Here is a 71,626-nt window from a genome sequence, read left to right on the forward strand (position 1 = left end):
GATTTAAGGTATTAAAATATTTGAAGAAGAGACTTGTCACTTGGGAGAGGACACAATTTGGCTGTGAACACACATAAAATGATTAGTCTCTAAGGCACTGTTTTGACCACTCCAGGCAGGTAGGACCTCAGAGTAAATTCTTTCTAATCCCTGAAGCAACTATTTCTTTTATTGTGAAGATGGATTAACCAGGCTCTTTTAGGCTTTATATATGCTTGACCCCCTTTTTATGATTCTAGAATTTCCAAGGAGTACAAAATTAGGATTTGACTGCCTAGAGTGCTGCCTCCAGGAGATTCCGTTCTGCTAGACGTGGAGAACATGACATTTAGTTCCCTCTGGAACTGCATTGCTCGTTGTATATTGATATACTCCCTTGAACTTTGATTAACTTGAATCAGTATTCCCAGAGTTAAACAACCAATATCAAGACCCTGAAAAATTGTAATTTATAAGTTTTCAAGACCTTCCCAGCCGTAGGGAATAACATAGAGTGAGTCTCATGGTTGGCTGGCAACCAGTCAGCATGGGGGCTTTTCCTGGTAATACCCAGACCTAAGCACAACTTCTACAATATAAATATTACTGGCAAAAAGAATTCCCTTTGTGGATTCTGCAGTGCAACAGATTTCTCTTTATATACGTCGTATCTGGCCCTGGGCTTGTAGTTCTGTCAAGATGATTTACTAGTCTACAGTCTTGCAATGGGTTTGGTTAATCTACTATGTGAATAAGGTGCATAAAATCCTTGCAGAGATTGAACAGTTTACTATGCAAATTAAGTAACTGTGGCATACCAAGGGGATTGGTCAGTTCTGCCATCCTGCTAGGCTTAAAAGGGCCAGTCACACAGAGGTTGAGTGGGATCTTACTACCATCAAGAATAACCTGGAATGGGGCATGTTCTTTGGACCTGAGGTTCCTGTGCTGAGAACTTCCTAGACCCAGGAGACAGAGCTATAACACTGGAGGTGATGTGAGATGACTGTAGCAAGACACAGCAGCTGCACAGGACAGCAGCAGCACGGGACCCAAAGACAGCTGCAGTAGGCTCACTGATCCGTTGAGTGAGAGAGCTGAGCACCTTCAGCCAGGAGGCTTGCTGGTGGATTAGAGTGCTTCTGAGCTCTAGACAATAGAACCAAAAGAAATGTAACACTTGCAACACCCAAAAACAGAGGTCAGGCCTGAGCCAGGGCCGGTGGCAGGGGCCCAAGTGGAGCCCAGCCTGTGGGTACAGCGGAGAAGCTTGGCCTGCCTGTGGGCACGGCTGAGGAGGAGCTGAGAGTTGTCTTTGTTGGAAGCTGCCCTGAATAATGAACTGTATCCCAGCAAAAATGCATTTTTTTTAGTGTTTTAATATTAGAGAGAACATATTTTCTTGTTTGTTTTAGTATAGCTGTATAAGCTGTGATTAATCTCAAGTCCTTGGAAAATGGTGCAGGCTCTGTTCAAAATATAGCTGAGCAGCCCGTTCCACTCTTAACAAATGCTCTAATACCTTACAACATGTTTTCTCCTATTCACAATGGGTGATTGAGAGCTTGACATAACTGTTGCCATAATGATGCTCTAAGTAATCTCTAAACATTTTTTTTATTGTACCAGCTGCACCAGTCTCTTCCAAAGGGGTGCGGAGCTCTCTCAGCTCCTGTGGCCTTGGTCTCTCTTCTCTTTTTTTTTGTTCTCTTGAGAAATGGCCTTCAGCCTGCAAACCAACAAGAAGGCTCTCTGGCATTTTTAAGCTGCAAGTTTCTTTCTTGCTCCCTATCTCAGCCACAGTGGACTTGGCAAAAGTCCCACTAGCCGAGAAATTTTTATATGAGTTTTTCAGCCTGTTACAAATATACTGATTAGAGCCCAGATGCCTGATATGGATATCTTTAGTTTAATAAAGAGGTTTTTTGTAGTTGTTTTGTGACGTATAAGACCATCTGTGGATTCCATGCTCAAAACATTAGGTAACCCTGATCTTCCCCATATAAGACCCTCCCATTAACCCTTTAGGGTAGACAGAATTTGGGAGAAATTTAACTCCCTCTGTGGTATTCAATAAAGCCCTCTTACTGCTTACCTCCTCCCGTCTCAGTATTGGCTTTGCGGCAGCTGGCTCAAACCCGCAGTTTGCGGTAACACTGTCTCCTGAGTTATTCCTGGTACTTCCAAGTTGATCCTGATCCCGAGTTGTATCCTGTTACTTTCTTAATAAAGAATGGAAGTTTGTCATAGATTTGTTTTGAAGGCCCAAGAAGATTATGCATATAAAGTGCAACCCAAGGTGCCTGACACGTAGCAGACACTTGTTAAATGTTGGATATTATATCAGTCATAAATTATTAATGTTCAATGGTACTGGCAATCTTTGGCATGTCATTTGGTCAGGACTATAACTGGATTAGAAAACGCTGATGGTGTAGTGGTTAGTTGCTACGGCTGCTAACCAAAGGGTCGGCAGTTTGAATCCACCAGGCGCTCCTTGGAAGCTCTGTGGGGCAGTTCAACTCTGTCCTATAGGGTCTCTATGAGTCGGAATTGACTCGACGGCACTGGGTTTTGGATAACAGGATTGGGACACAAAAAGAACAGATATGTCTGTCATTATAATTAAATCTAAGTAGTATAACCCTAAAAAAATCTAGAAAAAAAATATGGGCATGTATTTAGAGCAGAGAAACATTAGGAGAATATCTAAAAAAAAAAAAAAAAAAAAGGTAACGACCATAGATGCATAGAAGCCTTTCTATTGCTTGGACAATGCCTTTCTCTTAAATATCTGTATGCCTCCCTGGCTATGCATGCCTCAAATCACTGTTGCAGAGTTCACCACTGCTTCTTCGCTCTCTAGCAGATCTCTTGGCCTGAAGTAAAGGTATAGTTTTTTGGGGAGGAGCCAGGCACTAGGCCCAGTCTCACCAAAGCTTTGTGACCCTGTATCTTCTGTTTTCCACCTATATAGCTCCCTTGTCCTGGCCTTCCAAGACCCAAATGTTAGATATTGGACCACTGCTGATAGAGTGTGAGGGTCAGAGCAGGGACTGCAGAGGCTAAGTCTCAGGAGGCATGCCCTTCCAATAACTTCAGCCTGTAAGGCATCCTCTCCCTATAACTCCAACAGCCTTTATATCCCACAAGCCACAAACTCTGGTTCTGTGCCGTCTTCTACGTGATTGATGTCTACCCAGCTTCCCCAACCATTTGTTCAATCAGTGGTTGATTTACTCACTCATCACTCAACATTCAATCATTTATTGAGAGCCTTCCATGTTCCAGGCCCTACATTAACTGCTAGGTGAGGGACAGTGGTAATCCCTGTCCTAGGAACCTCGATCCCCTGGATTCACCACTATGTAGCTGTGCGCAAGGCTGATAAGTTCAACCTCCGATGAGACTAGAGATAGGATTCTGAACACCCAATTGGCTTAGAGGACTCTCAAGAGGATATGGCCCTAAAATAATCCATTATATTAACTCTTTCCTCTTTATCTAGGGCTATTAGACTGATTCCCACTTGCTATCTGTCCTATTGAGCTGGGCTTAACTTCATATGAGCCTCCAGGCTTCCTTTTGCCCAGACTGAAGGCAGGCAAAAAGCAGCAACCTTTCACTCCATGAGATTTTTCCTTCGACCTACCTGGTCTTCCAAGAGTAGAAATTAGAGGTTGGATTTTACATCTTTCCCAGTCAGAGGCAGTTCCTGGAGCACTTTGCTTTAGTAGTTGCAGGAAACCTAGAGGCAAGAGTTTTCTCTTCCTGTCCCTAGCATCTCCACTAACAATTGAGCCTTTCATTTGGACAAGAGCTCCCACTCCTGATGAGTGATGGGGTGGGGAAGGGGCTTGAGGACTTGTGCTCCACCTAGAGGTTGAAACCTAAAATTGTGTGGGAAATTTCTCCCCAAAAGTTTGTGTCATCTTCTTCGCCCATGTGCTGAGTAGCTAAATGGTAAAGATAAGCTGGTCCAAGTAGTCTGGGCTCCAGGCAGAGGTTCTGTTTTTTCCAGTCCTTGAAAGGACCCACAACACCTGCTCTCTGACATTTAAATACAGGTCATGGCACTTTTACCATAGTGGTATTCTCCATCAAGGGCTCTTTTCTTTCCTTAAGAGGAATATAGCATTAATCTTTTTTACACCTCCATTCTGTGATAAAACTCTAATTTAAAGGACTATGTTTTGTATGTATGTTGGTGCATATGTACATTGGGTATACACATGTCTGTGTGTATGCACTTGAGTGTGCCTGTTGAAGTATGTGCCCACATGAAAGTGTGAATATGCATTGTGCTTGTGCCATTCATTTCTCTGGAGTTAAGGGTTTATCAGTGTGAGCCTATGGGCGGGTTATGTATATGTGTACTGGAAAGCATGGTTCGCTGGCTTGATTTATGAATTATAACACTTTTACCACAGGGTGCGTGGAAGAAGAGGTCCCTAAGTCCAAACAGGAATTTAGTCTGAGATTCCAAGCCCCTCCGTCATGTGCTATGCAGCTTCTACCTCAACACCTTTGTACATCATGACCCCATTCCCAGAATTCTCATCGCTTCTCTCTCAGGTTCTTTACCTACTTCGTTCTTTACACTTTTCAGACTTCAGCTTAAAGTGCATTCACTCCCAGAAGTCTTCCCTCACCCCAAAGAGTAGATCAAGCCTGTGTAACTCTATTTCCCAGCTCTCTGTAGTTTTCTTTATAGCACTTAGCATAGTTTATAGTCATCTATAAAAAACATTTGAAGAATATTATTTCGCGTTACCAGATCATAACAGGGCAGTGTCATTTTTCTTTTGTTCACATTGAATTCTAATACCTCAATTTCCATTGAGTGAACGAACAAATGAGCTAAGAGTTGCAAGAAAGACAAACTCCAGAACAAAGAAGGTCCATGGCAGTGAAATCAACCCCCTGAACTGGCTACTAGGGAAAGTACCTTTGTAAACTCAGTGAGGTTAGGGAAACTTGGAACCCAGCCTGAATCCTTGCTGCTCTGTCTCTACCCACTCAGGGATCAGCATTTAATCCTTAAGTGATAGCTACCTATGGGTAGACTGCAGGAACAATTAAAAAAAAAAAAAAAGGAAGCTGCTTCCACTCTGCAGTCAGACTGATGGGAGGGAGCCCCAAAGAACAGAATAGATGGTGGCAGTTCCTAAGGGACCCAAAATCTGGGGGACTTCTGGAAAAACCCCGGGATGTCTGCAGGCCTCAGTCTTGGAAGGGTTACAGCAAAGACCCCAATATCCCGCTTCTGTTTTCCATGAGCCTGAATCTTCTAATTTCAGACATTTTAGTTCCCCCTCCAAGTCTTCCCTTGTATGTAGAAGTAGAGACAGCCCTTATTGCCACCTCTTCTCCCATTTCCTCCCCTCCTTTCACAGCCCGCAAAGAATTACACTTAGGCAGCAGCTGACACTGGAGATTGGTTGTAATTGCATCCCAAGACAGGCACAAGCAGAGCTCAGACTGGGCCCCCACGGTGGTGCAGTGGGTAGGAGTGGCTGGGTCACACACACCACCCCCACCCTGGTTCTGCCTCTTATTCTTCCTCATTGACCCTGGAACAACATCGTCTCTGCAGTAAAGTGCATCGTATTAAATTTGGTTCATAGAACACCTGCATTCAAGAATGGGGGAGCTGAGGGAGTGAGAATTGGGGGGAAGGCACAGAGGAAAAGATGTAATCTGAACAACTATGGCTCCTACAATTGCCTCAGTCTCTCCACAGCAGCCTCCAAGTTGCCCCCCGTGGCAATGAGGGCCTGAAGATTGGCTTCGGGATTCAGAAAGCCCATGGCCCGAAGTTCCTCCAGCTGTACCCGGAAGTGAGTCTCAGGCTGCAACTGCTGGGGATTGGTACTAGCTAAGGCTTGTAACATCTGGAGGAAGGGAGTTGAACGGAGGCCCAGCTCAGTAGAGCCCCATGCTTGGGGAACCTCGGGAGCTGGGGCTTGAGGAGGACCCTCAGGCATAAGGGTACCCTCCCTAGGCTCTGTACCTCCTGCCAGAGTCCCCAGCCCTGCTAGGCAAGGCATGAACCAGAGCAGGAGGCGTGGAGCTTCAGTTGCCAGGATTTGCAGACCCTGCTCAATCTGCAGGAGGGCTTTCATGGCACGGGGGTTTGCCATGGCTGCCTGAAGGTGCAGCAGCAGCGGCAGCTGCCCACGCATCTCATCCTGTACCTGTGGGCTGTGATTCATGTCAACTGGCCTTAAAGATCTTGGATAAATTGGTGGCGGCAGCCAGGCAGGCTCAGGGACTCCAGAGGAGGCTGTCATGGGGGAAGGTGGTGAAGAAACCAATGGGACCCTTTTCGCAGAATCTCCCAGCCCTGAGACAAGATCAGGCATATTGGTGCTATGGCCAGTGGAGCCCTCCCCTGCCCCATCTTGGCTTCCACCTTGCCCGGCACTGCCCTCTGTGGGGTATCTCAGGAAAGATGGGCAGGAGGACTTTCCCTTGATGACTACTGACTCTTTGGAGAGAGGTTGGCCTGACCCAGGTTCCTGGGAAGAGGATGAAGTTGGGGGAACTTGGTTTCCTGGTGGGCATGGTTCCCTGCTTATACTGAGGGAGGATGCAATTCCCTGAAGGTAGGTTCCAAGGGATTGGGGGGTCTCAGGTAATTGCTGGAGGTAGTCATAAAGTCCTATAGCCAGCAAATTGAAGACCCCGTTTCTAGTTTCAGATGCATCCTGGTCCCCAGGCCGCCTTCCTTGCCTGCCACCTGAGCCTCTGTATGTGGAAGCCCACGGGTTGGGGAGAGGATCGCAATTCTCAGTCCTCGAAGGTTGGCTGTTGCTGCTGGTGGTATCAGCAGTAGTGGCAGTAGCAAAAGGATTGCCACCAAACTGCTCCTGGACTGCATTAAGCATTGGGTCCATAATATCTGTGTACATGGTACGAAGCACGTTATAGCCACCAGGGATGCTCTCGAGGTTACTGAGCGCCCGGTCCTGGCTACGCATCATCTCTTGCATCATGGCAGGGTTGCGTAGAAACTCCAGTGTCTGCCGCATGATTTCAGGGTTGTTGAGAATATGCCCAATCTCCGGGTTGTGCTGGATCAACTGCTGCATGTGGGGGTTGTCAAGAACCAGCTGGCGTACCAGGCCTGTATTGGACAGCAGACCCTGGATGAACGGGTCATCAATGATCTGAGCCACAAACTCAGGCACAGATACATGCTGCCACATCAGTGAGCCTGGCTGGTTGGGGAAGTTACCAGAGGTGAGGCCCAGCCCACTGAGGCCTGTGAGAACACCTAAGCTGAAAGTGGGAGGCCCATCTGAAGGGAAAATGGAGGCCGAGTGAGGGAATGATCCAGGGCTTCGGGCTTGGGTAGGGACTGAAGAAGCTGGGCACTGCGTGCCTACAGCACGATGCTGCATCTTGATGACCAGGTGGACAGTGAGGCCATCCCGCACGCCACATTGTGTAAGTGTGTCAGGGTCCTTGAGGATCTTGCCAGCAAAGATTAGGACCAGCTGATCAGGGTGGGCCTTAAAGCGCTGGGATATCTCTTCCTTCAGCTGCCGGATGGTGCATGTATCTGTAACTGAGAAATCCTCCTTGTCCTTGGGTGTCTTCACTGTCACCTTGATGAGGTGGGAATCCTGGAGTGGTGCTGGGCCACCCTGTGGCAGAGCCTCTCCGCTTTTGGCCATGGTGATCAGCAGGAGCCCCAGGTCTGTGGGGACACAGCTGGGGGGATGGGGATGAGACCAAGATCATCCTTTTGGGCAATGGCAAAAGTAGGAAAGGTGAGCAAAAGGATCTGGGGTCTTGGGCTGGGGGAAAAATGTAGGGTCTGCATGGAAGGGGCTATGAGATCCCTAGGGCAGGATGCTTATGGGGGATTAATCGATTGAGAGATGTTGGGGTCAGGGGAGGGGAATATGGGGTCCTGGGAAAGATGTGTAGTTTGTGAATGATGAGGCAAATGCAGCAGGAGGGCCCAGTTTGGGGAATACATACCAGTCAGCTGTGACCCCGTCCTTCCTCTTATGCGGGGCTCCAAACAGCCCTCATCTTGCTGCACAACCACCCCTGAGCCTTCTGGGCCAGAACCCACTCCATCAGGGCACCTCTGTGACCTCAGCACTGAAATCACAGCCACACGCAATGGATTCTTGAGACTCCTCCTAGGTTCTCTGGGTCCCTGGAAACTCCTTCTCCCCTACCTTTAACTTTCCTTTTTTTACCTCAGTTGTCTTCTTCAGAGTGAGGGGCCTGGGTTGGCCCTTCCTTATTAGGCCAAGAGTCCTGCTTCCACACAACCTGTTATGTGGTATGTGGAGGCTCAGACTGACCCAGGTATTGAAAAAGACCTCTCAGTTCCTTTTTTCCATTTAGCCCCAAGTTCAGCTAATGCCCAGTCAGGATATGCTACAAAGCAACATATGTCCCTGTCTTCTCTCTGTTTCATCATTAACCATGAATTATATTTATATTTTCAAGGTATTAAATGGATTTGTTAATAGAATTTGGGATGTGAGAGAGGGGTCAAGGATGACGAAGTTTTTCTTTTACATCATCGTTACTATCATTATTATTATTATACCCTAGAGGAACTTAAGAAATGGAGTGACTGCTTACTGAGAAAAGATAAATAAATAAAAATTTAGAAACAAGGAATAAATGGGTTCTTGAACAGAGTATTAAATTGTATGACTGTAGCAGTGATAATTAGCAAGAGGCTTCTGTGAGGATAAATACTCATCAGGACCTGGCTGATACATGGGTTCCTCCTACTCTGGCCTACTAGATATTCCTTTTACTTTCAAAATTGATCAATCTGGGTTTGAGAAAGCAAGGAAGACAGTCTTTATGGTTAAACACCTGGGTTTATCTACATGATATCGTTTCCCTCTTTGAATGAGTGTTTCCATTTTGTATGGGCATGCTACGGGTGACTTTTCCTAAATGTGGACCTGTTTATGTGTCTTTATGTTTTTGTGTGTATCTGTGTATATACATAAATATATATATATATATATATATATATATATATACATGGCTGGGTATAAATCTCTATGTGTTGCCTTTTTGTGCTCATATATGTGAATCTGTGTCTATGTGAGCTTGTGTGTTTTGCACAGCTGTCTGGGAATATGCTAGCATATTCTTGGGTATGTAAGCATAGTTTCATATATGTATATATGGTTTTTGTGTGACTATGACGCCTTTTATCTCTATATTGATACGTACATGGTTTGTGAGTGTGTTCATGTACGTATGGTAGGTGAGACAAGGGTATCACCCACACCTAGTTACTTGTTGGTGAAGGAAACAAAGCCAAACTTCAGATGGGGGAAGTAGGTGTAGCCATTTTATTGACAGATATTTCAGTCATGGTCAATGATTTGTTATTCAATAGGGAAAGCGCTGGTTGGTTTCTCCTGTCCCAGGGCTGCTCCTTGCTGGAGGCATCAAGAGAGGTAAAGAAGGCAGATGAGGCAGTCAAATGGGCAGCGGGCAGGTAACAAGCAAGTACGTAGGCATGGTGGTGGTTAGAATCCCTGGGATCTCTTGAGTTTGCGGATAGCAGCACTGGTGTCTCCTTTGGTGGCAATGAGTGCCTGCAGATTGGCATGATGGTTGCCAAAGCCCATGGCCTGGAGAGATTTCATCTGCTTGCTAAAGCGAATCTCAGGAGCTTGTAGAGATTGAGAGGGTTCTTCAGCTAGGGATTGTAGCCTCTGCAGGACTGCTCCAGATTTATGGCAGCCCTCAGGCCCTTTGGGGTCAGCCATGTCTGGCACATCCCAGGACAAGGGTGTCATGTCAGGGTAGCTGCAGCTGGGGTCAGGAAGCCAACCCAGACCCCATAGGTAGGGTGCAACCCAGGGCAGAAGAACAGGAGCCTCTGTGGCCAGCAACTGTAGACCCTGCTCAATCTGCAGTATTGCCTGTGATGCTTTAGGGTTGGCTAGGGGTACCAGCAAGTCAGAAAGCTGTGTCTGCAGCAGGAATGTGGGCATCTGCTGCCTCCATTGTTCACTCAGCTGGGGCATACTCATAAACAGCATCATTCGGGCTGCCAGGCAAGGGTTGTTCATAAGCAGCTGTGTCATGCTCCCTGTAATCTGGGAGCTGGTCTGCTCATCTGACAGCTGCAGATCATCCTCCAGTCTCTGGTCAGACTCACTTAGAGAGATGTCATCCTTGCCTTCTGCCTGGTGCTGCTGAATGGGTTCTATGCTGGGTAAGGCTGGCACCCCAACTGGCTGCTGAATGGCACAGGTATGGCTTCGGCCCTTGGTGGAGATGGTAGCAGCGCTGACCCTGCCAGTATGGTTCACCCTGCTGGGGGTTCCATTGGCTGAGGATAAACCACATGAACTGGTATAAATAACCCGGGTTGTAGGTAGCTGTGGAAGTTGGTCCCGCCATTCCTGGGATGGTGGTGGAGGTAAAGGTGAGGGCTGGACTTGTTCTGACACTTGTCCTGACAAGAGAGCTGTGAAAAGGTTGCCCCCAAAGGTATCTTGCAAGTTGTTGGACATTTGGTCATTGAAATCAGCACAGCTCTGACCTAGGGCGTTGTCTCCACCCAGAGCTTTCTCTAAGCCCAGAAATGGCTGTGAGTTCTGTGGATGCTCAAGGTTCTGTGCAGTTTGTTGAATCTGCATTATCTCTTGGATTATGGCAAGGTTCCTGGCCAGCTCCAGAGTCTGCCATAAGATCTCAGAATTGTCAAGGATGTGGGAAACCTCTGGGTTCTGCTGCATCAATTGTTGCATCTCTGGATGTTCTGAGATGAACTGCCTCACGAAATCTGTGTTGGACAGAAGCTGCTGGGTACTAGAATTATCCAACATGTGTTCCATGTGCCCAGGACTGCACACTTCCAGGTTCTGGGTCTTCACTTTGGGCATCTCTGGCTCCACAAAGAGGGGTGATTCCAATGGGGCTTGACTCAGGCCAGCAGGCTGATGTACCTCACTGCTATTTCCTTTGGTGTTTCTACCCCAGTGGCAGGGCTCATTGGTTGGCAGGTTCCAGGAGGAATGGGCTAGGGGTTGGGAGCCATGCTTGGATTTGATGACCAAGTGAATGGTGTGGCCATCCAGGATGCCCCTCTGTCTCAGTGTGTCATGGTCTCTGAGAAGGCGACCCATGAAGACCAGTACTAGCTGGTCAATTTGACATTTGAAATGAGCTGATAGCTTCTCCTTGAACTGCCTCACCGAGGTGTCATCAGCTACCATAAAGTCTTGCTGCTTGCCTGGTGTCTTCACTATTACTCGAGTGACACTCAAAGAGATATCCTTGTCTGCAGATGGATTTGTTAGACGCCCACTCTGGGCCATCCTGAGTGTTCGGGCGGTGACATGCGGCATGGGCCTTAGCTGGTGGGCAGGTAGGGAGCAGGTAGATGCAGGGACAGAGGGGTGAGGGTAGACAAATGTTTCTGCTGGCCTGCGTCTCAGCTGTTGTATTCTCAGGTCACTGGCTAGTTTCCTTGTTGCCTGCGATGAAGTGAGGGTTTGGGCTTGGGCCAGATATTTTGTGGTGTTGTTCCCCCACCCCAGCTCTCCAGATATGGCCCAACTGAGGCCTGTCTTGGCTACTGATTCATACTTGGTTAAAGGTGAGCTAAGTTCTGACGACTCCTCCCAGGGCTGCCCCTCCCCCTGCCCCACCCATTAGGTACATAACATCTTCAGAAAAGGGATATTGTGATATCAACTCTAGCCTCACAGTCCCTACCAAAGCAGGACTGGCTGGGGAAGGATGATGTTTTGGGGGATCTAAAAAAAAGGATCTAGACCTCTTTAATAAAATAAGATAGTTTGTCAGACAACTGGGGACAAAGTTCTCAGAATAAAACCAGTAAAAAATAAAGGACCAGGTTATTTTTGGGATATGTGATTTTAAGTGGTGTTGAATTTGGGCCCCTTAGAGGGATGTCAGGGTTGTTGTGAGAAACTTTGGGTCTATTAAAGCCACAAAACCATATACCTGTGAGTAAGAATGGAATCTCTTCCATAGGAAAGGAACATTAATGTTGTTCATGATCTGGGAAATATGGGTCCTTACAAAGGAAAATGGAAAAGGAACAAAGGTCTTAAGTGGAAGAGAGGTCATGTTTTTCTCTAGAGTCTAGATTTTGGGGTTTATGCTTCATTGAGAATGGACTCATGTGGCAGGGAAAAAATGTCCTGTGTCCTAGGAAGCAGGAGTAGGGCTAACCAAGGAGTATTCCTCTACAGGCATTCCAAACTAAAGGTAAGTGAATCATTCCTTGCAAAATATTTTCCATTTATGTATGATTCACTCTTTCCTACATGCTGTGATAGCAATTTTAGAATGATTTGTTTCAATGTACCAGCCTGGTCTTTAGTATTCACCTTTGGATTGAAACACTAAAATGGGAGGTACCTGTAATCAAGTGAAGTGAGGGTAGAGGTGATTACTAGAGGGGATTCCTAAGGAAACAGGGTCAGGCTACTAAAAAAACAGATTCTCAATCCCATGCAAACTGAAGGATGGTATATAATTTTATTTGGGAAGCTGATGAATTTCCTACTAGTAGATATGTTAAGATGTATATTTTTATCTGTGTTGATATTTGGGTGCAGATAGGAATAGTGGACATATAGGAGTGAGAATGTATATATCTGGTTGAATGTATATTTGTGAATATACGTGTATGTGAAATTGTATTCATAAGACAGCATATGTGAGATATTCTGGTGACTGTGTGGACTGTGTGACTGTGAGGACTTCAGGGCCTGAATACTTGAATACCCATACACTTGCCTTGTGGGGAGGTATGCCATACAGACAGGTAAGTGAAAAGCAAAGAGTCTGGAATCCTATATTCTCAGTGTGTTAAAGATGAGCAAAGAGAACACAATTGGCCAGAAGACTTCTTGCTATCACACCAAAGGATTCTTTATTGAGAATACGTGGACACCCAGCCCAATCTGTGTTAGACCCTCCTCAGGTTCATTGAATAGCTGCTAACTTCCTAGAGCAGGACTCAGGCCTAGGCATCTCTCGATTGCACTTAAAAATGAGATTGAGCCAGGACAGAGAAACATTGATTTTCAGACCAAGACCCTGCCCCCTTTCTTCCCACAGACCTCGTAGGAGGGAAGGGGTAAGAGAGGGAACTTGCATATCCCACCCTACTGACCAGCTCCCCTGGACCTCCTGCACTGGAACCAGAACCTGCCAGACTGAGACAATTCTTAGCAATCTAGTTCACAGAGTTATAGAATTGTCTCGTTTTCTAACGTATAGAAAGCACATCTAGAATTCATAGTTTTCAAAACATGGAATGTGAGATTCCGAAACACCAGAAAGAGGGTCACATTTCCCAAGCTAATTTTTATGTTTCCCGATCAAATCCACCCAGACCATTATTAAATGGGCCTGTAATATGTAACTGAGATATTAATTATATTAAGAACTAACTAGACATAATCAATGCTTCCCAGCCATTAGGGCTGATGGTCCTTTGGTGGTGTGCTCCAACTGGAAATGAGGAAGAAGGCATACTTCCACCAATGAGCTGCCAAGCCCTGAAGCCTCAGGGCCTGAAGGATTTGCTGGGTTTGACAGATTTGAATGGGACACGCATCTCAAAGGGCGTTTTAGCTGATGGCCTTGGTAGCCTGTACTTCAATGTCAGGAAGGTGAGGTCATAAGTGATGAGGTACCCATCATTGTAGACATATAGCTTGTGGTCAGATGGGCAGTAATTGATGCCCTGCAGCTTTTCCAGCATCTTGTCTAGGAGGATGCTGAGGCGGCGCTCCTGCCCGGTGGTGGTATCAAAAGCATAGAAGATCTCCTCTTGGCGGGTGCTCAATGAGCGTAAGGCATAGAGCACCCCACAGGCCATGAAGGCCCCTGACAGGGCTGGTTTGTACCGGTTGGTGCGCCAGGTTTTCTCCACTTCTAGGGTGCTGGCATTGAGACGACTAACAACCAGGTTACCCTTACTCTCCTCAGTGGCATAGAGCACCCACAGCCCTTTCTCATCCCCAGAGAAATCTATGTCCTTCCAGGGCACACCAGCATAGGAGAAGCGGTTGTTGTAAGTGGCACCAGGCAAGGGACGCCGCAGTACCAAGGCGTTGGAGGAAAGATCCACCTTGGCCACGTCACCTGTGCCATAGTAGTTAAAGTACATGAAGTTCTTGTACACAGTATTGCCACTGCCATCACCATAACCTATCTTCCACTCCTTGTAGTTCTTCAGCAGCACCAGGTCATTATAGGACTTGTACAGCCGGTAGAAGTCAAAGTACCTAGGCCAAGCCAGCCCACATCAAAATTATTAGGACACAATAAGCGGGGTTACAAAGTACATACTATTCAAAAAGGTCAGGTGAGTGTGCTAATTAAGAACGAGGGCTTTAGAATCAAACACAATTGAGTTTTAATCCATGTTCTGTTACTTGCTACATAGAATGATAAAATAATTTTGTAAAAAATAATAACATTAATAGTAGTGATAAAAATACTAATAGTGCCAATATTGTACTGTACATGCATTAACTCATTTTAAAATGGCAATAACAGCTCAGTAAGGTATATTTTACCCCCATGGATAAAAAGACTAGGTCTTAGAAAGGTTAAGCAATTTGATGAAGGTTGCACTACTGATACGTAAAATCTGTAAAAGGAACAACAAGAGAATCTTCCCCATTGGTTATCAAAGCTGACCGAGATAATGCAAATAAAACAATTAGCACAGTATTTGTCTCAAATTGAGCAATGCTACAAATAATAGCTTTTCTCCTTCTCCTCCTCCTCCTCCTGCTCCCTACCCCCTATCTCTACCCCTCCTCCTCCCTTCCCCTTCTTATGGACGTTCTTTTGTGCCTAGACTCCACTCTCTTCCACCGGTCCTTGAGATGTGGATGTCAGAGCTCTTGACCAGTATTCAGGAAGATTTATTCTCATGATACGGCTTTATAGAGTTCCTTAAATTATTCCAGAGCTATCAGTATTTTTTCTCTATTCATTGTGGGCAGGAAGCCCTTCTTTACCTTGCCCACAGGGATTTTGAGATGATCCAAAAAACAAAGGCACGTAAATGTGTTCCAGGTGCTACAGTGGCTATAAGAATTGGAAGACATTATTATCCATAATGGAGTCCCTGAGTAGTGCAAAGGGTTAATGCCAACCAAAGAGTTAGAAGCTCAAGTCCACCCAGAGGCACCTCAGAAGAAAGGTGTGGTGATCTATTTCTGGGGGAAAAAAATCAGCCATTGAAAACCCTGTGGAGCATAGTTCTACTCTGACATACATGAGGTCGCCATGACTCAGAGGACACTCAAAGGCACCTGTTAACTGGTATTATCAGTAATATTAGTCTTCCTGAGCTGAGTTTCTGTGACTAAGGCTCTTCCATGACTGATTCAACCCATATTCATCCCTCCTTCCTATAATCTTTACTCAGTTGGGTCTATACCACACTTCCACACTCTGGTGTCTATGAGTTGTACATACCTCCCTAGACAGACAGCCAGTTTGATAAAGGGCTCATTGATTGATTGATTTTGCCATTTTTTCATTTCTTAAGTATTGATCTGTACTTACTATGTTGCCCATATTTTGGTATGTAATCTCACATGATCTCATATATTTAATTATTCTCATTTTACAGATAATTAAGAATGGGTCCAAGATGTTAATTTATTTCTCCAAGTTCACTTAAGTGGCAGTACTGAGATTCAAATTCTTAGGATTGACTGAGTTTGTACTTAGTTTGACTCCAAGTTCCAAGCTTGGCTGGGGTCATTTTCTAACCCATCTTCTAAGCCCCAGATGTTGAAATTAAGCTTTTGTGAGCAGAAAATTGAAATTCTGAGGCCCAGATCTAGAAAAACTTGTTTTTGAAATAGGCTTAGGCTAGGGATAGAATTACCTTTGGCTTGGTATGAGATTAAAAATTTCCAGACAGTGACCATTCTTGACCCATGAAGGGAGTATTAGAAACTGATGTGTCAGATCTAGACTGGGTTATTCCAGGGCACAACCAAAATAAGAAAATGAAACCAGGCTAGGACCACAAGGGAACATGCTGCAATGGGGCAGGGGGCATTTGGGATAAACCTGGGTATAGAACAGAAGTCATCCTGGACTCACCTGCCATCTGTACTCAGTGGGGCCACCCAGTAGTAGGAAGAGTTTAGATTGGGAGCTGAGTCTCGGCCCCAGGCACCTGCCTTATGTGAAAAGCCTCTCCAATTGAGCTGCACCACAAGGGGTCTGCTGACTTTCTGGAGGCCTCGATGAGCACAGGAACCTGGAGAGGGGAGCAGGCAAGGTATGAGATAAGTAGGAACCACACAATCCACAGAGACTGGAGTGTGAAAGTAAAATAACCATGTGTACAGTTGAGTGTGTGGCCATACGTCTGAGTGTATATATAAGTTCATAAATTGGTACAATTTTGCATAAGAGTGGTTAATGTGTATGTCTAATTACGGGTATGTTCACAGGTCTACTTATATGGGTATGCCCATGTGTGAGACTGTATCAAACAGGAAAATGAAACATTTCTTCTCCATTAAGATCTTTACTATCCTCCCCTCACTACGCCATAGCCAACCCTGCACTCTGGACACTGCCCTTGAGGAGATAAGCTCTTGATAGTTTCAGCCTGGGGCCTCACCAGGGAGTAGGGGTGGACCAGAGTAACTGGAGGCCAGTTCTTGCTCCCTGTGCCTCTCACACTCCCTCAGTTGGCTCTCAAGGACATCCACTTCCTGGAGTAGAGCACCAAATCTGCGCTGATCAGAGTCACCAAGAAGCTTGAGAGTGAAGCTTGCATTTGCCACCTAAGGAAGTAAGATGCCAGAGATACGGGTCACAGATTTCTTAAGAAAAAAGTCCACCAAATTGCCTCAACTCAGGATTTTCTCCCCCCAGAAAGAAGTGATTTTGGACATTGTCAGACAAATGGGATTAGATGAGGCAGAAGTTCCAGAGGGGAGGGGCTTCTTTAATCCATCCACCTACCTGGCCCTGGAGTTGGTCGAGGAGGGGTGCAGACCTGTGCACTTCTCCCTTGGCCTTAAGCTGAGTCACCAACTGCTGTGCTTTTTCTAGCTCCAGGTACAGCAGGTTAAAGGCCAGGTCTTCATAGGAAGAAGAGAGGGCACTGGAACTGCTGGACTGCAGCTTGTGGGTCATTTCCCGAACCTGGTTATTCTGCTTTTCAGTCACACATGCATACTCACTGACCTGGGCACAGGCAGGATGAACAGACAGTTCCCCAAACTTCAACTCCTGCAGCAGCACCCAGCCACTCACATCCTTCCAGTGAAACACAGCCTACAGAACACTTTCCTATCTGTCATCTCATTTGCTTCCATCAACAGCCTTAGAGTGGGCAGTGGTGTTAGTCCTATTTTATAGCTGACGATACTCATATCTTCCTTTTCCCTACAGGAGAAACACTCTTAGGCATCACCCGGATCCTCTCTTCCCTTTCCTGACTAGAGCCAAACCTCAGGAGTGACTTGGTGAACAAATGAATGGACAGGCTCCCAGCTTTCATTCTGACCCCACCTAATCAACTTTCTCCAGAAGCTCCATGGATGACCTTTGTGAAAAACAAATCTGACTACAACACAACCACTGCTGCAAAGCTTTGCTTCACTCATGCTTTCTTACAGGATCCAAGCTCTCCCTGCCTCTATTTCACTGGTCATCCCACTTCCAAGCCTCTGCTTATTGTATAAAGAAAAAAAAAAAGTTGCCATTGAGCCAATTCCAACTCAAAAGTCTCTAAGTGGCACAAATAGTTAACAGCTCAACTACTAGTGGAAAGGTTAGTGGTTCAAACTCACCCAGAAGCACTTTGAAAGAAAGGCCTGGTGATCTGCTTCCAAAAGGTGACAGATTTGAAAACCCTACAGAGTACAGCTATACTCTGCTTGAAATCACCATGCTTTTTCTATACTTGTACCTAAATTTCCTTCTCCCTATCTTCCAGTGGGCCCGTACCTATTAATTCATATGCTAATGTAGGAAGCGCTCCCTACATACACCTTTCCATACTCTATTATTATCACTGGGGATCCCAAACACAGTACCTAAGCCTCCCCCCAACCCCATGCAAAGGATCCATCTCAAATACCAGAGCTATGCTTCCTTCAACATTCTCCTGCCCAGGGCTAACTCCATGCTGGGTCCAGGTAAGGCTGAGCTTGGAGAACTCCCAGGCCTAGCCGGCAACACCAGCACTCACCTTGGAAAGCTTCTGTGCATATTTGTCCACGAGTTCCTGGGCTGTACTCTGTAGCTTCTCCAGCTGCTGCAGGGGGATGAGATTGTTGGGCAGATGGACCACACAATGGCATGTGCTATCCTCATCCAGAAAGCCTGGCATGCTTTTCACCAGCTGCAAAACCAAAGCCACAGACACATTAAGTATAATGTAATATGTTGAGGTACAACGCACGGTTTGGAAACGTGAGGCAGGAGAAGAGGCTGATACTACTCTGGAGTACCTAAGAGGAGCTCTTCACACAGGGGATTCTTCTTCACTGTCCCAGCATCCCCCTGCCATGGATTGGAGCCACACTTCCCTTGATTTTCCAGAACTGAAGCTGCAGTCTCCTCCCAGCCCCTATTATAGGGCCACCCTTACCCTACCCCATGCATTGGTTGAATCTGGCTGCCATCCACAAAGCTGATTGTAAAATTTCCCTTGGAGATCTGTGGGAGAGAGCAGAGCCGATTTGAAGAGAAGTGTTAAGGGATAGGCTTTGGGGGTTTCTCAATACTCTATAGTACCCCCACTCTAGATGGTTAGCAAATCCCCACAACAGCACATTGTCCTGAAGACAGCAGGGACAGAGAGTTTCCAATCATCCAAGAAGGGGATTAACATTAGCAGCACCACGGGGTATCAGTCCAGACTGATATTTAGAATTTATAAGAACATAGCAAGGTATGAATGTAACCCACATTTTGTAGTTGAAATACAAGAGGTTCTGACAATCTAAAAAGCATTTTACCGAGTCGCATGCTTAGTAAGTGACAAGGCTGTGAGTTGCCCTGAGTTCCACGTTTGTTCTACATTTCATGGTTTTACACCAAAGGAAACTGCAGAAGCTGAAGCTATGTTCAGGTAAGTATGTAGTGCAAGCCAGAAGAGAGAAGGTGAGAGGGAGCTTCTTTGCCTCAGCTGAAGAGAGTAGAGGTGGTAGGATGGTTCTAATGCTAGAAGATGCATCATTTGGGGGTCTTCTCCCCTTTGCTCATCATCTTATTGACATTCTCACTCAGAGCCCAGACCCACTGACTCTAGAGTCAGACTGCCTGAATTCTAATTCCAGTTCTGTGACATTATACAAATTATTTAACCTCTCTGTGCCACAGAGTCCCCATCTGTATTATGGGGGTAATAATGGCACTTACCTTATTGTTTTCTTTTAAAAATTATAAATATGTATAAATATAATATTTATAGAATACTTAGAAGAGTGTCTGGCTATGGTAAGAGTCATTTATATTAGCTATTATAATTCCTCTATATCTACCTCTCCACCCACATTTTGAAATGAGATGAGCCAGTATAAGACAGAATACTCCTTCCCAAGTTCTTGGCTGGGACTGTGGCACCAGCTGAGGTTTCCTGACCTTTCAAGAATTAAGGTGTGCAGTCCCTGCCCTTCTCTGAGAAGTCTCACTCATAGCTTCTCTGGCTCTGGTGGTCGATCTGGCTATGTCTTCAACCTTCAACCCCAGCTCCATAATTTAGCTTTTTGGGGATAATGAGGCAGAGGTCCTATAGCCTACAATAGCCTAGGCTCGCTTCCCTTAGCTTCAGTATCCTTAACACAGAAAGAGGGTGGCAGACTTTTGCAGAAAATGAGGCCTCATAGTAAAGTATGGAGTTGCTCCCTCTGTTGTTTTCATCCTTGTCTTCCCTGTCTTACCCTATGTCCATACAAAAAAAAAAAAAAAAGTTTTTTTTTTTTTTTTGGTTACAAGCCAGGGGAAAATCCTACCCTCCTTCTCTCCCTCCCTCTCCTGTTGTTGTTAAGTCCCATTGAGTAGGTTCCAATTCATAGCGATCATATGTACTCTAGGTCTGTCCAGTTTCACTCTCTCCCAGAACCTGCATTGAGCAGCCTCAGAGTAGTGAGGGAAACCAGACCCTAACGCTCCCCTGTCTGCTCATGATCCCTCCCCCTCTGTCTGTACCTGGGGCTGTCCTGGGAGCACCAGGGGCAGCAGCAGTAAGCTGGTAAAGAGGGCTAGGACAAGCAGCATCTTGCATTAGCTGCGGGAGAGGAATAAGTCCCTGGGTTTCTGTTGGGCTTTTATCTCTAGTTCCAGTGAATAGTCTAAGCAGGAGGGGCCACATATTGCCACACGTGGAAGGGCTGAGAGTATGAGGTGGGGGAGGGTGTGAGGGAAAAAGAAGATTGTGACAGACTGGGACTGAGGTGGGGGTAAGCTTCTCATTACAAACTGGGCCTTTCTCATCCATCTCCAAGCTGATATCTGCCCCCGCACAGCTTGGCCCTCCTGTCCAAACAGATTAAGGCAAACCTGAGACATCCTGTGGGAGCCTTGGAATGGGTCTCTTTCAGGAGGGATTATAGTCTTTCTTAACATCAAAGGGACAGGACACTCTAGAAGGTAAATAACCCTACTTGCTTAATCTCAAGGACCGAAGCCATTTACTTAGCCATGAGCTTTTGAATGAAGGCCAAAGAGTATATCTGTGGGGATTGCTTCAGCAACACTATATTGGCCTGCTCTATTAGACATCCTCACTTGACCCAGCAATTTGCCTCCTCCACTATCCCAGGCACTCAACATTTTAATCCCATCACACTATTCAAATGCTTCCCCTAGTCTGAGGTCCTAGTGCCAGCAGCCTCTACTGCCTGTCCTCTAAGAAAGCCCCCCTCCAAATATCCCCTAACCAACAACAGGTGGTTATGGAGCCTTCAGTCCTCTGCCTCTCTCTTGGGCAAACCCTGAAGAGAGGTAATAGTTCAGTTCCTGAGGCCCAGACAAGGAGCCACAGTTTCTTCAGACTCACCTCCAGTGCTCCTAGTACTGGTCATCCTGGAAAGCTCTCTTCTCTTCTGTCATCACTCATGAGTACTTCTCAGATAGTAGGGAGTCTCACACCCACCCAAATACCTAGGGGGATATCAGGTTCCCTATGAAAAACAAGTCCCATATTGTTTCTGTTGAGATATTTGGTCTCCGAAGCTCTGCAATCCATATCCTTTATTACATCCCTATTTCTCACTAAAGAAAATGAAACTCCTTACAACTGGACTAATAAAAAAACATCATGATAAACAGAAAAGATTGAAGTTGTAAAGTATTTCAGTTTACTTGGATCTACAATCAACACCCATGAAGCAGCAGTCAAGAAATCAAATGATACATTGCATTGGGCAAATCGGCTGCAAAATACCTCTTTAAAGTGTTAAAAAGCAAAGATGTCACCTTGAAGACTGAGGTGTGCCTGACCGGAGCCATTGTATTTTCAATTGCCTCATATGAATGCAAAAGCTGTGCAATGAATAGGGAAGACTAAAGAAGAATTGAAGCCTTTAAATTATGATGTTGGTGACAATTATTGAATGTCTTAGGCTGGGTTCTCTAGAGAAACAAAACCAGTAAAGTGCATAAATATATATATAGAGAGAGATTTATATCAAAGAAATGGCTCATGCTGTCGTGGAGGCTGGAACATCCCAAGTCCATGGGTCAGGATAGAGGCTTCTCCTGATTTGCATAGCTGCAGGGGCTGGTGAACCCAGGATCAGTAGGTCAGACAGCACAGCTCTTGCTTATAGGCTTTGAAGGTTGATGAATCCCAAGATCCACAGGCAAGACTGCAGGTAAATTGCTAGCTCGAGTCCCTAGAACTGGAGGTCAGATGAACAGGAGCCAACTGCAGGATCCAGAGTGAGCCAAAGCCTCCGAGCCTTGCCAGAATGTACACTTATATTCGATGCAGGCCACACACCCAAGGAAACTCCCTTTCAGCTGATTACCTACTCAGAGCAGATCCCATCATGGAGGTGATCACACTATTTCAAACCTCATCATGGAAGTGATCATAAAACTGCCAAACCAGTGAGAATCATGGCCCAGGTAAGGTGACACACAACCTTGGCCATCACATTGAATATATCACGAGCTGCCAGAAGAACAAAAAAATCTGTCTTGGAAGACGAACAGCCAAAATGCTCCTTAGAAGTGAGGATGGTGAGATTTCATCTCATGTAATTCAGGCATATTATAAGAAGAGACCAGTCCCTGGAGAAGGACATTATGCTTGATAAATTAGAGGGTCCGCAAAAGAGAGGAAGACCCTCAATACCATAGATTGATATGGTGCTTGCAACAATGGGCAAGCATAACAATGATTGTAAGGATGGTGCAGGACAAGGCAGTATATCATTCTGTTGTACATAGAGTCACTGTGAGTTGGAACAAATTCAATGGCACCTAATAACAACAACAACTTCTCATTGCAGCCCATCTTCAGAAATTACAAGCACATACTCATCTCATCCTTCAAAATCATTTCCTCAACACATAGCTAGTAGAGAAAGGCATATGAAGCCCACACTTCCCATTCCAGGGAAAAAGGCTGAGAGCTTAGGTGAATGTACGAATCCAGAAAGACATAATCCAGGGATCTTTGGGCAATCCTGATGGAGTCCTTGAGTGGTGCAACTGGTTAACACAATCAACTGCAGCTCAAGTTCTCCCAGAGGCACCTCAGAAGAAAGGCCTGATCTACTCCAAAAAATCAGCCATGAAATACCTTATGGATCATAGTTCTACTCTGGCACCCCTGGGTCACCGTGAGTAGGAGTAGACTCAAGGGCAACTGGTTTTTGGTTTACATGAGAGATCATACCCTTGCCTCACTTTACAGGTCCTCACCCTCTGACCCTGCCTGCGGCCAGGGACCCATTCTCCATCAATTCTTCTGACCTGGCTTTGCTGGGGCCAGAGGGGCCTCAAGGGTCAGAGAGTAAGAGAGGAGTGGGTTGGGAAAAGTTCAAGTGCATGGAGCTGGAAACCTATCCAGAGTCAGTATTCAGATGGGTGTCACTAGACCTATGGAATCTTGTGGAGGGAGGGTGGAGAGAAGGAAAGGGAGAAGAAGAAACAGAGCACACGGTATGATGACTGGTGCAGGGGTCATCTTCCCATACTTTGCCAACTGCAACTAGCCCATAGCACTAGTTGGAAAAGCAGGAGAAGCCTCAGTATCTGGGCAAAGTGAGGAAGCAGCTTAAGAAGGCAGCCGTAGTATTGTCCACTCCATTCCCTCCCACAGGAAACGGGCCTTGCAAGCTCTAGGCGTTAATCATCCAAGTCAGAAATCATGTCAATTTCCCGAACACATCTGAACAGAGCAGTGTTCTATTTTATTCACATCCCCAACCCCCTGCTGCCTTCACCCCTTCAGCAAACATGGATTTCCTATTTTGTATCAGACATTGTACAAAAGGGCCCCCTCAGAACCACCTTCCTTTCACTAACCTGATTCTGTCTGTGCGGAGTGATGGAAGAAGACAAGTTTCTGATGGCCAGGTTGCCTGAGATAGGCTGTGGTCTGGGTCTCCTTGTCTGTCATTGTCCAGGCCAAACTTCTACACATGTGCAATAAATCTGTGGAGGTCAGTACAGAGTTAGAAAGAGCAGGAGTAGACTGAGCACAGTAGACTCAAGCAGAAAGGGCTCAGTTCCATGTGCACTCTTCCCCTGTGGTAGGAACAAGGTCCGGGCTAAGCATGGAGCTGCCTAGAGGCAGGAGTCTTGCTCTGCCCAAATAGGTCTTCCAACACATCTTGGCCATCTAAGGATACAGACTGGAGAACATAGGATGCTCATTCATTCCTATGGCAAGACCCACTCAGGGCCCACATTCCTCCCTGCCCCTGACCAGCAGAGTCTGAGCAGGTGCCTGAGCCGATGAGTGATCTGCTGGGTTCGCACTCCGTAGACCACAGGACTGAGTGCTGGGGGAACCACCACAGAGAGGTTAGCCACTAGGATGTGAATATGGTCAGGGACTGTGTAGTGGCCAAAACGGTGAGGTAGGAAGGAGAAGAGGGAGGGTGTGTAGAAGAGAATGATCACACTGGCATGGGTCACACAGGTGCCCAGGGCCTTGCAGCAGGCACCACGGGATGGCAGTTGACACATAGCTTGGAGAATGAGGGCATAGGAAACACATATGAGCTCGAGATCCAGGGCCGGGGAAAGCAGTGTGATGGCCAGGCCATACCAGATGTTGGGGTGGATATCGCCACATGCCAGCTGAGCCACACCCATGTGCTCACAGTAATTGTGGGGCCGTGCCCGCCTCCCACAGAAAGGCAATCTTTGGAGCAGGGTCACAGGGGGTGCCATGACACAGGTACCACGGGTCACAGCAGCTACAGCCACTGTGCCCACCTCACACTGGGTCAGCAATGCAGCAAGCATAGCACAGAGGCCAGCAAATGGCCACATAGTGGTCCACTGCCATGACCAGCAGCACTGAGGACTCGGCAATGAAGGCCACATGGGTGACAAAGAGCTGGGCAAGGCAGGCCCCAAAAGAGATCTCACCAGACCGACCCCAGAGCACAGCCAGGGCTTTTGGCACTGTGGACGTGGCCAGAATGAAGTCAGCAGCTGCCAGAAGCCCCAGTAGCTGGTACATGGGTGACCAAAGTGACTTGTCAGCTGCCACCAGGGAATTCCCTGCCAAAGCTACCATATATAGCAGACACACAGGCACAGAAAACCAGGCATGCAGGGCCTCCAGTCCTGGCATGCCCAGCAAGACAAAGGGCCCGGCCCCAGGGGGCAGCACAGTCTGGCTGAGAGCAGGCAGTGTAGGATCCAGGTCCATCTCGTGGTTCCACCTGGTTCTGTGCCTACAGGACATAAAGGGGGCCATGTGAAGCAACTACCAGCTCTACTGAGATTTTAGATAGATGGGGATGAGAATCAGGGCTTAGGAGGCTATAGTATTTGTTGGGTGCCATCTTTGTGTTATGGAGACCCCATTTGTATCAGAGTATAACTGTAACCCATAGGGTTTTCAATGGCTGATTTTTTGCAAGTAGGTTGCCGGTCCCTTCTTCCAAGGCACCTCTGGGTGGACCCAAACCTCTAAGCTTTCAGCTAAGTGCATTAATTGTTTGCACCACCCAAGATCGCATGAGTCAGAATCAACTCCACAGTAACTTGTTTTCATCTTTGTGTCAGGCACTGTGCTAGGGATTTGGCATATGTTGGCCTGTGGATTCCCTAGCAGTCTTGTAGACTTGCTAACATTCCCATATGACAGATCAAGGAATTTGGTTTCAGAGAAGTTAGACTTGATCCAGGTCACACAGCTGTTAAATAGAATAGGAAGGATTTGAATCAAAACCCATCTAAGTAAAGGCCATGCTCTCCTGACAGTCCTCTCCTCTGGGTGGACGGTTCCCTCATAAGTCTAGCCACATGGGGACACAGGGATGTGTTTTTTCCTGATCACCTGTCCCAGAGGAAGGCATTTGTATTATCTAAGCCTAATCCCTGCAGCTGCAGGAAAGCCCAGTGTACCCTCCACCCTAGGGGAGTAGGGGTGGCGGGGAGGGGTAAATCAGAAGAAAGGAAATGTGGAATGGCAATTTTCAGCTCTTTTCACTGACAGATACTCAACCAAAGCTCCTCTTCCAAGATCCTTTTCCAGAAGATACTTTATTAGCTCAGATCTGCTCTTCCAAACATTACATTCTTCCCAGTCCATGCAGTACTTTTTCCCAGCTGCCTATGGTCTCTGACATCCTTCCCTTCAGCTCTGGCTCACTATATGTCTAGGTACCTGGTTCATGGAAACTAATTCCTTCTTTGCCCAGTGTAGACATTCATTTTTTTATGTCGTTTTGTGGCTTCTTTCTCCATGGAAACACCCTTTGGGTGCTACTGAACTCAACCTGGAGAGAAGGGTTAGGAAAGTTCTGATGTCCACTAAGGACACAGCAGAGCATCACAGCTGGACTGCAGGAGAAGGACTGGGACCAGATCCACAGTGGCAGTGCAACTGGTGGCCAGGTTAAAATGGTGGTGATGTGAAGGGGGAGCACTTCACTTACCTGGTTAAATGGCTAAAGAACAGCCTGGAGGAAGGATCTAAGCTTATGTTCCACCTGGGGCCCAAAATATGTTCCACCTGAGGCCCGGGCAATCCCCAGGTTAGGAACATCTGACTTACGGACAACTGTACTTGCCCTTTAATGTAATGTAAATTTGTCCTCACTTTGAAACAATTGAACTAACCCCTATTCACAACAAACTCTTTATCACAATAGCCTTCACTTGCTGCAAGTGCAGCTGTTACATCCTTGAAAAGATTTCGAGACTTTTCTTGCGCTAAAGTAAGGCAAATAAGAACTGTATGCACCTGTTCCGACTTACCTACAAATTCTTAAAGACACACTCAAGAAACAGATCTCGTCTGTAACCCAGGAACTGCCTGTACTTGAACTTCATGAGAGATAGACTCTAGTGTGCTCACCTGGCCTTGGGGACTGAGGAACCAGAGGCAGGTGGAAAGAGAATAGGAGCTCTGGTCCTGAGTAAGGATACAGTTCTTCCTGCAAAGCTCTAGCCCTCTCTGCAGCACTGTCTCCCGTCCCGTCTCTCACACGCCCCAATTCCTGCAGAGTACAGACAGGTAATAAACCAGGTTAGACTTTCCCACGTGAAGTCTTGTTGACTTAGGAACCAGAGCTTCCTTTTGAAGGATGAGGTTTTGCCTAGCTATGGGGCCCATCCCTGCCTTCCTCACAATGGGGGCCCTACTGGCTTCTATGGACCCTGGGAACATCCTGCCAGGGCCCAGCTCACCACAGGACAGGCCTGGTCTTTACCAGGGAAGGATGATGTCAACTCACTCAGACTGGGAACATCTCTACCCAAACCACAGAGCAAGCACAGCTTATACCCAGGCAGGCCCTGTAAGAGAGGTCTGTACTCAGGGTACAGGCCCAGCTAACACACTTCCTCCTGGAAAGATTTCAAGGACAAACTCACACCCCTATCATGTCCACAGTCCATGCTTTTGCTGCTCCCATTTCCTCTTGTAGGTTTAAGTGAAGTGTCCTCCCACCCTCCAGCCTCTGTCCTGCCCTGGTATCCTGTTCTCTGCAAGCATAGCTGCACCCTTCTCACCTTTCACCTGACTACTCTCTTGGCCTCCCCAGCCCTGTTTTTTCAGTTTATCTCATCTCCAGGCCTCACACAGCTCAGCTTCCTCTGCAAGTCAAAAGTTCAGCAAGAAACACAAGGAGGGACAAGTACAGTGGGATCTTTGCTGTTACTGTGCTCCCAGGAGCAGACCATCTCTGAGCTATGGATTGTAGTCCTGACACATCTCCTTGGTGGTAACAGTGCTGCAGAGGTCTCACACCATCTTATGCCCCTCTCTAGGATCAGGAAACTGATGTACAAAAAGGATGTCACCTCCCCGGTCACATGGAGCTGGGCCCAGGAACAAGGTCTCCTTCATCCCAGTCCAGAGCTGTTTCCTCTCACTTGATGAAGGTTTTTGCCTTGGCTGAAGAAGAAGCTGCCCCTGCCACTCTCTCTCTGAGGGTGTCTCATTCAGAGTCCATTCACACATGCCCTCCCATTTTCCTGGAGCATGTAGTTGGGGGCACTGGTGACACAGAGGCCTGCGTGAACCAACCGCAGACTGAGACTTGTCCCCCACCATCGGCTACCTCCCCTTACCCATGGCCTTCCAGGCCAGGGCTCACACCAAGGTCATCCTCCTTCTCCTTTGTCTGTTGAACCTGCTCAGAGTGACCCTGGCTTCTAGTCTGGAATTCAAAGTAGCTCGTGTACTATGCTCTGCCTAACAGACCTTGAAGGTCAAGGTGTTCCCTCCAAAGAACGTTTTAAGTGCAGCTGGAAGTACCAAGGGAAAACAGAAAGTATAATGGAAAGAGTCCAGGAAACGTGAGCAGTCTGTGTTGAGTCTCAGATTTGCTGTATGTTTTGAAGTATATCGATTAATCAGTCTTAACTGTGGTTTGATCAAAACACATGATCCCTAGCCTGATTTTATTCCCTAGCAGGAGGTAGAGGTGGAAGGAAAATATGACTCAATGTTACATTTTTCTTGTTCCTCCTTTATTCCCTCTTCAGCATAGTCAAAATCTAGAGTGGTCTGTGGAAACAGAATGCCCAGTTCAAATACTAGCTCTGTCACATATAAACTGTGTGACTTTGGATAAGGTACTCTGTGCCTCAATTTCCTCAAATCTAAATTGGGGAATGATAATAAATGTACCTACTTTACAAGAGTATTTTAAAGATTATGTAAAATGACATATGTAAAGCAATAACATGGATTACAACAGTACCTGAAACGAAGTAAATGTCCCGAACATGTTAAATGTTACTATTATTATCATTGTCACTTTTGTTACTCCTCAAATTCCATTTCTCTTGAATCCCTTTCCACTGCATTCTCAATTCCGTTTTATAATTTGATCGACAGTCCTTTAATATATAACCTTCTTTAAAAAAAAAAAAAAAGGATGCGTTGGGAACTAAACCAAGGATGCTTGAAAACAGAGTGGTCCTCAGTTTGAAATAAAATTGGCTGATTCAGATTAGATCAAAGAAAGAATTTCCTTTGCCAATAGGCCCAACAGAAGGAGATTGACCACAAGACTGTCTCTAAAAAACAAATGAGAAATTTCTAAGTAACAAAATGGAAAATTTAGTTGCATTTTCATTCTAATCCCTACTTTTGGCCCCCAACCTCAACTGCCCATCTCATTCTGACCTGGGGTTGGAGAGAGGAAAAGAGGAGTAGTGATGCCTCTGCCCCAGTTCTCATACTTACCAACCATACTGGCCCTCTTCTGCACCCCAAAAGGTGTTGTCTGAAAAGAGGGAGCAACTTATTTCTATCAGGGCATAGAGAGCTCCTGGGTCATCTCCTTGGGACCTGGCACTTTTAGAGAGATCTTCAGTGTTTGGCTCAGTGTGGAAAAAACCTAGGTAGGGAAGAGAGGAAAAGACCTACTCTGAAGCTCTGAAAATTTGTCTAGGGTGTAAGTGATCTTGGCTGAGGAATTCCTGCTGCTGATGGTCAGGGCTTTCTCACCTCTCTTCTGTGGAGGTGGGATTAAGAGTGTAGAATGGGCATCCGGTCTCTCTGTACCTGCTCTTGCTTCAATCCCTGCTGCTCCAGTTCAGCAGCTGAAGCATTCAGAGCCTGGGAGCTCTGAAGATGCCCCTTTGTAAGCCTGGGAGAGAGCAGGTGTGGGTGAGGAGAATTTATGGGTCTTTTCTCTGAACCCCTGGAGAAGGTGAGGGACATGAACCCTGAGCCCCTGGTGGGACTGAGGGTCTGCTGGTTTCAGCTGTGAACTGTTAATGAGAGATTAGCAGAGACTGCAGTCATCTCTGCTGATTTTCCTGGAAGCCAGGTTTATGTGCCTGGCAAGCACAGAGACTGAGGAGGAATAGAAACTGAGCAGGAATTGCTCCCTGGATAGCAAATGCCCAGAATCACTGAAAGGAACAACAGCAGCTGCAGATGTAGACATGCTTCACTCACTCTATACAAATGATAAACCCAGTTGTGAGCTGAAAGTTGACAGTCAGCATTCCTAATATTGCTTCTGCCTGTTAGGCAAAGCAACTTGGTAGAGTCTGTGCTTTTGAATAAGGCAGACCTGAGTTTGAATAAGACTCCATTACGGTGTAGCCTTGATAAAAAAAATAGAGTTACTTAAATATCTGACCTTATTTTCCCCCTATACAATGAGGATTAACGTATCTTCAAAAATGGTGGTTGTAAAGAGGTATGTGTATAAAGCACCTAGCAAGGTGCCTTGACATTAGAGGAGCTCAGAAGAATTAACACGACATTACACAAGGTTCTGTGGACTGCAAAAAGTCTGCCTGAGGATATACACTGACTGTCTGGGATATCTGCTAGACTTTGTAGGACAGAGTAAAACTGCCCCCATAGAGTTTCCAAGAAGTGCCTGGTGGATTTGAACTGTCAACCTTTTGGTTAGCAGCCATAGTTCTTAACCACTATGCCAGCAGGGTTTCCAGGGGTGACCATAGTATCCTTATAATAGACATTATTAGTTTTACAACGTTTCACTTCCCTCAAAGAGTATACCCCTGCCCATTCAGAGGGACATAATAAAGTGTGATAATGACAGATATTTCACAATATGTCACCAACAGTTTATATTTGTTTTAACCCCCAGTTTTTTTTGTTGTTTACACTGTCACAGAACTAATTCAAAATTTATCCAAAAAAAATCACCTATTATTGTGGATATTTACTTTGATATTTCAGAATAATCACATAATCGCCTTCCACGTTGAAACTCTTCCTTATGTGGTATGTGTGTGTCTGTGCATGTGTGCACACATATATACACACTTGTTATGATCCAGACTATGTGGGAGTAGTTACTGTGGTGTGGCCCAGAGACCAAAACAAGCCTGCTGTGCAAGTGTGACAATTTAGTCACGGGAGTTCTCAGTGAGAAATCCAGCCTGTACCACTTCCTGTAGCAGCCCCCACCCAAAGCAGACTGCCCAGATCATCATCACCCCTGGAACAAGATGTGCTGGGAAGTCACAGCAGGAACTTTAATATCTTAAGGTTCTTAAAATCTCTGTGCTAAATATGAAATAGGTGCTTGAAGTAAAACATTCAAACACTACAGAAGAAGATTAAGAAGTATAATGCAAAAGCTTTTCCTCTCCAAAGGTAGCCACTATTCACACATAATAGAGGCAAAGAGGAGGGGAAAGAAAGTTGACTGCGTTTGAAAAGATGAGTGAAAGAATCAACTCGTATTTATCACCGTTGGCATCTTAGAAAGCTTTTCAATGGAACTATGAGATAGCTGTTACCATTATCAATTCAAAAAACAAGGCTCAGAGAGGTTAAGACTTAGAATTCAAGCCCATTCTCTTTACATGGCATCACATGGGTCCACAGAAGAAAAAAAATAAACATCTCAAGACATAATCTCTATTGAGAATAGGTCAGCTATTATTCAGTTGGTCACCTAAACAATATTTTTTCAAATTTAGCAATACTGACAAAAGCCATTTCCATCAATGTCTGTTATTACTGAATTCCTCACAGTCAAATCCCTTTAAAACTCTATGCTTTCTACCCCTGCTCATCCTACTCTCAAACCCTTCGTCTCTTACACACAACAGACACCATCTCCACTGGACCCTGGGCTTTAATTTGCACTTTTTGTTTAGGTATAATTTCAGGATGACAAAATCTTATGCATGTAATAGAATTTCTCTACATTAACCACCTCTATAAAACATACTTTCAATGAACGATGTGTAAAATGTTTTAAGTCTTTTACTGTTTCCTATGTTATATTAATTTTGATGATACTTGTTAAAATTTATTTTGCCTTTTGAATATAATAATAGAAATTGGGCTTCTATTTTCTTTTTTTTTTTAATTTTATTTTTCTAGCAATTTCTTTTATTGTATTTTGTTGTTGTTGTTGTTAGGTGCCGTTGAGTCAGTCCCAACTCATAGCGACCCTATGCACAACAGAACGAAACAGCTGCCCAGTCCTGCACCATCCTCACAATCTTTGTTATGCTGGAGCCCACTGTTGCAGCCACTGTGTCAATCCACCTCATTGAGGGTCTTCCTCTTTACCACTGACTCTGCACTTTGCCAAGCATGATACCCTTCTCCAGGGACTGATCCCCCCTGACAACATGTCCAAAGTATGTTAGATGCAGTCTCGCCATCCTTGCTTCTAAGGAACATTCTGGTTGTACTTCTTTCAAGACAGATTTATTCGTTCTTCTGGCAGTCCATGGTTATTCAATATTCTTCACCAACACCACAATTGAAAGGCATCAATTCTTCTTCGGTCTTCCTTATTCATTGTCCAGCTTTCACATGCATACAATGTGATTGAAAATACCATGGCTTGGGTCAGGCAACTGAGGCAGAGGTAGGGTGTGAAAGGGGGAAAATATGACAATACAGGAGACGGTCCCTTCCTTGGTTGCTTTTTCTAGACACTTAAGCTTTCATTAGAGCCATTTTGTGTGTAGGGGGATAATTGTGGCTTTGAGTTCCTACTAGAATGAAAGGAGTATGAATTTTTAAATTATCTCAATTCAAACTCTATTTATTTATTGTTCCTTTAGTCGAATTTAAATCATCAGTTCTTCCAGATGGTGCCCAGCTCCCACCAGAGACTACCCTGACAGGGAACAAAACAGAGAATCCCTGATGGAGCAGGAGAACAGTGGGGTTCAAAACTTAAATTCTAGTAAAAAGACCAGACTTGATGATCTGACTGAGATTTAAGGAACCCCAGAAGACATGGCCTCCAGCCTCTCTGTTAGCCCAGAACCAACACCATTCCTGGGGTCAACTCAGGTAAATTCAGTCAGATAAAGAACAGACTGGACTCTAAGGCATAAAATGATACTCGTGAAGAGTGTGCTTCTTAGTTCAAGGAGATACACTAGACTAGATGGGCAGCTCCTGTCTGGAGGCGAGATGAGAAGGCAGAAGGGGACAGGAGCTGGTTGAATGGACACAGGAAATCCAGGGTGGAAAGGAGGAATGTGTGGCCACATTATGGAGATGGCAGCTAGGGTCACATAACAATGTGTGTATAAATTTTTGTATAAGAAACTCACTTGAGCCATAAAATTTCACCTAAAGCACAATTGAAAAAAAAAAAAAAAAAACTTCAGTTCTTCACCAATCCATATTCTTATCATGATGAAAATATCCACAAAAGAATAAGAGGTCCTCTCTTTTGGTATCTGTATTTTCAGCAAGCTGGCACAGAGAGCAGAATCCTCACTGAGTTGGATGTGGCTTAATTTAAGACATCTGTAGTTCACAGCATTAAAATCTGATATTCCTAAAGTTTTTTTTTTTTTTTTTTCCTTTTCTTCTGTATTTTCTTGTAACAAGGTGGTTGTTACTGTGCTCGATAGGAATATCACTGACCTGTCTTCTCAGATTTTATTCTAGCTCCACAGTTATAACTTTCTTGCTGTGTGTCTTAGACAAATCATGTTCATTCTCTGGGCTTCAGTTTCCTCCTCTGGGAAGGAAGTTTGGATGATACCAATCCCACAGGATCTGACCCTACTGCCCCTCCTCCCTCATTTCCCTCCTCTTCCCCAGACTCACTCTGCTCCAGTAATACTGGCCTCATTTTCATCATCATTGTATATGAAGCTGTTCCAGCCCCAGAATCTTGACACTTGTTGTCCTCTCTGGCATTGTGTCCTCTCTCAGTTACAGCCCTTCATGTTATGCAGCTTTGTTTTTTCATTGGGCATATTACTATTTGAAAATAATTAATTGATTTATTTTTCTTGTATCTTATATGTCACTCTCCCTAGAATATAAGCTCCACGGGAGCAGGGCAGGACATCTGATTGTCAATCATGACACGTCGAGTGCTTAGCACAATATTTGAAACATCACAAGGACTTAATCTATTCCACATGAATTAAAGATTTTCCAGAAAATTTATATGCAGAAATCTATCTATCAAATAAAATCTTACCTAGACACTTGAAAAATTAGATAAAGGCAGATCTGCTGGGTGTGGAGACAGGACAAGAAGAAAATTCCTTCATACCTGTCTTTAGATGAGCCTTCTCAGAGGAAGCTTCTCAGAACCTAGCTCCTTAGGAGAGGATTGTAAACTACTCGGTTAGGTGAACTCTAACTTCATAATATTCCATGATTATTCTTCCTTAAATCACAGCATATAGTAAATGCTTACGAAATTTGGATGTACCTTCCCATGGATATGTTACTTTGTTGTAGGTATTTTCCTCCTCACTCTCCCAACCCCCAGTGCCCTGTACTTGATTGCCTCTTACAATCAAGGAAATATGGTCTGTAGCAAAGGGGTCTACAAGTTCTCTGGTCAATTTTTTTTTTTTTTTTTTTACTTTTGCATCCAACTGAATTGACTTGAGGCCTACTGATCCTATGCACTGTGAGAAGTTCAAGCTTTTCCCAAGATCCCTGACTGTTTTCAAGGATTATGTTTGTCGGGGCCTTACCTCTGCAGCTTACTTCCCCAATGTAGCCTGGAGCCTACTAGCTGATCTCCCCTCCTGGTACTGATTGAAAAGCCATAGCATGCATCAATATCCTATTTCTCTTATTCCCACTGTACCATTACCAACAGAACTCATTGTTTAGAGAAGACTTACACTGAAAATATTTTGTGGGGGTAGAATATGTAGAGTGAATTACAGTGAAGCATAAAATGGACAATAATTAGACTTGAATATTATCATAAACATTCTCAATATCCATGTGCTAATCCCCAAATGAGAAATTCTTCACTGTCCTTTTGCTTTTAGTATCTCTTTTTCAGTCTCCCTGCCTCACCTATGACATATTTTTCTCATCACAGTGACAAATCTTCAACTTGGAAATTTCTATTTCTTTTTCTGATTAGATTAATTCAGCTGTCCGTTTTCACATCCTTTTTCCTGATCATATCCTACGCATCCCCATATTCCACAAGCAAAGATGTCATCAAAGAAATTTTTACGTGCAGAACCATCTCTTTCACATAGATTATGCCAATTTCCTGGCATATAAAAGCCAGCTGTGGGCAGCTTTTGCTATAAATAACATTTTCTTTTTATTCTTGCTGTATTTATACACACTAGGAACTTATTTTAAGTTTTTCATTGCCTAGTGAACCATCATGCTGTACCCTTGGTAGAAACAAGAGTTTGACTTTATCTCTGATCTGCTTGGTCTTCACTCCATAGACAACGGAATTGAATTAAGGTGGGACAACAATGTAGAGACTGGCAAACATGATGTGGAAAGTTCAGGGAGACATTGCATCCAAAGCGATGGGCAAGGATGGAGAAGAAGGCAGGTAGCTAAGTCATGAGGATTACATAGACATGAGAACCACAGGTGCCAAGGGCCTTCTGGTGGGCATTTCGAGAGGGCAGATGAAAGACAGCACCAAAGACGAAAGTGTAGAAAGTTGCAATTAGAATCAGATCTGAGATGACTGTTATCATCGGAAAAAACCCAAACCAGGTATTGATGGAAGTAGCAACGCAGGCAAGCCAGGCAACACCTATATACTCCATGGCTTTGAACCAGTTTGAACTGCTTCAGTCATGGCCAATGAAGTGAAATCAGCACAGAAAATAATTTTTTAAATTTGAGTGAACTGGAATGATAACTAGAACAGGAAAAATTATAGATCGAAGCCTGGGAACAGGACACTCAGAAATGGCATAGCGAGCCCTTTCAGGAGCCTGATGCTGAGGATTGGATTATTGGCAGAACAGTGAAGGGTGACACACGTTCAAAGTGGTGTGATCGGCCACCATCTTTGAGCCGGATGCCATTGTTTCTGACTCTGCCTGTCAAAATATTTGACTGCTATGCAACATGCACGCTGTCCTTGTTTTCTAAGAGGGAGATTAAGTTTCTAGCAGGGCTTTGACTGGTAATTTTTCCCATTCCAGTATTGTTCCAGTTCACCCATGTTTTAAAAATTCAAGTCTGTTCTATTTGGCTTCATCGGCCATGACTGAACCAGAAAGAACTGGTTCAAAGCCCTGATATGCTCAAGTATGTGTGGGAGATGATGTGTGTCCTGCAGAAAGGCTGGCGTATCAACAAGAATATATCTGGCAGGATGATGCAGAAGCTTTGAAAGGAGATGCTCGCAACAATCTGATGATAGTCTTGGGGGTCAAGATGCTCGTGTATCTCAAAGGAGTGCAGATGACCACATAGTGATCAAATGCCATGACCATCAGGTCAGCTGAATCCAGAACACTGCGGAAACGAAGGAAAAACATTTGCATAAAGCATTCAGGGAAGGTAATTTCTCAAGATCCAAGCCAAAAATACGGAGTGTTTTAGGCAAAACAGTTGTAGATACGATGAGGTCAGTCATGGCCAGCATGGGGAGAAAAAAAAAAAAAAATGAGTTCATGCAGACAATGCTACACTGCAATGAGGTAGAGAAGAATGCAGTTTCGTACAACAGCCACAATGTGGGTGACACAGAAGGGAATCCTAATCTACCCATGGAATTGTTCCTGGGTAATAACGGCTCAGGTAGAAAATAACCATTTCAGACTGGGATGGCACAAGCCCCAGGTCCTGAGGAAGGACAGAGTCTGATGATGGAAAGTTAGAGTTACTTGAGTCATTCTCACTTTCAACCAGTCATTATTGACTCCTGAAGATAAGGCGCCATCCAAAGTGGAAGATCTTTGAGAGTGAAAAAAGGTTGAGATTAATAATGATGGCAAGCAACATGTGTATACAAGGAGTGTCCCAGACACACTGGAATATATGATCATTCTATCCAAACAGAAGCTCTTCTCTCTTCTGGCCCACTACCCTGGTTTATACAACTTTATTAGGAAACATTCCATATTTAGTACAATCATACTTCTCCCGGCATGCTGTGCCCTGATACAAGTTAGCAAGACAAATTTTTCCACGTGTTGATGGATTAAGTTTACATGCTTATGGTCATAATTGGATAAGATCTGCTTTCTCTGTTATTGCGGATATCCTTCTCTGCCCCAGGGCAACTGCCCCTTCCTTTCAAGACTACCCGATAACTGTGGATCATAGATTTGTTGTCTCAAATCTATTTTATTGCCATTCAAACAACTAATTCAGGTCAAAAATAATAATAGTCTAGCTGAGTTCTTACACTATGCTGCTGGACATCACCTGTAACTCATGAAATAGAAAAGTTCTCTGTAGCTGAGGCTCGTGTGTCCTTGCTCCTCCAAAGCGATGGCTTTCTATCAACCTAGATTACAGGTTTATACAGGTTTATAATATCCTAATATTTTGGTCTTAGAAACACTATCGTTCAAGATATCTGCACCAAAGGAAGACTGTTTTTCTGTGGACAGACATCTTCTTGATAGCCACATAGTCCCTAAGGCATGTACTCTTTCTCAGATACACTTAATACCTGTAATCTTAGGCATACCGTGATCTACACTTAGATTTTCTCATATATTTTATCTACATATAATCACACAAACTCCTTCTCTCACCCTTTCCCTCTGAGGCACACACACACACACATACACACGTGAACAGAGGACATTACCACAAAAAAGATATTTAAAAAAAATGTTTCTCATAGCTGGATTGGGCATCACCACATGCCATGTAAGCTTTACTCACAGAATTTCTCTTTTAAATACTAGGTCCTATATTTGCTTCCTTTTCCAGTAATGTATCCCATTGTGCTTACATAGAAAGCTATTAATACTGTACAAATAACCGTACAGCCAGGTCAAGACTCCCTGAAGCAGCACTAACAAGAGATATGTGCCCTGTGCCTCAGAATCCTAGCCTAACAAGGCCGGAAATCACGTTCAACCTTTTCCTTACCCTTCATTTTTTGTCTCTGTTTTAGGCCTGGCTCACAATATCTTCCATCCCCAAGACCAAACCTGAGTTACTCCTCTCTTCTGCGTTCTGCAGAAGAGAAAGATTTTTTTTCTTTCAGACTTTTTCCTTTTCTATAACTAAAAACAATTCCCTTGTGACAACTCAAAATCTGTATAGTATCTCTGTAATTCATGTGTTCTAGGTTCTGAGGACATGTTCCAAAATTCAGACGGTCAGCCATAGTCCAGCATTCATTTCTGTTGAGTATTTGTGTTCTCTAAGTTCATGCACCTTCATCTCAGTGCTCTTCTGTGGAGGCCAGGAACTCACCTATTGCCAGCATTAGAGACATGTTTAGGCTGTTCAGCCTTCATTTAAAAACCCCTCTCCTGTGCTACTCACATACTCAATAATATATGGCATCCTGAAAGTGTGTATTTGCATCACAGCTTTCCAGCTTATCTGAGGTCATCCTTTGTCCACACATATGTGGAGGAAGGTCTTCTGTCATTTTTGTGTTTCTATGCTTGCAGATACATGCAGCCATCCAAAAGCATTCACAAACACACATGTCAGCCTGCATGTAGAAAAGAGATGATCAGGCTTGTCATCCTACAAGCAGACAAATCCATGACATGGACAAGACAACCAGTCTGGTCATTTCAACAAGTCAATGCCATTAAAAATAAAAGAGAGGGGATTAGGCAAGGGAAATACCGTTCCAGATTAAAATAAATTTAAAACACCTAAAACCAAGTATAACATGGTCCTTGATTGGATCTTGTTTAAACAAATCATGTATAAAAACAAGAATAAGTGAGGCAATTATCTTTCTCTTCTCTGTCTTCAACCTGCTTTTTGAAACTCTGCTCCATCAACATTGAGACAATTCAAACGTGCTATGATATGTCCCAGTCCACTGAGATTCATCTTATTTCTCTGAAGATGAAAGATAATGAGACCAGAGACACTGGAAACTCATGTAGTACAGAAGATTGTGGCCACTGACACTCCCTGAGATTTAGTTATCATTATACAGAGTTCAGAAGTGGTACCTGTGGTGAACTTGGCATGAAAAGAGGTCTGCACTTCTCTGAACGATGGTTGTTTGGATAAACAGATGCTGTGCGCTTTTCTAAATACAAGTAAGGAAACACATGTTCCTTCAGTGCCAAAGTCTACTGATTTTGATGCTGTGTACAAATTTCTCTCTTTACGTAAAACATTAATTCCCCTCACTACTCCTACCTCCCAACAAGGCTAAGTTCTACTTACCATTCAAGTCTCAATTAAGACCCGTCTTTCTCAGCAAAACATAACTTCCCTTGGAATGGGCTTCCAGATCTCTCTGAAAACTTTTAGTCCTCTCTTACATGCTATATCAGAAAATTTAGTCTTTTCTGAAGAAAAATGTTTACTCTTTTCTGAAGAGAAATATTCACTCTTTTCTGAAAGTCATCATATTTGTAACTATTTTAAAATATTTGTATTTCCTGCTAAACTGCAGTCCCTGTAAAAGCAAAGATGATGTCAGATTTGTTTCATTTTCTTTCAACAGTACTCTCCATGTCTGGAATTGAATATCATTACTAAGTCAAGATAAAAAAAATTTTTTTTTCATTTGTCTCAATAAACTCGGAAAATATATTTGAAATTATTAAGTATTTATTATGCAAAAGAAAACCCTTCTATCCCACAAAAAAGAAAAACTATTCAAACAAGCAGTCATAACATGCCAAATCAGAAAAATGCTAAAGATATTTGCATCAGTGATGGAAATAAAATCATTATTCATCATTATCATTTTTATTGACATTGTCCAGGATGTTCAAACCAGTGATTACTTTTGGCCAGTCTTTTTGCCTCAACACAGGTGAAAATTCTTCCAGAAAACTTTTTCTCAACCCCCAAGGCTGAATTGAGTGCCTCTTCCCACCCCCCGCACATACCCATTGAAACAGTTTATTGTGCTTGTTTATCTTCTCTCTTCCATGAGGGTAAACACATTTTTTATTTCTATAATTTTGTCTCAAGAATCTAGTTCAATTTCTATAAAACAATAAATTTTGTTGAATAAATGAATGATGCTTAAATCCTTAGTTTGACACACAATCTCCCCTTTGATATGAAACCTACAATCCTCTTCAGTCACATCCCTCCCACGCCACCTCCAGTCTATGTTCCCTTCTATTTACTCTATATTCCATTAAAGTGAAATTTAATGAATGAATGAATGGATGGATGAAAAAATGAATGAATGAGTAAGTACAATACATACCGCATGTATATATATACACTGACAGATATGAACTCATAGACAGAGTCCACATAGAGGATCATTGCAAAAAACTGGGTAAGACAAGTATCCTGGATTTTCTCTTGAGCTGTGACTCTTGTATAGAATGAGTTATTTTTTCTTGCTAAGATGCCTATACCTCAATTTTTTTTTTTTTTTGTTCCAATTACATAAGAAAAGTCATATAAGTTCAGTGCCTGGAAAAGAGTAACCTCTCAATAAATAGCAAATATTTTGAAATATCACTATTATTACAACCACATGGAAACACGCACATATGGCAGAAACCAATGCAATAACATAAAGTTGCAACCACAAGGAAACCTCAGACTCAGAGTCCGCTCTTCTCAATCCAAGCTCAGGGGTTCTTCCTTTTTTGGCTGTTGATTTGCATCCTCAGTACAGCCCCAGGCCTACTTGTTGCATTATTCCCTTTTTATCCATCCTTGCTCTACCCCTAAGACAATTTAAAAATCTGGCCACCAATCCTGAGGACCTTAATTCATGGGGAAAACTGAATTTAGCCCACCCAGGCTTCTATTAACCTCTCCTTGGTCTTCCACATGGGTCCTCTTTAGTCCCTTCAGTTAATTTCCTATGTTCTGGCCCTAAATTCTACCCTTGACTTTCTACTTCTTGAATGCTGCTTTCAAAAATCAAACAATGTATTGCATTGGGTAAATCTGCTGCAAATGACCTCTTTAAAGTGTTAAAAAGAAAGATGTCACTTTCAAGACTAAGGTGAGCCTGACCCAAGCCATGGTATTTTCAATTACCTCATATGCATATGAAAGCTGGACAAAGAATAAGAAAGACTTAAGAAGAACTGATGTCTTTGAATTATGATGTTGGTGAAGAATATTAAATATACCAGGGACTGTCAGGAGAATGAACAAATCTGTCTCAGGAGAAGTACAGCCAGAATCTCTTTAGAAGCAAGGATGGCAAGGCTTTTCTCAAGTACTTTGGACATGTTATCAAGAGGGACCAGTCCCTGGAGGAGGACATTATGCTTGGTAAAGTAGAGGGTCAGTGAAAAAGAGGAAGACCCTCAACGAGTTGGATTGACACAGTGGGTGCCACCACGGCTCAAACGTAAGCAACAATTGTGGCAATGGCTCAGGACCAGGCAGTGTTTCGTTCTGTTGTATATAGAGTCACGATGAGTCAGAGCCAACTCAACGACACCTAACCAACAGTGCTGTCTACCGTGCCCAACAACCAACACTCACCAGCCCCAACCCCTTGATGGGGACCAAAGGATGGAGAAAAGTGACACATCAGAGGACAATCCTATTTTCTATCTTTTTTGGGATCCTCAAAGAGGGTCCTCAGAGCTCATGGGCTCCTGGGAGACCACAGAAAAAACCCAGTCAGTGACCTGTGGGCTGGATAGGGAGACACTTCCCAGAGGTCTAGTTCCTGAAGTTCTGAGGTTACGGTGGCTGGGGTGGATTAAGTACTTGCAGGTTCAAATCTTAAAAGGCAGGCAGTACCCTGAGAGAGCAGCATCCATAGGGCTTTTGAAATGGCAGGTTCACTTTTAACTTCAGCTAAAGCAATCTATGGTGACATTATCTGTGTGTATGTGTGTGTGTTCATGTTTGAAAGATATTGTGTGTCTCTGAGTATTATTCTGGTTTTGTTATAAATATTCAGTTTGTCTGTAAGTGTATAAAATGGTTATGAGAACATGAAAATGTTTTCTTATATTAAATACGACAGTTCAAATGGCTGGGTGAAAGGAGGGCTACAAGTTCTTTCTGTTCAAGACAAAAGACTTGGGGAATGCCATGGTTACCACAAATCAGAAATGTTGACCTCTTTAACTTTCACATAAAACTCCTTACATATGGTCTTGTCAATTTTTAGACTTCAAAATATCTTTAGAATCTATCTTTCTTCAGTCACCACTGCTCAGTCTTGTCACTTAACCTATTGGGCACTGATTGGTTTAAAAATTTCAACCCTGGAGCAGTAGAACAGTGTGATACAGTTCTTAAATTCTCATAAAAAGACCAGACTTAATGATCTGACTGAGACCAGAGGGACCCTGATGGTCATAGCCCCTGGACCCTTTGATAGCCCAAGATTGGAACCATTCCCAAAACCAACTCCACAGACAGGGATTGGCCTGGGCTATAACACAATGATTCTGGTGAGGAGTGAACTTCATGGCTCAAGCAGACACATGAGACTATGTGGGCAACTGCTTTCTGGCGGTGAGATGAGAAGGAAGAGGGCAACAAGGCTGGTTGAATGGACACGGGAAATACAGCATGGAAAGGAGGAATGTGCTGTCTCATTAATGGCGGAACAGCTGGGAGTGCACGGTGGGCTGTGTACCACTTTTTCTATAAGAGACTGACCTGATTTGTAAACTTTCACCTAAAGCACAATAAATTAAAAAAAAAAAAAAAAAAATCCATCCTATCCCATGGATGCATGTTCCCTCAGCTCAGAAGCTGTAATAATCTTTCTAAAATAGAAATAAGATCTTGTCCTTTCTTCAAAGGTTTTTATAAAGGCTTCACAAACCTATTGCTATTGAGTCAATTCTTACTCATAATGACCCTATAAGACAGATTAGAACTGCCTCATAGGGTTTCCAAGGAGCTACTGGTAGATTCAAACTGCCGACCTTTTGGTTAGTAGTCAATCTCTTAACCACTGCACCACCAGGGCTCCGTAAAGGCTTTAGGATAAAATAAATCCTCATTAACATAACATACAACCTACAATTTCAGGCCCTTGATTTCCTCTTCAGTTTTATCTCTTGCCAATGTACTCTTAAGTACAGCTGAACTCCCAGAATTACTAATCTATTAGCATTTTAAAGTACATATTATAATTTTTAAGCATCATCCCTTTGCCTATGTTGTTCCTTCTTTCTATAATTCCTTTCCTATTCTTTTCTACCTGGCATAGCTTGCAAGTTACATTCCAAACTATCATTTGCAGTCATCCCTCATTCACTATTTTGTTATCCTGGCCTTAGCATTAATCACAACATTTCTTACCTATTTTGCTCTCTGTTTCGGCTTCTGGAATGCAAGTTTCATGATGATACAGACCTCACACTTATTGTTTACCATTGGATTTCCATGCTTGTTCATAGAGTAGGCAGTCAATCAGTGCTTATAATTATTATTAGTAGAAATATTATTATCCTCTATTTACATCACATTTTATATGCTGAAGTAACTGTTATAATGCCAGTTGGAAAATCATATTATATTTATTGATTGATGTATCTGGGAAAGGTCTGATATATAGATTTGTGCCATTTACCAATATGTTCACTCCCTAACCACTCACTGTCTCACACATTCTTGTGGCCACAGTCTTACTAAGTTACAGCATAATATAGAGAAGAATAGAGACAATACTGGATTGCTGAATCTTAAGAATTACTTTATTAGCTTATGGTGACATCAAAAGATCAAATCAAAGAAGAATAATGTAACAAAAGTTTACCTTAGATTAAAACCCCTTCTTTACTACAATATTTTCACAGTCTTCTCCCAGGTCAAACTCCTCACTTCAATCCTATTCCAATATCAGCAAACTCCACAACCCATGACAAGCATGATTAATAGAAAAGAGAAAATAAGAATTGGCAAATCTAAATGCTATCATCAATTTACTTTTGTTGTATTGTAGGTGTGTGTCCATATTTCTTGTAGATGATTTCTTTATTCATGTAGAATATTTGGGTAAAATATTGTTATTTTGAGTAGAATCTATGCTGCCAAATAGTAGAGGTAAATTGTTTTATGAATTCAGGTGATTATGAATATAAACAAAAAGTATGGTAGATTAAAATCATGTTCACAAATTTGTTGATACTACTTCTTTTAAGAGGTAGGGTTTAATTCCTCATCCCCTGAGTGAGAGTTGAAGTGAGTGACTCATCTCTAATGAACAGAATATGATGAATATGACAATGTGTGACTTTTGTGGCTAAAAAGGATGGAGTTTCCTTCTTTCTCTTGGATTGCCCACTCTGAAGGAATCTGGACAATGTGTTGTGAGAATATTCAAACAGCCTATGGAGAGGACTGTATGGAGAGGAATTGAAGCCTCTTGCTAACAAACAGCCCTCAATGATTGACCATCTTGGAGGCAGATCCTTCAGCTCCAGCCAAGCCTTCAGTTGCCTGTGATCCCAGTCATATCCTGACTGCAATCTCATAAGAGACCCCAAGACAAAACTACCTAGCCAATTGACTCCCTAATTCCAGCCTTACAGAAAATGAGTGTGATAATAAATATTTATTATTGTTTTAAGCTGCTAGTTTTAAGGGTAATTTGTTACCTAGCATAGCTAACGAATATGAAAAGGAATGCAGGGTATTGTTACATATTCCTACCTACTTGTAAGGAACTACAGGCCAAAGCAGGGTTACCATAGTGATTAGGCATGTAGGCTGCGTAAAATAGTTCACTATGATTATACTTCAATAACCCCTTTTAAACCTGCCTCAACAGGGAAAGGCACATATATGTGTGAAATATAGCAAGCATCTTGCATGGTACCTATAAAAGGATTTCAAAGTCACTTATTTCACGCATCAAGCATTTATTAAAACTAGAAATAAGATCTCAGGCCCAGGAAACCAGGCATTATTCTACATCCTGGATATTCAGAGATAAATATCAATTTATTCCTTGAGGATATCACATACTGAGGGGGATAGATTTGTGCAATAAAATTTCAATACAGAATGAGAGTCATGGGAAATCTAAAGATGTCCATGGAAACCACGTGGAGTGGCCATACTCCAAACTAGGGAGTCAGAGAAGACTTTGAACAGTAAGTGAAAACAGATATGCTGGTATAGACAGAGAAGGATAAGGAATTTCTTCCACGCACCTTGAGATCTGTCTCAAAGTAAATTCTCAGAACTCTTCTAGTAGAACGTGATTGAAAACCACCACGAACACTAACTCTAAAATATTCTATGATTACCCTTCCAAGATCCTTTTATGATCACAATATTTAGTAATCAGGATTGGAGGAAGACTCATTAACAACCTGCGTTATGCAGATGACACAACCTTGCTTGCTGAAAGTGAAGAGGACTTGAAGCACTTACTAATGAAGATCAAAGATCACAGCCTTCAGTATGGATTGCACCTCAACATAAAGGAAACAAAAAATCCTCACAACTGGACCCATGAGCAACATCATGATAAACAGAGAAAAGATTGAATTTGTCAAGGATTTCATTTTACTTGGACCCATAATCAACACCCCTGGAAGCAGCAGTTAAGAAATCAAAAGATGCATTGCATTGGGTAAATCTGCTGCAAAGGACCTCTTCAAAGTGTTGAAGAGCAAAGATGTCACCCTGAAGACTAAGGTGAGCCTGACCCAAGCCATGGTATTTTCAATCGCATCGTATGCATGTGAAAGCTGGACAATGAACAAGGAAGACCGAAGAAGAGTTGACACCTTTGAATTGTGGTGTTGGTGATGAATATTGAATATACCACGGACTGCCATAGAATGAACAAATCTGTCTTGGAAGAAGTACAACCAGAAAGCTCCTTAGAGGCAAGGGTGGCGAGACCGCATCTTACATACTTTGGACATGTTGTCAGGAGGGATCAGTCCCTGGAGAAGGACATCATACTTGGCAGAGTACAGGGTCAGCGGAAAGAGGAAGACCCTCAACAAGGTGGATTGACACTGGCTGCAACAATGAGCTCAAGCATAACAATGATTATAAGAATGGCTCAGGTCCGGGCAGTATTTTGTTCTGTTGTGCGTAGGGTTGTTATGAGTTGGAACCAACTCAACGGTACCTAACAACAACAACAAATGAAATTTGTATGTATCTTGCCATGGATGTGTTACTTTATCGTAATATTCCCCTCATCACTGTCCCAAGCCTTGACTGCCCAAATGTGTCTTGTATTTGATTCCTTTTTGCAATCAAGGTGATATAGTCTTTATTTCTACAAGATCTCTGGCATTGGGGTAAAATTTTTCTTTAGTATCCAAATGAACGGACTTGGGGACTAATCTTACTGATGTTATGTACTGTGGGAAGTGTGGGCCTTTGCCAAGATTTTCGACTATTTCAGGGATTATGTTCTTCTGGGTACTGTTTCTGCAGCTTACTTCCCCAATGTGGCCTGGAGTCTAGTAGCTGATCACCTCTCCCAGCACGGGCTTAAAAACCATATTGTTGTTGTGTGCATTCAAGTCAATTCCAACTCACAGTGACCACAAAAAGCAGAGTAAACTGCCCCCTAGGGTTTCCTAGGCTGTAATCTTTATGGAAACAAATCACCAGGTCTTTTCTCCCTCTGAGCAGCTGCTGGATTCAAACTGTCAACCTTTCAGTTAGCAGCTGAGCGCTTAATCATTCCACCACCAAGTCTCCTTTTAAGAACCATAGCCTATGTAAATATCCTACTTCTATCATCCCCACTATATCACTGCCAATAAAACTTGTTGTTTCAAACATATTTGTGTCAAAAGATTTTGTGAGAGTAGAACATTTAGAGTGAATTCCAATCAAGCATAAAATGAACAATAATTAAACTTGAATATTACCATAAATGTCTTAAATATTGTTTTGTTAGTCCCCTAATAAGAAATTTTTCACTTACCTTAGTACTTTTAGTCTCCCTATCTCACCTATGACGTATTTTCTTTCATTATAGTGACAAACCCCCAATTTATAAATTCCTATTATTTTTTTCCAATTAGAGTGATTTAGCTCTCTATTTTTGCCTTCCTCTTCCTGATCATATCTTATGTATCCCTGTATTCCACAAGCAAAGATGTTATCAAGGAAATTTTTATGTAGATAATTATCTCTTTCATATAACCAGTAAATCAGTTGCCATTGAGTTGACTCTGACTCATGGCAACCCCATGTGCATCAGAGTAGAACTGTGCTCCATAAGGTTTTCAACGGTTGATTTTTTTTTTTTTTTAAATAGATCACCAAATCTTTCTTCCCAGGCACCTCTAGGTGGACTCAAACTTCCAAACTTTCAGTTAGTAGCTGAACCTGTTAACCATTCCTGGTATTCAAAAGCACCTATAATCAGTTCATGCTTTAAATACCATTGGCTTCATTATTCGTTCTATATTTATATACACTATGAACTGACACTACTCTTGTCACTGTCCAGTAGACCATCATTGTGTATCCTTGGTAGAAAAGAGGAGTACGACCTTATCTCTGATCTGCTTGGTCTTTACTCCATAAACAATGGGGTTGAGTGCAGGTGGGATAACAATGTAGAGGTTGGCAAACATGATGTGGAAAGTGTGAGAGACATTGTGTCCAAAGCGATGAGCAAGGATGGAGAAGAAGGTAGGTGTATAAAACATAAGGATGACACAAACATGAGAACCACAGGTACCAAGGGCCTTTTGGCGGACATCTCGGGAGGGGAGATGAAAGACAGCACAAAGGATGAAAGTGTAAGAAATGGCAATTAGAATTACATCTGAGATGACCGTCATAATGGGAACACAAAAGCCATACCAGATGTTGATAGAGATATCTGCACAGGCAAGCCGAGCAACACCTATATGCTCACAGTACGTGTGGGGGATAACATGTGTCCTGCAGAATGGTAGGCGTGTCAGCAAGAATACATCTGGCAAGATGATGCAGAAGCTTCGGAAGGAGATGCCCACAGCAATCTTGATGATGGTCTTGGGGGTCAAGATGGTGATGTATCTCAAGCGGGTGCAGATGGCCACATAGCGATCAAATGCCATAGCCATCAGGATAGCTGAATCTAGGACAAAGCTGTAGTGAAGGAAGAACATTTGTGTAAGGCATCCTCGGAAGGTAATTTCTTGAGCCCCAAGCCAAAAGATACTGAGTGTTTTAGGCACACCAGCTGTGGACAAGACGAGATCAGTCATGGCCAGCATGGAGAGAAAGAAGAACATGGGTTCATGAAGACTGCGTTCTACTGCAATGAGGTAGAGAAGGACGCAGTTTCCCCCAACAGCTAAAATGTAGATGACACAGAAGGGAATTCCAATCCATACATGGTATTGTTCTAGGCCTTGGATGCCCACCAGAATGAAGGGTTCTGGGTTATAAATGCTCAAGTTGAAAATGACCATTGCAAACCGGGATGTCACAAGTCCCAGGTCCTTAGGAAACAGCGGTATAAAGGTAGTTAGGGTCACTTGAGTCACTCTTATTTGAGTAATTCATCATTATTGGCCCCCAAAGTAATTTAACCGTATAATTTATCATTGAAAATGGGAGACATTTGAGAGTGAAAAAAAGTTGAGATTAACAATGACGGCAAGAAGTATGCATAAACCAGGATTATTCCACAAAACGAGTCATCCCACTGAAAAAGAATCTTTTCTCTATTCTGGCCAAGCCCACAGGTTACGCAACTTCTCCTGAAAGACTTCCACCGTGGCTACAATCACTCTTTTTCATTATACACTGTCCCTGGACACAAATTAACAAAATATAGGACTTGTTTTTCCATGGATTGGTAGATTATAGTATATATGCCTTTATGGTCATCATTAGATAAGAGCTTCTCTGTCATTGTGGACTATTCATCTCTGGCCCAAGTTTTAAGTCCATCTCACAAGCACTCACTCCATTCCAGGTTACCTATGACCGTGGCTCTTAGATTTGTGAGGTCCACACACTCTATCGCCATTCAAAAACCTAATTCCATGAAACAAACTCTGAGTCCCTACAGTATGCTAGGTGTCACTTGTAATTTAAACATGAAATGGAAAACTTATCTATAGTTGAGATTCATATGCTCTTGCTTCTCAGAGAAATAATTTCCAATACCCTAGATTACAGGTTTCAATATCCTAATACTTTGAATGTAGTAACACTATTAGTAAAGATTTCTGTCTAAAAGGAACATTATTGCTTTATGAACATATATTCTCTTAGATAGCAACATAGGTTTCAAGGCACATAATCTTTCAGATGCAAACACACTTAAAATTTAGAGTCTTAGACATGTCATGATTGATGCTCATATTCCCTCATGCATTCTACCCACATATAATCTTACACAAACAAAGTCCCCCTGGCACTCTCTCTCTCTCTGAGACGCACACACACACACACACGCCTTTGTATGTGCAGAAGACAGAGTCCACAAGAAGGATAGAAACAAAAGATTTCATGACTAGATAGGGCAGTACCAGATGTTTTGGAAATTCCCAAAATAACTGGAATCTCTCCTTTATATACTAGGCCCTGCATTCACTCTCTTCTCCAGTAATATCCCCATGGTGCTTATACAGAAAGATACCAATACCGTACAGGTAGACATACAGTGAGGCCAGGGATTCCCAGTATCAGCACTAAGATGAGACATGTGATGTTCTTATACCTCAGATTCTTAGCATGACAAGGCCAGAAACCATGACCAACCTTATCCCTTCTCCCACATTCCTCCTTTTAGTCTCAATTTTAAGTCCAGTTCACAATACCTTCCATCCCACAGATCAAGGTTGAGTTTCTCCTCCCTTCCGCACATGGCAGAAGAGAAAGAAGATATTCTTTCTTCTGAGCCTTCCCTTATCTAGAAGTAAAAACACATATTTCTTGTACAGTGTCTCCATGTTTCACATGTTCTAGATTATGTGGGCACAGTTCAGATACAGTCTGAACTTCACAGTCCAGCTTCCACATGTGCTGAGTATTTGTGTTTCCTTGTCATGTATCTTCCTCTCAGTGCTCTTATCCTACCTATAGGAATCAGGAACTCGCTTATTATCAGCATTAGAGACCTTTTTGGGGTGTTCGGCCTTTGTTTGAAAACCCCTCTCCTTAGCTATTCACATATTCAACAATGTATAGCATCAGCATCTCGGAAACATATACTTTGAATCAAAGATTTCTAGCTTATCTGAGGTCATTCTTTATTCACACATATATAGGGAAAGATCTCTGTTCATTTTTATGTTTCCTTGCACACAGGTACAACAGATGGTCATACAGATATCCAAAAGCATTTGCAAACATACACAGCAGCCTGAAAGTAGAAAAGAAATGTTCAGGCTTGGCATTCTGTAATCAGACAAATTCACAATGTAGGGCATGTCTACAAGACAATCAGTCTGGTCATTTCAACAAATCAATGCCGTTTAAGAAAAGGGGGAGGTGGGTGTTAGGTAAGGCAAATATCTTTCTAGATTAAAGTAAATTTAAGAGACCTAAGAACCAAATGCATTGCAGACTGGGTCCTGTTTAAACAAACCTGGAATAGAAGACAATGAATGAATAATTGAAAAAATTAAAATATGAAACTAGGTATAATGTGAAAATGAAGAATCATTGTTAACTTATTAGATATGATCATCATATAATGGTAGGTATACACACACACACACAGAAGCTCATAGTATTCCTGGATAATACTTTGGTCCAGAGTGTGTGCTCTGAAGTCAGAAAGGTAGGCAGTTTAGTTCTGGTTCCAGAACGTACTAGCTACAAACATGAACAAGATACTTGAACTACCTGACTCTCAACTTCCTCATTTGTGAAAAGGGCATAATGACACTACTTCTTATAGTTATTATTATAATAAAATATGACTCTCCCCAAAAATAATCTTTATTGTTGTGCCTGGCACATAGTAAGCTTGTACTGAGTGTTATGACTTGTTATTAGATTGTATTTTACGTCATCCTTATTATTAGCAGTCATTTTTTTTTTTTTTTTATTAGCAGTCAGACTACACAGTGAAAAAGAGAACACAGGCAGAAAGAGACAGATGCTGAAACTAACAAGAGCACCCCCAGGCGTACACACATACCTACACACTTAATTCTATACCTTGTGTAAGGTTATGGGCCTTTGTCACATGTCTGACACAGAGATTTCCTGAACGACTCTATCCGTGGTCATGCTTAAGCCACTTGTGTAGTTGTCCATTTCTTTTATTCTTTTGTTGCTAATTCAATGGAGCGTTTAACCAAGTGTCAGAGAGCATGCCTCATGTGATAAATGGGAGTTTCCAAGGGAAGGAAGGGACCAGTTCATACTCCCTAAAAGATGAAGTCCTAGAATCTTCAGTCACTTTCTTTTTCTCTCCAAATACTAGTCCAAACCAAATCCCTTCAAGCAGCCAGTACTCACCTAATTTTGGGGGCAGAGTAAAAGTAAAGAAGGAAGATTGTCTTGACAGACACACAGCAAATATATAAAAGGTGAAGACACACCAACCAAAGAAATGGTTGGTGGGGAAAGGAAGAGACTGATGGATTCCTTACTTCTCCCTTTATTTTCCCTGATCATTGCTTAGGGTGGAGAGGAGGTGGGTAGTTAGGGCCTGGGGGACCCACAGGAACTGTTTCCTCATTCTCTAGGGAAGAAGTTAAAGTTGTTTCTATTAACCCTGCCCATGCCTGTGAGTTGTTACTGCTTCCAGATGCATTTTTGCATTTGTTTGTGTGCTGATGTATACCCCATGGTTATAATTAAAACTCAAAGTGTAGTGTATATATGGCTATCAGAACAGCTAGTTTCAAACTCACATACTCACCAGATAAAGGACTTTGGAATAGTTACTTCGCTTTGGTAAAAAGGTGATAATTTAGTACTTACCTCTCGTCATAAAAAAAAATCATAAGGGTTGACAAATTAAGTAAGATGAGTCTTGTGAAAATGTATAACACAGTAGCCGACATAGTGCAGCTCGTGTGTTTCCATATGTAGTACAATTCCACCTATATCACAAGAACCTAGGGCAGCTCTTAAAATGAAGATTATACAGACCACTTGAAACTTTCTAATGCTGTCTTTCAAAGTGAGACCTCAGCATCAGCATTTACAAGCTCTACAGTGAATTCCTCTTTTTCATTGGCCTCCTACTTTATCTAGTATGATGTCCTTCTCCAGGGACTGGTTCCTCCTGGTAACATGTCCAAATTATGTGAGATGAAGTCTTGCCATCCTTGCTAGTAAGGAGCATTCTGGCTGTACTTCTTCCAAAACAGATTTGTTTTTTTGTTTTTTTCTGACAGTCCATGGTATATTGAATATTCTTCACTAACACCACAGTTCAAAGCACCAATTCTTCTTCATTTTTCCTTGTTTATTGTCCAGATTTTGCATGCATGTGAGGCAATTGAAAATATCGTGGCTTGGGTCAGGCCTACCTTAGTTTTTAAAATGACATCTTTGCTTTTTAACACTTTAAAGAGGTCTTTTGCAGCAGATTTGCTTAGTGCAATATTTTGTTTGATTTCTTGACTGCTGCTCCCATGGGCATTGATTGTGGATTTAAGCAAAATTAAACCATTGACAACCACAATCTTTTCTCCATTTATCATGATGTTATTTATTGGTCTAGGTATGTGGATTTTTGTTTATGTTGAGGTATAATCCATACTGAAGGCTGTGGTCTTTGATCTTCATCAGTAAGTGCTTCAAGTCCTCTTCACTTTCAGCAAGCAAGGTTGTATCATCTTCATAACGCAGGTTATTAATTAGTATTCCTCCAATCCTGATGCCCTGTTCTTCTACATATAGTCCAGCTTCTCAGATTATTTGCTCTCCATATAGACTGAATAACTATGGTGAAAGGATACAACCCTGAAGCACATCTTTCCTGATTTGAAACCAAGCAGTATCGCCTTGTTCTGCTCAAATGACTGCCTCTTGGTCTATGTACAGGTTCCTCACGAGCACAATTAAGTGTTCTGGAATTTCCATTCTTTGCAATGTTATCCATTGTTTGCTATGATCCACACAGTCAAATACATTTTTGTAGTCGATAAAACACAGGTAAACATCTCCCTGGTATTCTCTGTTTTCAGGCAAAATCCATCTGACATCAGCTATATATATGTGTGTGTGTGTGTGTGTGCGTGTCTATCTATCTATCATCTATCTATCTATCTATCATCTATCTATCTATCTATCTGTCTGTCTGTCTGTCTGTCTGTCTGTCTATCTATCTATCTATTATCTATCTTCTATCTCTCTATCTCTATCTATCTCTCTATCTACCTCTCTCTCTCTCTCTCCATACGTACAAGACCAGAAAAACAAACAAAAAAGACTGGAATGTGGGGGATCTAACCATGCGGGGATGTTGCCTGGAATTTCTCTAACGGGTTGGGGTAGAACTAATTGTGACCGCTATTTCTTTTCGATAATGTCTTAGGCTGGGTTCTCTAGAGAAGCAAAACCAGTAAAATGTATATATGTACACAGAGAGAGATTTATATCAAGGAAATGGTTCATTCAGTTTTCAGAGGCTGTAACGTTCCAAGCCCGTGGTGCAGGAAAGAGGATTCTTACGATTCATGTAACCTCAGGGCCTGGTAAACCCAAGATCACAGGCTGGACAGCAGGGCTGTTGCAGGGTGTGAAGATCAACAAATCTCAAGATTAGTAGGCAAGACCACAGGCAAGCTGGTAGCTTAAGTTCCAAGAGCCAGAGGTCAAATGAACAGGAGCCAGCTGCAGGGTTTAGAAAAAGCAAAAGCCATGGCAAGGTGAGCAGGAGGGGTTGGGAAAGGATAGCAGAGAGATGAAGGCTGAGGGGCAGTGATGAGCTGCCACAGGCCCTGCCCACACTGGTACCACAGAACATCCTATCATGGGGGTGATCATGTATCAAATCTCAACAGGGAAGTGATCACAACATTATACAACTGCCAAAACACTGAGAATCATGGCCCAGCCAAGTTGATACACAATTTTAACCATCACAGATGATCCACTGAGAAGGCTTTTGCTGGGCAAGGATATCTACTTGCTGCTAAACATCTCTGGCTAAATATCCTACAGTAGCTTCAAAACCATCTGCATACACTATCTCCTTGAACCTGTTCCTCTTTTAGTGCTCCTAAGTTAAGCAATTGTCACCTCACTAATCACATGAAATTCCTTTTCTTATCAAACTGTGTTGCTGTTCCTTCTTAAATATCTCCTGAATTCCTTCTCTTCTCTGCCTCCATTGCACGGCTACAAGCACCTCTTATCTATATTGCTCTACTAACCTCATAAAGGATTATTCCATATTCATTCTTATCTTCCTGAACACATTCCCCACACTGCAGACAGTGTGTTCTTTCTAGAATGTACACTTCAGCATGTCATTCCTAAATACAAATCTTGGGTCTTGGCAGTTACTATTTCCTCTACCTTTACTTTTCTTCATCCATGTCTTTATGTGGTTTCCACATTTTCATTGTTTAAGAATCAACCCAAGCTGAAATGTTGTTTTAAGTTTATCAGTAGCAAAAAATATCTATATCAGTAAAATGTGTTCTTCTAAGAAGGCAGTTAGATCTGGCTATTGGTACTGTTCAAGTGGCTGTAAGCTTCTAGGAAGTTCTGGCAGCCTAGATCTCAATTTATATCTAATAGGCTCTTATCCCACAACACTAACAGCTAAATCAATTCCCATGAGTTTTGTAAATCCAAGTCTCTTGGTCTATATCTGCAAAAAAAAAAAAAAAAAAGTTTTTTTTTTTTTAAGACATTCAGAAATATTCAAAATAACCCTGAACGGGTTATGATAACTTGTTTGTCTTTATTTCATCCATAGGAATATTTCCTTCTGGTTTGACACAGAGTGCAACTAATTCCATTTTCAATGGCTATAAATTTTACAATCAACATTGTAAAACTAATTTTTTAATTTATTGAAAATTTTAGTCAAATGCATGTCAGTGTTTTGTTTGATATACTACAAGGTGAGTTTTCTGGGCCACTATTTTTATGTGAAGAGCAGGTGGGCTGAGCCAGGGAAATGTTCAATTCTTACCGTTAGTGTATTTTTTTTTTTTCCTTTATGGAGAAATCTGTCTTTCTTTGACTGTTGATTGTGTGGGAAGGAACTGGCTATAGGTAGTTTCCCTGAGTTTGATATGAACACTTGGTACATACCACTGCTTATATAGAACTTACAGCTTGATGTTGCTATTTCTGAATTCACGGAAATAGCTTTCTGGTAAATCAATTAATGATTTTCATTGGACTATATTAGGAGTGTTCTCTGGTATCCCTAACCTCTTTATAATTCATACCTTAAAAATTTGAGGTATGAATTACCATTCACCCCCAATTTTAGATTCAATTATGATTTTACCCACAAATGTTATGATCCTATTAGTATGATCTAGGAATGGTGTCTTAACAGACTGTTGGCCCTGTTATCTAGTCATGAAGGAATATTAATCAACTACCACTGCTGTCTAGTTGTTCAGACTCTTAGCAACCCTACAGGACAGAGTAGAACTGCCCCATAGGGTTTCAAAGGAGTGGCTGGTGGATTTGAACTGCCAACTTTTGGTTAGCAAGCAAGCTCTTAACCACTGCCTCACCAGAGCTTCATTCAGCTATCACAAAACTAAAATTCCCATCATTCAATTACTACCATACGTATATAGCAACTTGTTTAACTTGATACCTTGTTACCCATTTGTTATAGATTAAATGTTTATGTGCACTCTAATTAGTTTTATTTACTTTTGAATAATTAAGGTGAAAATTTCCTTGTGCCTGTTTTAAAATTTTATACAGGCTAGCTTTGGTTCCTATCTAATTACTTGAAGGTGCTCTGGTGGCACAGTGATTATTAAGCATTTGGCTGCTAACTAAGAGATGGGCAATTCAAATCCACCAGTGGCTCCATAGAGGAGAGATGTGGCAATCTGCCTCGGTAAAGATTACAACCTTGGAAATGCTATGGGGCAGTTCTACTCTGTCCTAAACCAACCAAACCAAACGCAGTGCTGTCGAGCCGATTCAGACTCATAGCGACCCTACAGGACAGAGTAGAACTGCCCCCATAGAGTTTCCAAGGAGCACCTGGTGGATTCAAACTGCCGACCCTTTGGTTAGCAGCTGTAGCACTTAACCACTACGCCACCAGGGTCTCTTAAAGGGTCACTAATTCAACGGCAGTGGGTAATCTAATTACTTGAACTCCTATTTAGCTATTTGTACGATGCAGAATCAACATTATTTTACAGGGACTGCTTGGCCCCACAGAAACTACTGGTTTATTTCTAACTGGAGTTGAGTTTGCTTTCATTCAGGCAGTTAAAGAGTTTAGGTTTCATTCTTTGGTCAAAGAGGCTGCCCACCTTGGACACAGAGTGATGGAAGCATACCTACAACATAGCCACAAAATTTGTCTAACCAACAGCTTCATGAAGGAGAGAGAACCACAACCTGGAGAGAGATATCAGGTAGATCTTGGTCCGGGGGTGGTGCGGGGACGTGAAATCTAAGTCCAAGTCTTCAGAAACAGACCAAGTCGGGTTCCACTACCTTAGCTTCGTGCTTGTTGACCGCATTCTCAGCTCTGTAAGAGGTTTCTAGGCTGGTGGAACTTGTATGTAAATGGACAATATAGAGTGACTGCTGAATGCAGTGTAGAGGGCCAGCGAAAAAGAGGAAGACTCTCAACCAGATGGATTGACACAGTGGTTACAGAAGTGGGTTCAAAATAGCGACGATTGTGAGGATGGCAGAGGACTGGGCAGTGTGTTTAGTTCTGTTGTACATACGGTCTCTATGAGTTGGAACCTACTCGATGGCACCTAACAACAACAATTTTAACTGGTTTCCTTTGATGATCTCTCTCCAAGAACACGGTATTTTTGGTTTGTTTGTTTGGTTTGCATGTTTCCGGCTGTCATAAAACCTAATACCATCAGCAGGTATATGTTCATGTGGGTTTGCCTCCCTTTCTGGACTACAAATTCCACTAGGATAAGGGCCATAGAGTACACAGAGTACCTAACACCATGTATGAGACATAGAAAACATTTGTCAAACATTTGCTAAATATTGTTGACTGAATGAATAAAGATTGCCTGGAGTTCACCCAGTACTCTGAGTGTTCTATAATACCTGCATTAAGCCAGTTCTAAAGAGATTTTTTTTTTTTTTTTTTTAAAGAGATTAGCGTCGTATTGGATCCTCACAGGATGTTTTGCTTTTATTGAATGGAAGTTTAGGAAGATTCCACTGGGTCTGTACTGAGTAATGAGGGAAAATGTGTTCTGTAAGAATGTGGTTAGTTACATTTTTGTTGTTATTAGGTGCCATGGAGTCAGCTCCAAGTTGGTGTCTTTCCTCCAAGAACTTATTGAAGATATCCTTCTGTTCTTCCTTCCCTCAAAAGAAATAGCTTTGCTTCTCTGAACAAGTAACTGGCTTCTAATACATGGGTGCTGTGAACTGTGTAATCTGCTATGCTTAACTTTTCATACAGACTACTATAAAGCTTTTGAGATGAATTTTTGGCTCAAATAAAAAAAGACAGTAAGAATCCATGGTAGGTGGAAAGTACATTAGTCTATTTCTTGTCTTAACTTTTTTTTTCTTTATCCCATCTTTCTTTTTGCCTTTATTTTTTCTCTACTTACTTCACAGTATTTTTATTTACGTTATTCAAAATACATTAAAGAATTTTTTAAACAATTTATGTAGGTGGTGTCATACATTAAGAGGTAGAGCTATAGATTCAAATCTGAGTCTCTGAGTCAAGCAACCTGGGCAAGAACAACCAAACATAAAGGTTGAGGCTTCACAGAGTCATCATGGTAGACATTCCACGATGTACTACGATGTATAAGTAAGTTACTATGATGTACAAACCTGGGGGAAAAAAAAAAAAAACTAATCCAAATTTCTCAGAGGCATCTTTGTGATAAAAAAGAAACACCAAACATCTGATTATTTTCATTAAAAGTCTTGTAATTGCCTTCAAGCAGTGAAGAATTGCAAAAAGTTTTAGTTTCCATAAGTAAAAAAAATTGATATATCCTATACTCAGAATTTCTTTTTCTACAACCAGCATGACTCAGTAGATTTCTGCCTAAAATAACAAAAAAGCAAACACATAAACAAATTAATGAAGAATTTTCTCATCCACCTCTTCTCTGGATCCATTGCTTATAGGCTGAGTCTTGGACCTAGCATACACTAGAAATTTGACTTCCTCCAGACCTCAGATCAATGTCACTGGGCTCCCTTGGGAAAAAAGCAGAAGAACGACTTTGTTCCGGATCTGTTTGGTCTTTACTCCATAGACAATAGGGTTGAGTGCAGTTGGGATGATTACATAGAGGTTGGCAAACATAATGTGAAAGGTACGAGGGACGTTGTGCCCAAAGCGATGGGCAAGGATGGAGAAGAATGCTGGGATATAGAACATGAGGATGACACAGACATGGGAACCACAGGTGCCCAAGGTCTTCTGGCGGGCATCTAGTGAGGGGAGATGAAAGACAGTAGAGAGTATGAGTGTGTAGGAAACAGCAATTAGGATCATGTCTATAATGACTGTCATAATTAGTACACAAAATCTATACCAGATATTGATGGAAATATCAGCACAGGCAAGCCGGGCAATACGTATGTGTTCATAGTACGTATGGGGGATGATATGTGTCCTGCAGAAGGGTAATCGATTCACAAGGAAAATACGTGGGACGATAACACAGAAACTTTGGAGGAAGGTTCCCACAGCAATTTTGATAATGGTCCTGGGAGTCAGAATAGTGGTGTATCTCAAGGGGAAACAGATGGCCACATAGCGGTCAAATCCCATGGCCACCAGTATAGCTGACTCCAGGACAAAGCTGTTGTGCAGAAAGAATAATTGAGTGAGACATCCAGGAAAACTGATTTTCTGGGGACCAAGCCAAAAGATGCTAAGAGTTTTGGGGACACGTGGTAGACAATATGAGGTCAGTAATGGCCAGCATAGAAAGGAAAAAGAACATAGGTGTGTGAAGACTGTGCTCCATCACAATGAGGTAGAGAAAGATACTATCGCCCACAATGGCCCCAAGATAGATAAAGCAGAAAGGGACACTGATCCAGACACGGTACTGAAAGGATGAAGGGCCCTGCGTTGTTGCTGCTCAGGTTGTATGTAGCCATTGAGATTTGATTGAATATTTCTGTGTCCTAAAAACAAATTGTGTATAATGAACATTGGAAAATTGTATAGCAATTGTTTCTTCATCCCCTCAATCCCACCAGCCTTTCCTCAGGCTCTTGTCTTTCCTGTCTGCCATGGAAGAACTTCCCATTGCTATTATGAGCAATGCTCATGTCTTTGAGACAGTCTGTCTATACTCAGTACTCCCAGTACTAATCACCCAGTCACTCACTCAGGAATCTTCCCCAAACTATATAAATTCTATGCTTATTTTAATGGCCAAGTTATCCCTGAGTCAACGTAATTTGTTATGATATAGATGTCAGTGTAGAAAAAATAATCTAATCACATGAAAAGATAGAAAGAAACTAAGAAAAGTGGCACAGAATACAGAAAATAAGGAGATATTTATCAATTATATGCTCTTAAACCTTAAATCAAAAATATCCCCTGAAGTCTTAAAACCATAGTTTAGCTTAACTAGTAAAGAATGTCTGCCTTGAGCATTATGCTCTTTTAAGATTTATCTATATGGGATCAAGTTGACAGCAGAACTCAAAAGATCAGTTAGGAAACTTAGGGGCAGTGAGTTTATATTAATGGGGGAGGAACAACTAGGAAAAGTAGGGTGAGAATGGTTGCATGACTCAAATAATGTAATCAATGTCACTGTAGATGAACATGTAGAAATTGTTGAGTTGTATATATTCTGCTGTGTATATTCTCAACAACAACAACAAGATAAAATAAATTATATGTAAAAAAAAATCATTTATAGACTCCAACTATAGGCCGGCAAGGAGCCCTGGTGGTGCAAAGGTTAAGCACTCGGCTGCTAACTGAAAAGTCATCGGTTCTAACTCGCCAGGCACTCCTCGGGATAAAGAGGTGGCAGTCTGCTTCTGTAAAGATTACAGCCTTGGAAACCCTATGGGGCAGTTCTACTCTGTCCTATAGGGTCACTATGAGTCGGAATCCACTTGATGGCAATGGGACTATGACTATGAGCCAGATTCTTAAAAAGTAAGAAACTGTTATGAGATACTAATTTTTAACTATTTATTTATTTTTTATTATAGAAACTGAAGCTCTGAGAGGTAATCTTACTAAAGATCTCACCTTTACTAAGTGACAAAGATGAGATTATTCGATTCCACAGCCAACACTCATTCATGCGGCTATCTCACACCAGGTGGTTCCGTCAACACCCTGGTAACCAAAACCCACTGCCATTGAGTCAATTCTGACTCACAGCTACCCTATAAATACTCTAGTAGAGTCCATGAATTCCGAAGGGGCAAGGGAGTGTAGAGAAGAGTATAAAGAAAAACATGTCGCTGGAACTGCAATTTACCCAGTATCACCAGATAGCATAAGTGAGTGGTTAAGTGCTATGGCTGCTAACAAAAGATCAGCAATTCGAATCCACCAGGGGCTCCTTGGGAACTCTATGGGGCAGTTCCATTCTGTCCTTTAGGGTTGCTATGAGTTGGAATCAGCTTGACAGCAACAGGTTTGGTTTTTTTGGTTTTTACGCCAATACTACCCCTATTGCAATATGCTCTCTGAGACTATGGTGTATGGTGCCTCACTATGAAGAACAATATGAGAAAACATAAGAGGCTCAGCCTCCATCCCACATTTAAAATTTAATGAGGAAATCTTGTTTAAGAATTAGAGAAGATTGGTTCAAATGTGCTTTTGATACATACAGTGGTGACCTCTAGTAGAATAAAAATAAATTTACATGCTCTAAACCCAGGGCCAAAATAAAAGCAATTAAGCAAACTTCATAACACAAGCTTATTTTTTTGAGAATCTTCAACATACCACACAAATCCGAAGCTCTTTACATGAAACAACTACTGTAATCCTCTTAATAACTCTACGAGATAAGTATTATCTACATTTTAAAGGTGTGTAAACTAAGGCAGAGAGGTTACATTGCTTGCCAAAGGCCACACAATTAGGAAATGTTAGATCTAGAAATCAACTCCAGGGATATGTTTAATGGGCTTCCACGTATATAACCAAAATTCTGTATGGAGTTAACAGAGTGCATAGCAAAAGGAATGCGCTCGATACCTGTATAGCAAAAGGTATAAAATCAAGCACATAAAGAAAACATAGAAATTTGAAAACACAAATAAGTTAACAACATAAAACCAAACATATTACTTATGATTATAAATGTAGATTATTCTAACTCCCCTATTAAAGGGCAGGAAACACTGATGTCATAGTGGTTAAGAGTTTACCTGCTAACCAAAAGGTCAGCAGTTCAAATCCACCAGATGCTCCTTGGAAACCCTATGGGGCAATTCTACTCTGTCCTATACGGTCGCTATGAGTCAGAATCCACTTGAAGGCAATGAGTTTGATTTTTTTTTTTTTTGGTTTATTAAAGGGCATGGAGCCCTGGTGGCACAGTGGTTAAAGCGATCGAATGCTAACCTAAATGTCAGTGGTTCGAAACCACTGGTGGCTCCACGGGAGAGAGGTGTGACAGTGTTCTTCCGTAGAGATTTACAGCCTCAGAAACCTTATGGGGTCACTGTGACTCAAAATTGACTCAAAGGCAGTGGGAGTATTTATAGGCATAGATATCCATGAAGTCTTTTAAAACAGAATCCAATTAATTAAAATAGAGTCCGATTATTATAAACAAAAGAATAGGCAAGTGTTGCTGTGTGCCCTTGAGACAATTCCCACCCATCGTGACCCTATAAGACAGAACTGCCCCATAGGGTTTCCTAGGTTGAAATCTTCACAGAAGCAGATTGACAGGCCTTTTTTCCTTCAGAGTAGATGGTGGGTTCGAACCTTCGACCTTTCAGTTAACAGCCGATTGCTTAGCACTATATTCGTTTATCTACTTTTCAAAAACATTTTTATTATCTTCCAAAGGCCTCCTTGTAATTTCCTTGATCCTTTGAAGACATATCTCTAGCCATTATCTACAGCAAGTTTAATATGTTTGTGACTTACCTACCCCAAACTGTGCCCTCAAAGGCAGATAACCTCATCCCGGATGTCTTTATTTATTACTGACTCTCAGCCTTTTTTTTTTTTTCTCAGCCACTCAATTTCAGGGCAATACCTTGTAAGTACTGTAGACCCACCCTGTAAATCACAAATGTAGACTGTTATGGATTGAATTCTGTCCCCCAAAAAGATTTGTTGAAGTTCTAACACCTGCACTGATGAATATGACCTTGTTTGAGGATATAGGGCTTTTCTTTCCAGATGTTATCAGTTAAGTCATCCCATAACAGGGTGGATCCTAATCCTAATCCCTTCTGAGTGGTATTTATAAAAGATGAAGACAAGCATGGAAACAGAATCAGACACAGGGATAGGACACCATGTGAGGATCTGTCTACTAGCCAAGAACACCAAGAAATGAACAGAAGCTGAAGGTGACAAAGAAAGATTTTCCCCTAGCGCCAAAAAGGAGAGAAAAACCTGCTAACACCTTGAATCTAGACTTCCAGCCTCCAGAACTATGAGAAAATAAATTTCTGTCCTATAAAGCCACCAACTTTGTAGGTATTTTATTTTGGCAGTCCTAGGAAAGTAAGAAAGTAAGATACACATTCTAATCTGTATCTATTCAATCTCCTGGTTCTGATATTGCCAATTTTTTCCTCAACAGCCTTGTGCCCTCTAGACTATTGACTTTCTCACTACCATTCATTCAGTGTCCAGGTGTTTTCTTATTCTTCTCTAACCAGTTTAAATTCTTCTATGACTCACCATTTCAATCACTCTCTTACCTTCCCTCACTCTACTGACCTTCTATAACATATGTCTGGCAAAACACAATATCTAGATTAATAAATCCAATTATTAGTGATGAGAAACTTCTTAATTAGGTATATTGGTGTTTCCATAAACTCATGACTGTCAAATCCAAAATTTACCCTCAACTTTGTCCAATGATCCAACAATGTGATCTTGCTCAGCTCAATTTCCCTCTATGACTTTTTTTTTTCTACTTTTCTGGAACCAAATACACTCTCTCACTCCAACTCTTTGCTCAAGATAATCTTTCATTTAACTTCACAAAGAAGTTGGAAGCCATCAGACTTAAACACGCATAAGACTGAGCTATAACTAACGTACTGAATATATTGTATACTTGGAAACCCTGGTGGAGTAATGGTTAAGGGCTATGGCTGCTAACCAGAAGGTCAGCAGTTCAAATCCACCAGCTGCTCCTTGGAAACTCCTGGGGCAGTTCTACTCTGTCCTTTAGTGTCACTATGAGTCAGAATTAACTCAACGACAACGGGTTTATACTGTATGCTTATATATAGCAATACTCTACCCTTTCTTTTTATTATAATTAGGAAAAAATTCCCTTTTCATATCTGGTGCCAAAAACAAACCCATGCTCTATACCCCAAGTTTTCTCAACTTGTCAGGTATCTTTCACTACCATTTATTCTTTTTCTTATTTATCTCTAGTCTAGCCTTTTTAAAATTCTGCTCCGTCAGCATTTAAGCAATTTAAATGTGCTCAACTATCTCCCTGTCTAAATAAGGAGATATAATTATATTTATTCATATTGATATATGTGTAACTGTCTACTTATTTCCATTTTCTCATCTCCTGCTTGTCCTTTAACCCATGCTAATCTCATTCCTGTCCCCATTATTCCACTGAAGCAGCTTGCATTAAGGTCACCAAGACAGCCATGTCCCAAGACAAAAATAATACTCTCACCATCTCAATGAACTCTGAAAATACATTCAAAATCATTAGAAATATATTACGCGTAAGTAATGTTAAACAAGTCTATGCAAACCAGCAGCCTATAACAGGCCAAATTAGGAAACTTCTAAAGTTATTCCCATTTAAGTTAAAAATAAAATCTTGATTATAATTTTTTTAACATTGCTCAAGAAGTTCTAAACCATGAAATAAGACGCTTTAGGGCTGCTTGTTTTTGCGCATCTCTGGGTGATGCAAATGATTAGCACACTCAGCTGCTAACCAAGGTTGGATGTTCGAGTTTGAAGAGGTGCCTTGGAAGAAAGACCTGGTGATTTACTTCCCAAAAAATCAGCCATTAACAACCCTATGGAGCACAGTGTTAGTGTGAAACACACGAGATTACCATGAGTAAGAAGCGACTCAACGGCAGCACCTCCAGTCTATGTTCCTTTCTATTTACTCTAGCTTCCATCAAAGTGCACTTTAACGAATGAATAAATAAATCACTGAAAGAACAGATGAATGAGTGAGTGAGTGATTGAATAACAAAAACGAAAACAAAAAACTACGTTTACATATATAGACAGACACCTGGCAAGTCAGAGGCAGAGTCCACACAGAGTGACATTATATCTAACTGCATAAGAACCCAATTTTACAGCCAAGTATTCTGAATTGGCATTTGAACTGTGCCTCTTAGTTGTGTTATATGGAACAAGTTCTTTGATCTCTGTAAAATGCCTTATTTTCTCATAGATTTGTTTGGGAATTACGTGAGAAAAGTCCTTGACTCAATGCCTAGGAAGTAGTAAGCTCTCTAAATAGCAACTGTAATGTAATGTCATTATTACTACAAACAATGCAAATATACACAGATGGCAGACACCCACACAATGACAGGAAGTTGCAAACAACACAGAAACCTGAGTCAGAATCCACATTTCTGGATTCAAGCTCAGGGATCATTGCGTGATTTGGGCTGTTGATTTCCATCCTCAATACAGCCCCATCCCTATCTGATTCCTTCTGTCCCATTAATCAAAATTCATCTCAACCCCTAAGACTGTTAATAAATGTGATGTCCTGGCCTGTGAACGCTGATTCATGGGGAAAGCTGGACATAGCCTACCTCTTCTTTCTTTTAGCCTCTCCTTGGTCCTCCTCTCCAGCACTCTTCATTTCCTTCAGTTACCCTCCCCCAGGATTTGATTCTGAGCTTTCACCTTGGCTTCCCAACCCTGCCTGCCTTGCCCAACAACCAACCTTTGCTCATCAAAACCTTGACCCCTGATGGAGACCAAGGAATAGAGAAAAGTGACACCCTCTAGCAGTTCTCTTATTTCTCTTCCTGGACACTCGGGGAGGACACTCAGAGCTTGTGAGCCCCGAGAGACCATAGTCATGAATGCAGTCAGTGATCTGCGGACTGCACAGTGGGATGCTTCCCAGGGGCCTAGCTCTGGAGATTCAGAGGTCCCAGAAGCTTGGAGGTCCCAGAGGGTCAGATTGAGGCCCTGCAAGCTCAGGTCTTCTGGGGTAGGCAGTACCCTGAGAAAGCAACACTCTCAACTGCTGCTAAAGCAATCTACAGTGGCATGCCTGTGTGTGTGTGTGTGTGTGTGTATTTCAGGGATCTTATGTGTCTGTGAGTGTTATTCTGTTCATGTTATAAATGTTCAGTCATTCTTGTTATTATGTATAATGGTTATTTCAGTATGAAAATACAAAAGGTTGGATGGGAGAGTCAGTACAGGTTCCTCTATCTAATCAAGTCAAAAAATGCTTGGGGAATGTCATGATCACCACAAATCAGAAATATGGATCAAACACTTGAATTTTCATATAAAACTCCTTATACATATACTTACCAGTCCTGTCCAGTTAGATCTCAAAATATCTTCAGGATCACTTTCCTCTTTCAGTCACCACTGGGTAATCTTGTTACTTCTGCTATTGGGCCTTGACTGGTCAAAGAGGTCAGTTCCATCCCACAAATCCATCCTTTCCTCTGAAGCCATAATAATCTTTCTAAAATAGAAATATGATCATGTGGTTTCTTCAGAAACTTTATACAGGATAAATCCCCATTAGCATAACATACTAGTTCTTGTATGTTGTGCTGATGGGGATTTACTTTATATTGAGGATAAAATAAATCCCCATCAGGAGAACATACAAGAGATAGTCATCTCAGGCCCTTGTTTTCCTCTTCAATCTCATCTCTTGCCACTCCACCGCCAAGTACACCCTAAATTTCATATTAACTAATCTATCTGGAGTTCCAGACACATAATTTTTTAAGAATCATCTCTTTGCACAATGCTGTTCTTTCTGGAATTCCTTTTCTATTCTATTCTGCCTTACTCAGCTTACAAATTATCACATCATTCACCATTGTGTTATCCTGGCCTTAGCATTAATCACAGCACATTGTAGTTATCTATCTTGCTCTCTGTTTTGGCTTCCGGAATGTAAGTGATGATACAGACTCACACTTGTAGTTCATCATTGTTATTTCCATGGTTGGTCACAGAGTAGGCATTCAATCAGTGTTCTCAATTATGATTATTAGCAGCAATATTATTTTCCTGTATTTGTATCGCATTTTTAACATATTGAAGTGACTATTACAATCCCTTTAAAACGATTTTAAGATCACTTCTTTCATGCAATTGCATTTATAAAAACTAGGAAACATATGGCAGGTCCAGGAAACCAGACATTATGCTAGACCCTCAACATTCAGCGATACTTACCAATCTATTTGCTTAAGGAAGTGATCTACTGAGGTCAATAGGTTTGTAAAATGAAGTTTCAATACAGAATGACAGTCATTAGAAATCCAAAGATGTCTCTGAAAACTGAGTGGAGGGACCATACTCGCACCTAGGATGTCAGAGAATATCTTGAGCAATAAATGAGACTTATTATGAGTCTTGAGGGATGAAAAGGGTTAGGCAAAAGAACATAGATGAGCCATTTCAGGTGGAAGTGCAAAGGCTTAAAGATGAAAGACGGTATCATGTGTTCTGGGAAATATGTGTCTCTTGGCAGATACAAGTAAGTGCTAAGAAATGAAGCTGTTGAGCTGAACAAGCATCAGGTCATTCATTCAATCATTTAATGAATATTTATTGAGCACTTACTGAGAGCAAAGTACTGTGCTAGCTGCCAGGGACATAGTGATGAAGAAATCAGATGCAATACCTTTCTTCATGCAGCAATGAATCCATTGAGGAAGACAGATCTCTTTCAAATAATCATCAGATCATATGTATAAAAGGAAGTACTGCTTGTGATAGCTGTTATGGAAATTTATAGGGTTCATGAGAGTAAATAACAAGGGTGTTTGGTCTGGGAAAGAATAGGAAATGTTTCTCTGAGAAAGATATTTGAAAGATAACATTAATCTTACTGAAAGCTAATAAAATAGTATTAATAAAGCTTCTGAAACATCATCAAATTTAGTCCTACTCCCTCTCAATGAGGTAAGCCCTCTTAACTGTTTCTACAGATAAAGAATATGACACATAGAGCTTATCCACATTTGTTCAGCTTTTAAGTGGAGAAACCAAATATATAACTTAGGCAATCTGACCCCAGAACCCTTCTTCTACTCCAGTTTATACTATATTGTCTCCAGCAGGTTGACGGAGAAGGGAAGAACATCCCAGACAGAACGAAAATATGTGCAAAGGCCCTCAGGCAAGAAAAAGCAAGATATGACTATGAACTCCTTCAAGGTAAGTATTTTGTTTTTCATACATGGCTCAGGTATTTAAAAAAAAAAAAAAAAATGAATGGGACTGTAAAAAGTTAAGAGCAATGGTAGCTTTTTTTTTTTTTTAATAAGTAAATGGCCTGTTCAAGGGATTACCTTTAAAGATGACATTCATCCAGAAACGTCAGCTCTGACATAAGGAATATCACCAGCTTAACAACATGTGCCCCGTCCTATTCTGACATTCATTCATTTATGCATTCATCCCACTGCCATTTGTTCAGGCAGTCTGCAGTCGTCTTAGTAAGGGTTCTTTAGAGAAACAGAACCAGTGATAGGTGTGTGAGTGTATGTGTGCAAATGCACACACTCCACTCCTGTTTGTGTGTGTGTATATATATAGAGAGTTCTGCCAGAATATCTATTTATAGTCTGGAGGCAGAACACATCCCAAGTAAACTCCCGTTTTGAATAATTGATCACTTCGCTTTAGATTACATTATAGAAGATAATGACATTAGATTACATTACAGAACGACAACTAGACTAGTGTCTGCCCAAACCACTAGGAACCAGAGCCTAGCCAAGTTGATGCCTGGAAGGGCTATGGGGAAAGGGCTTCGGGTCTGACACTGCTGGCTGTACTTTACAAACTCCACCAGTCCTCTTTGGGTGATATTGGGAGTTATTTAATCAGTGTGAGCCACCATTCCTCATGTGTACATGGTGATCTTCCCTACTGAAGAGGGTTTGAGGGCTGATTGCAGTATTGTATGTAAGGCCTTATGAACATTGCTTGGAATATTACCTGGCAGTTGTTTTTATTTTATTCTAATTACTATGTAACAGGCATAATGGTTGCAGAGACGGCTAAGGCATTTTTTACTGTCCTCAAAGAGATCATAGGTTAGTGGATGTTTTGTGAGGATTTTTATTTTAAATGTAAATGAAGGACTGTTTAGGTTTGTTATGTATCACCTTGTTTAGTTTGTTGTAAAAGGTAGTTATAGCAAGGTATGCAAGTAAGATCTTAAGACATTCATTGAGAATTGGAGAATTAGAATTAACAATTATAATGTAACACCCAATTCTAGTGCAGAGGGACAAAAGACATCACTGAAGAAGTGCAGGGAGGTGTGCGATCACAGAAGGAGGTGCTGTTATAACTAGGGGAGAGGGCATGATGGTCAGATATGGTTTCCTCAACAATTTTATATTAGATCTGTGTTTTGAAGGAAATGTGAATTTTCAAGGTAAACAATGGGAATAGGAACATGCTAGGCAAAGAAAACAGTATCTCAAAGCAAGTGAGAACATGGTGAGAGTTGAACTGTCTGTACCCTGAGACCAGCAGCACCCTGGATGTGGAAAAGGCTGAAAGGAGGAAAGGGGAGATCAGGAGAGGAGTTTGGAGAGGTAAGCGGGGGCTTAATCATGAAGGGCCTTGTACTCAAAGAACAGATGTTATCCAAAAGGTTAAGGGAGGGAAGGTTTTACTCTAAAGTGTGACAGAAGGAAATTGGCATATTGGGGAAAGTTCGTTCTGGCTATAGCATGACCTTGGTACTGAGATGAAGGAAGAGGAACTTGGAACAAAGCTTTAGGAGAAGCAAAATTAGTTTGAGAACTGTTGATGTAGTGCAAGAAGAGATGATGAGGAGTGAGGAATGCTGAGAGGATAGAGGAAGGAATTAAATCATCTAAATTATTGCTCCCCTCACCCCCCCCCCCCGCCCTGGGGTTAGGACTAGAGTAAAGTGAGTGAGGTGCCTAGGGCAGAAAATTTAAGGATGCACTCAGCCTCGGGGTTAGATACCTCTATGAAGTCACTGGATGGCACAAATGGTAAAGCACTTAACTACTAACCAAAGGTTGAAGGTTTGAACCCACCCAGAGGTGCCTTGGAAGAAAAGCCTGGCCATCTACTTTTGAAAGGTCAAGCCTTGAAAACCCTTAGGAGAACAGTTCTACTCTACAACACATGGGGTCATTATGAGTCAGAATTGACTCAATGGCAACTGGTTTGGTTTGGTTTGGTTAGACACCTCTATGGAGCTCACTGCTAGGTTTATGAACAACCAAAGTGTTGGTACCAACTCAACAGAAAAGAAGTTAAATATTTTCTTGATTCATTTGTCCCAGCCTGCAGTTTAGCTAGAGATACGACAAGGTCCCAGGTCCCAGAGGTCAGCCCCCTGGGAATTTCGAGGAGCAATAATGCGCCCAGGCTCTTTTGCCTTCTGTGCAAGGGGCAGGCTCCCACCTGTGGCTGAGGAGATGAGTGGAGGTGAATGAGTTAGATTGCACAGGCAGTAGGTGGGACGTTTCTGGTGAAGTTGAACACAGAGACATGCAACACTAATGTAACCACCAAGCTTCAAAGAAGCCATTCATGTGTCTGTATGTTGGCCAAGAGGGCAGGAAGAAAAGTAAGTATCTTTACTTTGGAGTGTGCTTTTTTGATTGCCCCTTCCCCTGATTCCATCCCTGTATGTGCATTCCTCTCCTGGTCCCCCTGCAGCAACTTGTCCATATCTGTAGGCTCAACCTTCTTGTGCTCTTTCCCAAGAATAAAGTCCACTCCTGCGCATTGCTCTCTGAGCCTTCCTGGGTGTTATCTTGCAGCTGAAATAACCTAATTCTATTACTCACATTACTCACAGGAGCAGGGATGGTAAGAACCCTATCATTCAAGGGCCCCTGGATGAGATGTGCTTTTAATATGGTCTACTCGAAGAGCATGCTATAATCCTTGACATTTCAGTCTAAAGCAGACGTTGCCAGGTTGTGGCCTGGAGTGAAGGAGCTCTTAATAGGTTAGAAAAGATGTGGTTTCTCTGAGTGCCTCTCAAATCTTATCTTCTTTGGGAGTCCCTGAGTGGTGCAAACAGTTAATGCACTCGCTGTTAACCAAAAGGTTGGCAGTTCAAGTCAACCCAGAGATGCCTCAGGAGAAAGCCTTGGTGATCTACTTCTGAAATATCAGCCATTGAAAACCCTACAAAGCACAGTTCTACTCCAACACACAAGCGGTCACCATGAGTCAGAGCCGACTCACGGACAACTGGTTAACTGGTGGGTGGCTAGATCTTGATTCCAATTTCCCAGTTGCCTGACTATGAAGTATGGGCTTTATCTTCTTTCAACTGCAGCTGGAGGAAAGTGGTTTCAATGAAGTAGGAGCAACTAAATTTCAACCTAAGGTAGTATTCCTTGCCATCAGGGGTGTAGTTAATCCCCTGTCACTGAAGAGGTTTAATCAGAGACTATACAACTGCTTGGCAGGGATTCTGAGAATTTCTGAATGTTTCAGAAGTGGAATTAGATAATCTTTAAGGCTTGGTCTATTCCTGAAGGTCTTTGACTCAGAAAAAGTTGCTGGAGGCTGAACAGCAGTGAGGTTATATCTAGCTTCTTAGAACCATGAAGATAAGTGCAACTTCACCATCCACATTGTACAGAGAAGGGTAAACTGACCTGCCCCCTTTCACAGAAGCCACCTAGACACTGCCTTTGACTGGGTTTGCCTAGGAATGGGTGACAAATGCAAGTTTTTAGATCTGTTTAATCAGCAGGCTGAGCTGAGTTACTGAAAGCTGAGCTGAAGCTGCCAGAGGCTGGGAGATTTTACGCTTGAGAATGCAAAGCCTGAGGCTCAAGGAGCTTCCCAAAAATAGTTGAGGCAGGGCTGCTGAGCTTGGAGGAAGAGCAGGTAGCAGTAGCAGCTATGTCAGAGATGTGACTCAGGGGCCCTGGGATAGTTGCTTTTTCCAAACTCTTTCCACTGAGTCATTCTGGTATCAGGAATTTCTCCTCTTCATATGTGAGAAGGGTGACCCCATGTGTTGCAGAGTAGAACTGCGCTCCATAGGATTTTCGGGCTGTGACCTTTTAGAAGCAGATCACCTGGCCTTTCTTCCAAGTTGCATCTGGGTGGGTTCAGACGGCTAACCTTTCAGTTAGTACTCAAGCACTTAATCATTTGCACCACCCAGGGTCACCTACAATTCCCCCAGACAAATATATTCTGCCTTTAATAAAAAAATAGACATTATTTCAAAAGATTAGTGAGCACAAACACCTATACGCAGGCACAGCTTATACCATTTTAAAAGCCTGAGGTACTATATCAGAGCTGTTCTTTTGCCTAGCAAGTTAATCTTTATAAGTAGGGAAAATGCCCTGGTTCTTAGTTTTAAAAAACATTTGGGAGATGTCTTAAAGAACAAGTATACATTGTTCCACACACACAACTCTATTTTTTAGTAAATGTAACTCCCTTTTCTTTGCCAGGCCAAATTTTGGCACCAACTGACCAATTTTTCTCTGATAGTTATCAATACAACACTTCTTGCTTAACTTAAAAAGTCAAGGGACAGCTCTAGATGTTTCATGTGCCTGAACCTGGTTCAGCAGAAAACCAGATGAAAATGGATGAGAGGGGATATTGGGCAAACTCCTGTTGGCTCAGTGGTTAAGAGCTATGGCTGCTAACCAAAAAATTGACAGTTCAAATCCACCAGCCACTTCTTGGAAACA

The 71,626-nt window shown here is 42.3% G+C and overlaps 5 protein-coding genes and 2 pseudogenes across 5 annotated transcripts; all 7 read right to left on the reverse strand.

Moving 5' to 3' along the window:
• Nucleotides 1-5,696: 5,696 nt before the first annotated feature.
• Nucleotides 5,697-7,661, reverse strand: LOC126080023 (ubiquilin-3-like). Its single transcript, XM_049891350.1, has one exon. It carries the CDS (start codon nucleotides 7,659-7,661, stop codon nucleotides 5,697-5,699), a length of 1,965 nt encoding a protein of 654 aa, XP_049747307.1.
• Nucleotides 7,662-9,506: 1,845 nt separating this feature from the next.
• On the reverse strand, nucleotides 9,507-11,339 carry UBQLNL (ubiquilin like). The gene has a single exon (XM_049891352.1). The coding sequence runs from the start codon at nucleotides 11,337-11,339 to the stop codon at nucleotides 9,507-9,509; it is 1,833 nt and encodes a 610-aa protein (XP_049747309.1).
• A 1,540-nt stretch (nucleotides 11,340-12,879) lies between these two features.
• LOC126079183 (olfactomedin-4-like) lies at nucleotides 12,880-20,274 on the reverse strand. The gene is made up of 7 exons (XM_049890104.1): nucleotides 20,182-20,274; nucleotides 18,625-18,687; nucleotides 18,218-18,370; nucleotides 16,984-17,208; nucleotides 16,637-16,802; nucleotides 16,108-16,267; nucleotides 12,880-14,261 (listed from the first exon to the last, which is right to left on the reverse strand). Exons 1-7 carry the CDS (start codon nucleotides 20,248-20,250, stop codon nucleotides 13,538-13,540), a joined length of 1,560 nt encoding a protein of 519 aa, XP_049746061.1. The 5' UTR covers nucleotides 20,251-20,274; the 3' UTR covers nucleotides 12,880-13,537.
• A 3,594-nt stretch (nucleotides 20,275-23,868) lies between these two features.
• Nucleotides 23,869-24,871, reverse strand: LOC126080025 (olfactory receptor 52D1-like). Its single transcript, XM_049891353.1, has 2 exons — nucleotides 24,435-24,871; nucleotides 23,869-24,337 (listed from the first exon to the last, which is right to left on the reverse strand). The coding sequence occupies exons 1-2, from the start codon at nucleotides 24,869-24,871 to the stop codon at nucleotides 23,869-23,871; spliced, it is 906 nt and encodes a 301-aa protein (XP_049747310.1).
• Nucleotides 24,872-34,835: 9,964 nt separating this feature from the next.
• Nucleotides 34,836-35,987, reverse strand: LOC126079235 (olfactory receptor 52H1-like; annotated as a pseudogene).
• A 10,921-nt stretch (nucleotides 35,988-46,908) lies between these two features.
• Nucleotides 46,909-47,868, reverse strand: LOC126079241 (olfactory receptor 52H1). The gene has a single exon (XM_049890167.1). The coding sequence runs from the start codon at nucleotides 47,854-47,856 to the stop codon at nucleotides 46,909-46,911; it is 948 nt and encodes a 315-aa protein (XP_049746124.1). The 5' UTR covers nucleotides 47,857-47,868.
• A 9,839-nt stretch (nucleotides 47,869-57,707) lies between these two features.
• LOC126080026 (olfactory receptor 52H1-like) lies at nucleotides 57,708-58,645 on the reverse strand (annotated as a pseudogene).
• Nucleotides 58,646-71,626: the final 12,981 nt, after the last annotated feature.

Source organism: Elephas maximus, chromosome 7 (genome assembly GCF_024166365.1).
Source record: "Elephas maximus indicus isolate mEleMax1 chromosome 7, mEleMax1 primary haplotype, whole genome shotgun sequence".
In the NCBI taxonomy this organism is placed as follows: domain Eukaryota; kingdom Metazoa; phylum Chordata; class Mammalia; order Proboscidea; family Elephantidae; genus Elephas; species Elephas maximus.

Coding starts and splice junctions, on each gene's coding strand:
- LOC126080023 (XM_049891350.1), bottom strand. CDS start 7,661: ATGGCCAAAAGCGGAGAGGCTCTGCCACAGGGTGGCCCAGCACCACTC.
- LOC126079241 (XM_049890167.1), bottom strand. CDS start 47,856: ATGGTCATTTTCAACTTGAGCATTTATAACCCAGAACCCTTCATTCTG.
- LOC126080025 (XM_049891353.1), bottom strand. CDS start 24,871: ATGGACCTGGATCCTACACTGCCTGCTCTCAGCCAGACTGTGCTGCCC. Junction 24,338..24,434: donor TGCTGCATTGCTGACCCAGT/GTGAGGTGGGCA, acceptor TTTCTGTGGGAG/GCGGGCACGGCCCCACAATT.
- UBQLNL (XM_049891352.1), bottom strand. CDS start 11,339: ATGCCGCATGTCACCGCCCGAACACTCAGGATGGCCCAGAGTGGGCGT.
- LOC126079183 (XM_049890104.1), bottom strand. CDS start 20,250: ATGCTGCTTGTCCTAGCCCTCTTTACCAGCTTACTGCTGCTGCCCCTG. Junction 18,688..20,181: donor TGCTCCCAGGACAGCCCCAG/GTACAGACAGAG, acceptor TCTCTCCCACAG/ATCTCCAAGGGAAATTTTAC. Junction 17,209..18,217: donor ATGCACAGAAGCTTTCCAAG/GTGAGTGCTGGT, acceptor GCCTGTGCCCAG/GTCAGTGAGTATGCATGTGT.